Below are 67,899 nucleotides of genomic sequence, written 5' to 3'. Positions count from 1 at the left end.
TAGCACTGTTGCCTCACAGCAAGAAGGCCATGGGATTGATTCCCACCTGTGGCCTTCTGTATGGAATTTGTATGTTCTCTCCGGGTGCCTGAGAGAACAGGTCTCCCCTGTAAGAGATCTCAATCTCAATGGAACTAACCTGGTTAAATGAAGGTTAAATTAAAAAACACCTTGTGTCATCAGGAACCAGTTTGTAACATTATCATAGATTAGTTTCTTTAATAACATAGAAAAAAAAAGTTGGATTTTGCTGGAACAGAAGTGTTGCGATATTTCAAATAATATTTTTGTATTAGTTGTGCTTGTGCATTATGTCCGTTTTATTTTTCCTCCATATGGCCAAAGCAGATGGTCCACCAGAAAATGTGATCTGCTCAAGGTTTTCCCCAATAATAACAACAATTCTGAGCAAGCTCTTCCTTACGACTTTTAGCAACGTATTTATTCAGGGGTTAGGTATGGTTTAAATTATACTCGTGTAGCGCTTTGGGGCAATTTATGTTGGTACTGTATAAATAATTTTTTTCTTGAATTTTTGTGTTGACATTTCTAAGAAAATGCCTCCAAATACTAGTGCAACTTAGATTTCATTACCTTCTTTCCCGAGAAATATGCTAGTTCAGTCATACAATAACATTATTTGCACTTTATCTCTACATGATGTTACGCCATCTTCCACTTCAGAGTGTTCAGTGACACTGTGCAATGCAAACAGCGCTCTAAAACGCTGGAGTTTGTCCACTGAGGTATCTGTATAAGGTGATGTAAATATATGACGACACAAGTGAACACTGGAAGTTGTATTCACAACATAGTGTTATCACATGCATCATATCACAATACAACCATGCTGTGCTTGATGATGACGATGCGTACAGTTTCGTAAGGTCCTTGCCAATACACAGAGCTAATGTCAATATAATGCTATCCAAACACACCACGTAGCTACTAGCTGGAGATAAACAATAACTGGGATTAACACATTCACCACTTCAATCAAGAAGTTGAGGAATTCAAAAAGCGGGTGTTCCCTCGCATGATTAGGAAACTGACAGATGTTTGCTTTTTTTTCCTCCTTCACTAAAATCTCTCAACATGATGGACAGAACACGCACGTGAGCAAGGACAAAAGGAATCTTGAAAATGATGAAACAGAGATTGCGCAAATAAAACTAGGAGTGGAGCAAAAATATGTTTCCTTTAGATCAGAAAAAAATGAAATCAAAACCATGTAGACTAACAGTACTCTGTGAAGCTTCAGAGTACTTATGTTGTTGAAGTGACCTCATGTCTCCCCTGCCAAACATTCTGTGGACGGTCCCATGTTTGAAGTGCAGCAATAAAGGAGCTGCATGACACACAGTGATCAAAGAGGAAACACACAACCGGTTTCATCTATGTCCAGTTCCTGGCTACAGTCCACCATGCTTCAATATCAACCACGACCCCAACGCTGCCGTGAAAGTGTTAACATACGCGTCTGCACTTGTGCAATTCTGTCTGTATGCATGAGATCAAATACAAATTCTATCATGTCACACATGTGAGCTGCATCCACTGGCTAAAAGTTTAAATTTCAGCATAGAGAGGTGAACCAGTGCCCGAGAGGGGCTGCAGTATGTGACTGTTAGATTGAAAAAAGTCACACAGAAGCAACAATAAATCTCTGCACTTCAGTTCCATTTATTTCAAAAGGCCAAACGTAATTCGACAAATTATGAATAGAATGATTACTGTTAATAACTGCCTGATGTCTCGAACCAATGAACATCACCAAATCCTTTGTTTCCTCCCTTAAGATGCTTTGCCAGGCCTTTACTACAGCCTCCTTCAGTTGCTACTTGTGTCTTTCTGCCTCAGGTTTTGTCTTCATTAGCAGTGTGTAGGAGTCCTTTTAATTACAGTGCATTTACCATATGGCTGCTCTGTCATTACAGACAGACAGCACAGAGCAGATTTAGGTGCTACACTCTGTAATGAAGCAGAAAAATCACATGCTTGTGGGTTATATGCAACACAACAGACTGTATATATACTGGGCAGAGCCTGCGCGACATCATCCATCTGCTTTCTACAGAGACCCGGAAAAGCCGAAATAACCCCATTTTCTAGCCATCGCCATGTTAAGAGCCCCACGCGCACTGGTTCAGGATGAATTCATTAATGCATAAAGGGATGGAGCATAGGTGCCAGAATACACCTGAACATGCCCACTCCCGAATCCAAAGCATCAGACTTAACAGCTAACCTTGGCTCGGGTGTTTATTAAATCATATTATCTCTGTCTATCTCTATCTATCTACACTCAACAAAAATATAAACGCAACACTTTTGGTTTTGCTCCCATTTTGTATGAGATGAACTCAAAGATCTAAAACTCACAACCAGTCTAAATCTGTGATAGTGAGCACTTCTCCTTTGCTGAGATAATCCATCCCGCCTCACAGGTGTGCCATATCAAGATGCTGATTAGACACCATGATTAGTGCACAGGTGTGCCTTAGACTGTCCACAATAAAAGGCCACTCTGAAAGGTGCAGTCAGTATCTGGTGTGACCACCATTTGCCTCATGCAGTGCAACACATCTCCTTCGCATAGAGTTGATCAGGTTGTCAATTGTGGCCTGTGGAATGTTGGTCCACTCTTCAATGGCTGTGCGAAGTTGCTGGATATTGGCAGGAACTGGTACACACTGTCATATACGCCGGTCCAGAGCATCCCAAACATGCTCAATGGGTGACATGTCCGGTGAGTATGCCAGCCATGCAAGAACTGGGACATTTTCAGCTTCCAAGAATTGTGTACAGATCCTTGCAACATGGGGCAGTGCATTATACTGCCTGCCCATGAGGTGATGTTCTTGGATGTATGGCACAACAATGGGCCTCAGGATCTCGTCACGGTATCTCTGTGCATTCAAAATGCCATCAATAAATGCACCTGTGTTCTCATCCATAAACAGACGCCTGCCCCATACCATAACCCCACCGCCACCATGGGCCACTCGATCCACAACACTGACATCAGAAAACCGCTCACCCACACGAGCCACACACGCTGTCTGCCATCTGCCCTGAACAGTGTGAACCGGGATTCATCCATGAAGAGAACACCTCTCCAACGTGCCAAATGCCAGCGAATGTGAGCATTTGCCCACGAACTGGAGTCAGGTTCGAGACCCCGATGAGGATGACGAGCATGCAGATGAGCTTCCCTGAGACGGTTCTGACAATAAGGTTTTCATATTTTTTCACTTGTCTTGTAAACTGCATATAAAGTAAGGTTATCCAATGTATGTACACCAATTTAATTGCTATAGAGAGGTTTGCCATGGCCAAAAATATAGGAATTGACACCAAGATTATTAAATCAGGCAAAAAAAATATGACTCAAGCTGAAATTTGCTATTAAAAATGGCAGCCATTTTATGATTTTTTCAATTTTGAATTTTTAATTCAAAAGGGTAATCTTTTTATGATTTATGACCTCAAGGATACCCTAAAGTCACATTTTAAGTATATTTTTTTAATGTCCAATTACAAAAAAATTCTTTGACGATGTTTTTGTGACCTTGAAAATGGCCCTTAAAAGTCAAAAATCAGCTCGGCATCCGGCTTATTTATATTCAGCATACATGAATGACCTAAATCACATGGGTGCCGGCTTTTAACAAGAAGATGCCTCTTGGTTATTTTTTTTAAACTTGGCTGGCCTACTAATTTGTGTACCTCCAAATCGAACTGAAGTAAATATCCATTCAGTGTGGAAATTAGCTTAAATGTATTTCCAAAACAACAAATTGCTTTTATTGTAGTTAAATCCTTGTATTGATTTAGCACTTGTGTACAAATATCCTCCCTAATGGAAAACAATTTGTTGCTTCAGAGTAGTAGTTATTATTATTATGCTTCACTGGAGTTTATCTTACTTCCACAGTATTACAGCTGAGGTCCAAAAGCAGTGAATGAGTGAGCAGAAGCAGTGTTCCTACAACCATGTGTAATTACAAACAACAAGCTCTGCTCTCCAAGTCACAGATGTCCAGGTCTTTTTCTTAAGTAATCATAGACAGAAAGCTTTATTGCTTGGATAAGCAGTCATGTGTTCAAGACACAGCCAATTCATAAACCCACTCGTACTGAAAATACAAATCAAATGAACGACTGTGGTTACAAAGTCAAATTCATAACACTCATGTTAAATGCTTGTATGAACAACTGCAAACAAACTGGTGCCTTACTGTTGATCAGGCAATCCGTGGTACCCCCCCCCCCCAAAAAAATCTATTTAATTTTAGAATCCAAAACCATGGTGTAGTCCTGCTGGAATTAAAGTAGTAGCAATGCTGTGGCACAGTTTGAACATGCCCATCTCTTAAATCCCATATCTCTCTCCAGTCAACATTATCATTGAAAAAAAATTATATACCAGATTATAAGTCATTAATTCCAACTCTTAACTTGTGCGAGTCCTGATAAAAGCAAATGATTGACAGTCATTTTAATCCATAAACCTGACGCAACATCAGACACTGACTATTACCTGTCTGAAAGTCACTCCACCTGTGTCTACGAATGGAAAGAACAGAATCCGTGGGTGAAATCCATGTTTTGAATACCTGTGCTGAGCTTCACTTCTGCAGTCTGTCCCAGAGGCACTCAAAAAAAAAAAAAAAATTAATACAATTTAAAAACTCCGACTTTCCTCCTCAAAATATTAAAGGTTTATTAACCGACTTGCTCGGTCTGTACGGGGTATATCTGATATCCCTGTAGAGACCGAGCAAGTCGCCTGAATATGAAAGGTGTTGACGACTCGTAGTCCGACTTGTTCGCTTCGCCTCCACGAACAACTTGCGAACAGATGGTCCGGTCGTTGGCTGGTAAGTTTTCAATCTGTGTGTTTTATCAGATACTGTTTAGATATTATAGCGTACGTTCATGTCTGACTTGCTTTTTCTAATCGCATTTTTAGCTTCTGGTTTGTAAAGATAATATGCATTTCGGGGTGACTGCCATGGAAAACGGTCCGATATTTTGAAAATACCCGACTGGCAATCAGCTAATCAGAGCGCGTATAGCGTCGCAGCCATATAATAATATTGATTCGTTCATTCAATCAGTCATTTTCAACCACTTATCGGTGTCGCCAACTGACCCCCCCCCCCCCCCCCAAAAAATGGGCACCCTGCCTTCACTGCGCATGCGCCATCTCAGAGCATCAGCATCATCAGTTCTAAGAGTCAGCTGTGATCCACCTAGGGGAGGTGGGGAGTTGATGGTCTAGTGGTTAAAGTGTTGGGCTTGAGACCACAGGATCCTCGGTTCAAATCCAAGATTGACTGGAACATCACTAAGGGCCCTTGGGCAAGATCCTAATCCCCTAGTTGCTCCCAGTGTGTATTGGACGCCTTGCATGGCAGTAGCCTCACATCGGGGTGAATGTGAGGCATTGATGTGTAAAGCGCTTTGAGCGTCAGATGCAGCTGGAAAGCGCTATATAAATGCAGTCCATTTATATCCAGCAATTTTCATCTCGTTTCTGCTTTAAAACTGCACGTTAGTCATCATCGATCTCAGCGACAGATATCTGAAGCTTTTCTAAACAATCATTCTACATAAATTCAGCATTATTTTGTAATAAACGACAGCGGAACGATCTGAGCACTGCAGCAGCACAGCAGATGTCTGACGTGCAGCTGCTGTGCTCTACGTCATTTCGGTGCCTCATTTCTTCTTGAAACGGCCTTGTTTCTGATTTAAGAGGTTTTAATTTGTCATCTGATGGCTAATAATCACATTATTCCCTTTGATCTCTTTGGATGTAGAGAGTCAGACTCAAATGTGTTCAAATCCCAGTCTGACTGGAAAATCACTAAGGTACCTTGGGCAAGGTCTTTAATACCCTATTTGCTCCTGGTGTGTAGTGGACGCCTTGCATGGCAGCAGCCTCACATCAGGGTGAATGTGAGGCATTATTTGTAAAGCGCTTTGAGCGTCAGATGCAGATGGAAAGCGCTATATAAATGCAGTCCATTTACCATTTTAACATGCTGCTGTGGTCCCAAATGACGCATGCGCAGTGAAGCCAGCGCAGACCAATTTTTAAGAGGGACCATTGGTCTGTGACACTGGGCCTAGGTCACGCTGGCAGCAAAGCAAGCAGCTCACCCCACACATCCCTATCCTTGGCCAAGTCCTGTAACTCTCCTGACAAACGCAGCAGTTTTTATTCATGGTAACGGTAACATAACACTTCACTAAAGTGGCTACAACAATTGAACTACAAAACGCACAATAAATCAATAACACTAAAAACACTGTTAAATTAACATGAACCACAACAACAACATTTAAAACCCCAAAACCCTGAATTCCCATGGTGCATTACAGCACAACATCCATTGTTCACTGGTGTTAGCTAATATTGCTACTTTCTCCAAAAATATTAATCCTATCAACTTTTTGTTTTTGCAGCGTTCACCCTTGACCCATAACACATAAGCATACCAAACAACAAATGTCATCTCTCCCCAGTTTCTCTGTGATCGACGCCATACACACGCACACATATATACACACACAGGCCACTTGGCTATTATAATATAGACTGAGGGCCTTGAGGGGCATTTACCCTTCATGATATCGTCAAACTCCACATTCCTCACAGCTTCATGTTTCTAAGCATTTATCAGCAGCAGGTGAAATTAGGTTAAATTCCCAATGTTATGACTTTGTTTGTCATGGAACCAAAATAAAATGCACTACATCAATATTTCATAATTCCTTATTTATTTAGAATAGCCAGCTCATTTGACAGTTTATTTACTGGTAATACACACTTTAGTTACAGCACCTCATGCCACAGCTTCCTAAAGCTTGCAATACCACAGACTGCATAACTCCACCACTGTACAGGCCTCAGGTGTCCAATATCTGCTACTGTAGCCACCGAGTTCCATCCCCCTGCCCTATAGACACACTCTCACACGGACTGCATGCTTTCACACAGCAACTCCTATCAGAAATGGACTGTAGAGCACAAGCTTGTTGACACTTGTTTGGATATATACAGTAAACAAACAGTCAACTCAGTTCCATGTCTGGTATGGCATGTAGCAAACTGAACCACAGACCAGTGCTTTCCTTCATCACTGCACCACCATGTAATTAAAGTACCAAGCTACACCTGGTGTGCAGTTGAGCATCTTCTAGGGCAGCACACTACCATGAGAGTGAGTGTGAGTATATATGAAGTGTTCAGATGCAAAACCCAGTATTACTCCTCTTTAAATGGAGGAAAAATGCAGATTTAAAGGAAACCATATTCGGAAATGCACAGACTTGTTCAAATTCTCATATTTTGCACATTGATGGACCCTTGACAGCCAAGTACATGGCCTCAACTAAAAATTTATGGTTCTGGAGATACTGGGTTTTGCATCTGAACTCTTCATATGTATGCACACACACACACACGAGGCTGTAGTCATAATCAAAATTAATAAGAGAAATAACAGGTCCTGAAATAAACATTTCCCTAATCAATGAAGAAGTTTGTTTATGATCCCTCTTAATGACAGGAGTTCATGCACTTGAATCTTCCATCTGCCTTAATTATTTTATTATTTTGTTATTTATATTCCACTATTATTTTAAGTTGTATGGCCTTTGAAATTTCATAAAACTGATAAAATTACGTTTCTACTAAAATCCAAGCAATATAAGTTATTGGCAAGGCGGGCTCTCAGCCCAAAAGAACAGGAGGAGCAGTGGATCTGATTAATTAGCTAACGAGGCAATCCCAGGGACACACTGCATTCCCCTCATTAATATGCACATTTATGCAGAGAACTGCCCAAACGCTCAAAAATTATGTGCTTCACAATACACCAATACAAAATGGAAATTGATCTTGAAGTAAAAGTACAAAGATACATCAAGACACTTGAATTGATATAAATGTACTACGAACCAGTCAATAGCACAATTCTAACGTTATAAATTGGTTGAGTTTTGCTAGCTCTTATGCTATTACTTCAGCATCCTCAAACAGTTATAAAAGTTCAAATGTCAGTGCCAATCTCTTGCGAAACTGGTCACAATAAGGTCAACTTTAACTGCAACAAAAAAAAACATCAACATGCCTGATAGTCGGCGGCCATGACGGGTAAATCATCTTATAAACCCTTATATAATGTCTGTGGCAAAATGGAAACACAAGTTAGAATAATTTTTTTTATATATATTCATGTTAGCTGACCTGAAATGCAGATGAAGGTCATGTAGTCTCCCTGACCACCAGTGGCCAGGAAGGGGATTTTCTTCTTGGTCCTCCGCTTCACTTGCACAGCTCCAAGCATCTTCTCATCATGGGGTATGAAGACTTCCTTGTGATAGCCGACTTGGCACTCATCTCTCAAGCAGGGAGGAGTGAACAGCTGGTGAACGGGTGTGGCGGAGAGCACGACAGGCACTCCACTGAAGCAGGGGAAAAAAAAGATTTAGTTAAAAAAAAAAAGTACTCACATTTTATTAGCCATTAAAGTGAAGATGAGTGACATGGAACAGTATGGCGCATACAAATAATAAGCTTTTGGGGTTTTTCCTTTGTTACCAAAAGTGCAGTCATCCGTATATGGACACAAAATTGAATTCACAGACTTCCAGTTGCTCACAGTATGCATCACATTAAGTGACGACAGACGGTATCGTGATCCAAAATACAAGATGTGTTGCAGCCCGTATCCACGCTCCATCAGTAAGTGCTCTGCCAATGTTATCCCTGGAAGCACTACTCGATCAAATGACTTCATCTGAAGCCAGTGAAAGTACCAAGTCTCAATGATACAGAATAATAATCTTGCCTCTATGATTATGGCCAAGATCTACTAGTCAATTTATTTCACAGTGATAAGGGAATACCACGAGAGTAACAGCACTACGTTTGATGATGTCTGAAAAAACTGTTCTCAGCTGCACCAACTGTGTTTTAAATGGAGGTGAAAGTTGTAAAGGAGACAGCCAATTAGATCCAAACATCCTCAAGAGGACGATGGGAGCTTAATCATTTTGAAAGACACGCAAACATTCTTAACTGTACACTGCACAAAGCTGCTAATCAGCCAATCTTGCTATCAGTCTGAGGCATTACTGCATTACTAGTAAACAGACCGCAAATACCATGATCATTTTATACCGTGTAGACCCTGAGCCCCTGATGTCACCGATGGCCAGAAGACTAGTAAATCACTAATCCCATTCTTCAATATTCTCCTGTTTCACACCTTCTAACTCAAAAGGACACAATTTTGATTTCCAGTGCTGTATACATCTGCACCAACTGGCATGGAGACACACGCACAAAAGCAAAACAAAAAGGGAGGGCAACAACAAGGGTAGGCTATGCCCTGTTGTCAGACCATTACACGCTAGGCCGTACCACAGTTCCGCCAGATAAGTAATATGACATTCATGGATTTGCCCTTAAATTTGAAGCCATGTTTGGGTCAAGGTCAAATGTCACTCATGGACATAGTATAAATTTAAACCCTCAAAACAAAACGCACCACAGTTAGTTAATTTAGATAACTGGAAAGGAGGCATAGTTCCCAGTTTTACAGCTTGGGTAAGTGCAGGACTCCACTGGCTGTGTGAATGTTTTTGTGTGCAGAGTGGAGAAAGGAAGGAACAGATTGAAATACAGTGTGCTGTTAATGTCACAGGTCCTTGGATAAACTAATATCTGTGTGTGTGTGATCATTTATTCTTTCTCTATAATAACAGAGTTGAGTGGAACTTATAAATCAATTTAATACTGTTGCCATTCTTTCAATCACTGATGCTCATGAATGAGTGGATTACTCATCCACAGCCTTTTACACACACACACACACACAAATAAAAGTAGCTATTGTAAAATCTCTGGCTACTAATTCAAAATTATATCAGGTCAAAAGTACAGCTGAAAAAGGAATAGAGAATATAAGCTTTGTACACAGTACCACCTGCACAGTATAATGCAATCCGATCAAAAGGAAAACTGCAGTAAAAGTAAAAATAAAGAAAAAGAAATATTGGAAAATACAGCGCACCGCAGTTTCGCAGATTTTTTTGTCCAATTTTGCATGCTTTTTTTTTTTTTAAACAGCGCACTGTGCTCTGCGTCCTCATCAAGCAGACCGGTGTTCTGTCGAGATGACGGGACACCTGTTGCGGCACCGCGAAGGGAGAGTACGTGCATTGTGTTCTGCGTGTCTGTTTATAAGAATCTTCTCGCCCAGAAGAAAAAAAGAGCGCCAACAACTACCCATAATTGTGTTCTTCACTCGGAAAAAGACACCTGCAGCGAGGCCTTCAGCGGAGCGGCACCACGATGAAGAGGCGCGATCAGAGGAACAGTGAAATACTGGTCAGTCACTATTAATAATTTCTTATGTGTCCAACCTCGTAGGTTGATCGTTAAAATTAAATTTGTTAGTTCTAAAAGCCATCAGAATTATTTATAGGAAACGTTCTATTTTTATCTCTCAAACAATGTTTGGGCCTGGAAAACAGGTTGGTCTTATTTTTCTACAAAGGTTTGAACTTTGAGTGTTTACACACGAGAAAAAAGTGAGAAAAATGTTAATGCCTGTTTGTAAAAAGTGTATAAAGTGCGTCATGAGGGGTTTTACAGCCTTAAAACGTCTACATTAATTGTAAAAATAACGCTGACTACTTCGCGGATTTCACGTATTGCGGGCTATTTTTAGAACGTAACTCCCGTGATAAACGAGGGACCACTGTACATCTAAATGAAAGGTTTATCTTTGACCCGTTGTGTGACTGTCATGCCCAATTGCACTGTGTTTGCGCTTGTGATGGAGGGCTGTATGTGAGGTTAATCTACTGTCTCATGTCATTTCTCAGATCAGTTGTAGGTTTGGTTTTGTGGTATGCAGGAGATCACTTGACCGAGGGTCTATACGTTCAATTAATAATTAAAAAAAAAAAAATACTGTCAACATTCTTACTCTTAGTCTCTTACAACGGTGTAGCCTAAATACACGAGCTTTCTAGGAGCGCACCCAATTCATTACGCATGCACAGAGGCACGTACCCTCCGGTGCGCACTTTTTTGGGGGGCCGGGGTCACCCCCCGCCCCCCCGATGATAAACACATCGCCCCCTTAATATGTTTTTTCTGGCGCCGGGCCTGGTTCTACTACTGTATCTACTGCTGCCCCCGCTGGTGAACAAAAGATGAGCAGCGCAAATGTGCTGCAGCTCAGTAGTAAAAACTTGAAGACTCTTGGTTTTCATGAAATATGTACTTTAAAAAGGTAAGCAATGCCATTTTTTTTTAATTCAAATTTATCAGGTAAAATGAATGCCTAGGATTATATATCACACTGAATTGATTTTAACTGTTCCATAATAAACTGAATCATATCATACACTATGTATCGAGATGTGAATTGTACTGCTTTATAAAGGCAGAGAGGCACACCTATAGTAAACCGCTCAGAGTGGTGGTAAAACAACATCGTTCTCACGGCCCTTTGTTTTTGCCTATGATATGGCTCTGCTATCTGTTCACTTGACAGAAAACAAAGCTGACCAAGATTTTGTGCTGAGTCAACAGAAATGCTAATAAATATACCTTTGTTTGGAATGGTCACTGTACAGACGTTAAAAACAACAAATGACACGTCTCGGTAATCGGAGCCGCAGAGCTCCGTGGCCGCTGAGAGAGGTTTATATCTTTTTAAGGACTTGAATTCTTTGCGGGTCCCGCCTCCGTACCCCGCGACGGTAACACCGGAAAGACAGTAGATTTTCAATGCGACACCACTCAAACGGGCATATGAAAAAGTCCCCCAAAATAATTTTCAAGCACAAATAAAAGAAATGTGTACTCACCAAACGTGCCGCAAGACAATATGAAGTTTTAAGAAAAAGTAGATCCTTCCGTATAAGACAAGAAAAAGGTGCAGATGCAAACTGACGGAAATCCACAAATTACAGTTGGTGCACGCAATGCATGCTGGGAGAGGGTCTTCTCCCTGACGTCTCGGCAGCATCCCGGATGTGATGACAGTTTTGCGGAGGACTAAATTTTAGCTGTAAATTTGTCATTTTTAAATGAAGATTTCTCAGTTGAATGACAGATCAGGGCTTGCAGATTTACTTTACTACATTCAGAAGGATCTTATGTGTAAATTTAAGTCATTTTTTGGTCCAAAGATCTGACTGCATTTACTTCAATGCAGGTCTACTTTAAATGACATTTAAATTTTGTATTAATTATCATGGGTGTATGCATATTTTTATATACAAATGTATGCATTTTTTATTCTTTTGGTTGAAGGGGTGGGTGTTCATAAGCTTTTGCTTCTGCCCACACCCTTTCGGACACATGGGCGCATTGTCAGATTGTTTTCTTTGTTTTCGTTGTGAGATTAATTTGTTATTTTGGGTCTGTGTGTGCCGAATAAATTCATTCATTCATTATAAAATTAGCTTCTTACCTCAGTCTCCTGTACACCCCACTGTGCCGGTTTCCACTGAGTTATTAAAAGTCAATTGTGGATGAAGGACCAGTTTCTGTTTCCAAGCAGAACAACCACCTCTCATCCACAATCGACTTGTACAGATTTAGTAGAGAACAGCAGCACCACAAACGAAGAAGGTAAGTTGATGTGTGTACAACGTGTTGTTTATAAAAGTGCCTTTACATTTACTGAGGTAAATATGCACACATTTAACTCCACAGGGATCCTCCAAACGCTACCAGACACTTTTAATAATAACTACATATAGTCATTGGCATCAAGAAGCATTTTACTAATAGGATTTTAGCTTATAGCATAGTATAGCAGTTAAGTGGTGGCATTGTAAATCAGTACTTGAACAATTATCTTTTTTTTATCCCAAGTGAAAATTTGAATCCAAAACCATCTAAAAATAGGGCTCAGGTTGAAAAATCCCAGTCACCTTTTAAAAATATAAATAAATCAATGCCAGGAAGACAAAAACTGCACAGCACAGAAGAGAATCACTTGGTGCTCCAATTTCACAGCATGATGATTGACATGGTGGTGGACATGATGGTTGCACGCCAGGGTGCCAGACTGACCTCAGGATACCCTGCCTGTTGCACCAATGACTGGATGCTCTTCCTGTTCACAATCAACCTGTTGTGGAATTGGACACAAAGATTAAAGATCCAAGATTGACTGCTTTTTGAATTTCAATTAAGCACTCTGTTTTTGTTGCTCTTCTTGTTTTTTCCTGTTTTCTATTTCTTCTGTTTAAGAAAGTCTTGTAAAATGTGTAAAAACCTCATAACTGTTAGAATAGCCTAAGCAGTGGGTCACCCCTCTGAGTCTGGTCTACTTGAGGTTTCTTCCTCATTATCATCAGAGGGGGTTTTTTCCTTACCAGTGTCATCTGTGTGCTTGCTCAGGGGGGTTAGTAAGGTTAGATCTTACTCATGTGAAGCATCTTGAGGCAGCACTGTTGTGATTTGCCGCTATACAAATAAAATAAATTGGACTGAATTAAACTGACTTGACACGGACGGTGATTTCACTCTGGTAATACAGCTACATCACTCTTTATAGACCAAAATATTCCTACATATTGTAATTAAAGGCTCAAAGCGTATTCATGGCCTTCCAAAACTTAAGAGGTTTTATGTGATGAAAAGTTACTGGTCTCAATCTGTGAGAGCAAATCAACCCAGCGGAGTCTCCTGCTGAAAAGCCAAAGTCCACAGCATCTCTCTCTTCTCCACCATCCTCCAGCTGAGAAGGAAGGCTGCACACATCTCCGTGCAAGCTGTCACCAGGCAGAAGCCAGCACATATTCTCCCTCAGGTGGCCCAATGAAGCATGACAGGAAAGAAGTCTGAGGAGATGGGGGATGTGAATACAAGTAGGAGGAGTCAGAAAGGAGCCTCAAGTCAAAGAAATATAGCTAAAGACACTGTAGCATATGGTTTGCCTTTGAGTGGCCTTGTGCAATGCTTTCCATGCAGGGCTGTGCTGCTTTATGTGAAGGAATCATTGTTACAGTGAAAACATCATGCAAATATTTTATAGGGATGCACCAATCCACATTTTTACACTTCCGATCCAGATACCTGAATTTGGATATCTGCCGATACAATACTTTTCCGATACTAGAGATCCGTTTGCTTTAATATTATTATCATTATCCAAAAACATCTCTTAAAAAAATTAAATTAAAAATACAGGTCCCAAAGGTCCACACAATGTTCGTCATACATATACATATATATCCCGGTTCAAACCCCACCCCTGCCACATTTCTCCATGTAATGTGGAGTTGCATCATCTGATGTAAAACTTCTGCAAATTCAACATGCATATCCACCTTGGATCAGCTGTGTTGACCTCAAGTGAGAAAAAACAAGGGAGCAGCTGAAGGGACTTACTTTACTATTTTTGTAACATGTTGCAAAATGACACCTCATTTTAATGTAGAGGAAATATTTATCTGGAGGGAAATTCCATAGTGCACATTGTCTTTTCCTTCATTACCATCATACAGACTAACTACAGGAGGTAGCGCATGTGCAATGTGTGGAGATTATCTGTGACAAATCTTACATTAATATCCATACGATTCCTTGTAAAATCACTTCCAAATCTACTATATGATGGTCATGGCATCTGATCTTTTGAATTTCTCTCCCTCAGGGGTTGAAATTCTAATTATTTCCAGACAGCATGAATTCTGACCATTTTGACAATATCATATTATGAATCCCTTATCTAAATGATAAGGAATAAAATTATAGTAATGCAAAATAAAATTATTTTTATGACTTAAAGCTTAGAAAACCCAGTGGCACTATACCTTTAAACATAGAGGGGCCAGTAATTCTAACCACAATTGTATGGTTTTCACAAGAATGTGTTTTTAATGGCTACTGCACAACTGGAGACCCCCAAGCAGAAAACACCACAGTTTCAATGATTCAAATCATTGAGAATCATTGAAAATCTCTAAGGGCCCTTGGGCAAGGTCCTTAATCCCCTAGTTCAGCGGTCTCCAAACTATTCCAGAAAGGGCAGAGAGGGTGCAGGTTTTCTTTGCAGCCACTGACTTCAGCAGGTGATTTCACTGATTAACATCACTTGGAGCAGGTGGGATGAGTTCATCAGTGAAATCACCTGCTGGAGTCAATGGCTGCAAAGAAAACTTGCACCCTCTCGGCCCTTTCTGGAATAGTTTGGAGACCACTGCCCTAGTTGCTCCTGGTGTGTAGTGGGCACCTTGCATGGCAGCAGCCTCAAATCGGGGTGAATATGAGGCATTGATGTGTAAAGCGCTTTGAGTGTCTGATACAAATGGAAAAGCGCTATATAAATGCAGTCCAATTCATTCAAATGAGACAATCTGGCACTGAGTGAAGGAACTGGGACATTAAATAGTAAATGGACATAAATGGTAAATGGACTGCATTTATATTGCGCTTTTTTTTACAATGTGAATTACAGTGATGCCTCACTCACACTCACACACACACACACACACACACACACACACACACGTACGTGAAGGATGAATGCTGTCTCGCACATGATGCACATCGTGGCAGTGCATGAAAATAGAAACAATAATTATCTATATTTGAAATCATACATCACCTCTGAAACCCCATTCTTATTTAAAAAGACAGGTTTAAACAAATGGGCACTTTCAGTCCATATATGTACACGTGCACTGCAGTCAACATTTTGCTTGCAAAAACAAAGCAACAACACAATGAAAGTCTGACTACCAACAACAGAGAAAAGAAAAAAGTAGTGCGAGGGTTTGACATTTTTCACAAAACATCCATCCTCAAGGCAGACTGTAAACAAAGACAACTGAGCTGCTACGAGCACGTGAATAATAATTCATATGCTGCATCATCTCCCTCCCACTCACGTTTGACTGACTTTAAGAAACCTTACTCAGTGCATCAAAGAAATAAAACACTCTGCTTCATCTAGAGCTTCTGATGCACATCTTTCATACTGATGTACAAAGTCTTGATTTTAAAGCAAGCCTCCCGCAGCTTCGCAGATTATATCTTTAGAGAATGATGTCATACCACAATGCACTGAGTGTGGAATATCCAACATCTCCACATGTACATAAAATGTCTCATAAAATAATGGAGAGATTATATTGTCTACCCTGCTGTCTACTAGTGGCACTGCCAGCCACTGATTATTATCTGATTATTATTATCTGAACCTCACAGAGGGCCACACCAAACAACAAGTAGTAACAGACAGATACTCAACTCAGCCACAAGTCATTAGGACACATCATGTTTGGTGAGTGTACAAATAAAACCAAACCTCAAACTAATGAGCCATTTTATTAGGTACACCTGTTTAACTGCACAATAAATGTCTTAAATCAGCCTATAAATGATGTTCAATGATGCTGGTGAGATTAAAAAAAAACATCACACATTACCTAATTTTCATAGAGCGTGTACTATGTATGAGGGTCAAACAAAATTTTAGGTCACGTCTAAGGAAGCATGTCAGAATCTGTAACTAAGATGAGCTGCTGCTGTAATTTGTAGGCCATTTTATTATTGTATGAGCATGGCAGTAATGTGTGTCTAACTTGCTCACAGGAAAGAATACACCTGGGATAGAACTTCAACACCACTTTTAGGACCTTTGTCATACAAAACAAATTCATCTCCCCCACAGACTGTATGAGACATCCTGTAAGGGTTGCTAAATATCACAGTCTTAAAAAAAAAAAAAAAAAAACAGGAGAGGGCAGTAAATGTCCACATCAAGATTTACAATATGAAATTCCATAAATTTTATGGCCACAAATGGGCAGAGTACCTGCTTTCAATAAGCATTATTATCAAGAAAGGCATCACAGTAGGAACAGGTATAACACTATCCAAAACAACTGAAATCCAAATGCTTGATCAAATGTTAGACACCACATGATTAGGCCTGTCACAATAATTTTTGCAAGAAGATATATTGTCTAAGAAAATATCAATAGTTGACAATATTGCAATATTATTGTTGATGTTATTTTAAGACCATTTCATGCAAGTGATATAATATAGCATAATGATTGGGGGTGTGGCAGATCCGATCCAATATCGGTATCGGGTTCCAATACCAAGGTAATTCAAGTATCAGAAAATACTGATACAACTGGAGAGAAGCCACGTCTGTGAAACCTCTGCTGCTGCTTGCTCTCTGCTGTTTACTGCTCAGCGTGAGGTGGCTAGGGGAGAGGGGGAGGTTTCTGAGATGAAGCTGAGCCATTTCTTCCACGCACCACAGCCGAGGGTTTTAAGGCACGGGTAGCGGCAAATTTCGGCTCTCGGGTTCAAATTGTCTGTGCCACCAAGGATGGATTTTCTGAAAAAATAACTGTGTGCGCCGGGGGGGAGACAGCCACTTTGGCATCCCAAGGCCGTGAAACGCTATAAACAAGAGCTCAGAGCAAAGCAGAAGAGCGGAGCTGGGCAGAGTTAGTTTCTGTATGCTGAATGGGAAAAAAACTATCAGAATCCTTCGGTATTAATCCAGAGTTCCTCATGTGAGCCTCACTAATGATACATTTAGAAATTTATGGCGTATTTTACAATTGAAAGGCTTTGTGTTTCAGGAAAACAAAGAGTGAGGGAGGGAGGAAGGGAGAGAGGACGTTTTTTTTGCTACAACACTTGCTTTAGCAATGTAAACATATGTTTCAATTGAAATTGAATTGAGAGAGACAGTACTTTTTAATTTTTTTTGTAACACTTGCTTTGACAATGTAAACATACGTTTCCCATGTCAATAAAGCGCCAATGAAATTGAGAAGGAGAGACCGACAGACAGAGACAGCACTGTCTTTTCTCTAAGTCTATAAAAATAACAGTACTTAATTCTTTCACCAAAACATCAAATCTAGGCTTGCATCTTAGTACCCATCTTAGTAGCTGAATAATTTCAACTTCGGTTTTGTTTTCTTCATAAAAGCCTCCCTGTTCACCGTCATAGAGGCTGCAGCATCATTCTCTGCCTCTGAGCGGATCAATCCCACAGCAGACAGCGTTGACCGAGTCCACTGTGCACCTGCCTCCGTGACGCTCGGCGCTGGTGTGTCTCCTTCCCGGACGGCTGTGGTCGCGCCAAGACGAAACAAAAAAATGCAGAGATCATCCTCTCATCATCTGGCTTTGTGTAACGCTTGCATTTTGTCATGACTTGTGTTATCTGGATGACAACAGGATAAAATAAAGAGCTGAAGTTGTTTGTGAAATTTCCTGCAAAAGCGGGTTTGTGTGCCATTAGATTCCCACCAAGTCTCCTGCTAAAACATCATAAGATGGCATTACAGTATAGCGGTGCTAGATGGCAGTATAACTGTGTGGCACCGTTGTTTCATTGTCTGGGGAGAACCCTGATTTTATTCTTTAATTTCCAGGTATTTGCAGGCCATTCCGAGTCAGCCAAAGGGCCGAATATGGCCCGCGGACCGTAGAATGCCCAGGTGTGGTCCAGCCTATAGTGTGAGATGCAACCTAAATCAGAATCCATAAATGTGTGCCATGAATGTCTGTTTTATATATTTTAGAATATTATAAATATACAGCTGGGACGGGTTTCACAGAACGGCCTAATCTTGTTTAGTCAACTAAACTCACTTAGTCGACTCATCTTTTGTCGTTAGTCGTTGCACAAACCGCTTACCTGGCTAAAGTTTCATGTTAGACTAAAGTTTTTAGCCTGCTACAGAGGAGACTAGTCTTATTTTAGATGACAAAACTTCAGTGTCTTGCCTCAGAAATTCATGTACCACAACCTGATGGAGTAGGAAGGAAGGCAAGCCTTGCGGCAGGAGCAGGTGTTCCGCGACCAGAATAACCCATTGGAGATATTTCCGAATGGCGCGGACGGAAGCGCTTCTCCTGAGGGCCTGGTGTCGCTGACCAAACAGTCCCCCTAAAAACCAGTCCGCCCTGCCTTCACTGCGCATGCGTCATTGCAGAGCGTCAGCAGCAATTCACCAATTATCACCTCATTTCTGCTTCAAATTGCACTCCAGTCATCATCTATCTCAGCAACAGATATCTGAAGCTTTCGCACAACAATCATTTCCACATGAATTCAGCATTATCTCATAATAAAAGATGAGAGTGCTACAGCAGCACGGCTGAGTTTGACGTGCTGCTGCACCTACATCATTTCGGAGCGTCAGTAGCAATTCACCGATTATCGCCTCACTTCTGCTTAAAACTGACTTAAGAGGCTTTAAGAGGCTTTCCTTTGTCATCTAATGGTTAATCACATTATTCCCTTTGGGTGTAGAGGTTCAGACTCAGACGTGCTGCTGTGGTCAAAAATGATGCATGCGCAGTGAAGGCAGGGCGGATCCATTTTTAGAAGGGTCCGTTTGGTCGGCGACACCGAAAGTAAACAAAACTCTCTCGCATTGGAAATGTTCCTTGGCAATGGCACTTGCGAGGCCGCTATGCCCATGTAAATCATCAACTAATGTTAGACAGCTAATCTACAAGTTTAGCTGTCGATGTGTCGATGAAACTGGATCTTGATCATAAAAACAGCGGTTCTCAGTCGTGGATGAGCAGGGCCTTAGTCAAGAATCTGTGCATTTCCTGAGTGACTCACAAGCTACCCCATGAATCAATAAATGGCAATGCTGTAAAACAAAACAAACTCATTCTTTATAGCGCAGCACGTTATGGCAATAAAGCCTTCAGCAGGGTAAACAGTGGAAAGGCAAACGTAAAACACTTTACAGTATCAATATGCCTCAAACATAAAACACACTGCGAGCAACTCACACAGCAACTCATTTATCACTGCCCAAAGGCTTCAGCAATTCAAAAGTGAAACTACAATTACTTTAAAGACGTTATAAGAGCAAAGGTCATCTACAATCAGCAAATAATGAGCAGACAAAAACACCCTAACCAGCCATGTGTCTACTACGATATTATGCTGTCTGTACTTTTGTTTAGTCTCCTGATGAACGCTGACAGACAAGTCTTTGTTCCCATTTTATGAACCACTTAATAAACATGCCCTCTGTAGCTTTATGTGCCTCTACGGCGCATATCCTCTCTGGCAACAAAACAAGCTGAGGCGGTGAACGTGCAGACAGGCAGCCAGCTCAACAGTTTGTATTATGCTGACTGTAATTGGACACTGAAGTACAGGGAAAGGTACTGCCTTATCTTTTATGAGGAGTCTGCAGGGCATATTAAGCTCCGAGCTCCTGCATGGAAAGAAGCAAAACCTTTAAATGCGAGCAGGTTTGTTAACACAAAAGAGAGATTCAAAGGCTAAATCAGGAGGCTCACAGTTCCTCTGAACCAAACAGCCTGCCGGGTCCCAACCGCTCAATGACAGTGGAGGAGACGTGTTGTAATTGCTTTCCAGAGGTACTTGCAAGTTCAGCAGGGTCTTCTCATACCTTTGGAAAACACTTTCATATAAATCCCATCCAATGTATTGGAGTGACTAAAACTACATTTGATGACCAACCCATTCCAATACCACAAATCACACAAACTCAACTATCATAGTGATCCAGCCAAAATAAAGCTTCACGCACAGAATTAATGGAACCACTGAGTGAGTGAGTGGGTTTGCAAAGTTTCAGTAAATAATTTGATAAAAATTACTGTGTTCAGCTCTGAAATTTTGGGTTGTGGTAGGTACAGATGAGGAGCAGTGAACCTCCTATTTTGGGGCATGCTGACATCTTTTAAACATGTCGTGTAAAATATAGACAACCCTATCAAGTTTAATTGTAAAGTCTTGTTGTGCCTCTCTTTTAAGAAATGTCTCCACAGGTATCAACATCAAAGTAAAAGCTTACTTTTTTGGCTAACTCTCCTTATAATAAAACATCGCTATGAATCTTGTGAATCCTCTACACATCTTTGAGAAATGCCTTCTTTAGCAGAAATGCCTTTTTGAAAAAAAAAAAAAAAAAATATATATATATATATATATATATACACACACACACACACACACACACACACACACACACACACACACACACACACACAAATGGCTACTTTTGTCTTTCTGTCTGTCCGGAATAGGCTCTAAAACTACAAAAGGTGAACTCCCCAAAGTTACATATTCTGAACCACCATGACATGGGCTACAACCTGGTACTATTTTCAAACAAAAAAATTAATATTAAGACAACAATATTAACAATAATCTGATACACACAGTTGAACCCCAAAGTTACATATTCTGAACCACCATGACATGGGCTACAACCTGGTACTATTTTCAAACAAAAAAATTAATATTAAGACAACATTAACAATAATCTGATACATACAGTTGAATCATATGTACCTCAGTGGGAGTTGTACTCCAGCACAAATCTCTCAGCTTTAACAGCTGGCCGCTGGCCCTATGCATATATGCAGGAGCTCAGTAGCCTGCCTACTGCTATAAACAGAGCCCAGACTCCTGGGCTATCTGCTGCTGGCTGCTGGCTAGCACACATAGTGTGGGTGTGCATGCCAGCTTGGTTGTATAACCAAGCAGATTCAAATATCCCCCTTGATATGAATGCATCCTTTCTCTGCACATGCTGCACGTGGGTGCTACAAACCTGTTTGACTCTCCTTGAAAAGATTTGAACAACTCTACAAACTTTAGTGTTTTCAGACCTGTTTATAGCAAAAACAAATGTGAGTATTCTGTCATTTACTGACTACTCATATACTGAACATTTTGATTGTAAGAATAGAAATACACAATTCAATACAAAGTAACTTTCTTCCATGTGATTTGTTATCCCCATACTCCCCTCTACCAATATTACATCCATGATATTTGACACCATGTGTGAATGAGTAGATATGACATCCTACTTAAAAATGGTCCTTAAATCTGGTTTAATCATTATGTCAATATGCGCCCTCAAATTGAGATTTTTCTGTACCTAATGGCCAATACTGCGTTATGTTTATCATCTTCAAAATAAATACAGGGTAAACTCTTCATAATGCTGTCCCCAGGAACATGGATTTAGACCTGCAGATAAGGTGCCAGCTCAGAGATGTAGATGGGTTCTCCCCATGCCAGGCATTGGTGGCTGAGACGGGGTGGGGGTGGCGTCAGTCCACATGAATTTTGATCAAACTTATACACAATCACTATGATATAATACTTATCAGAATACAGCCTATTCCTTCTTGGAATGAAGGTTTTCACTCTTAGCAGAGAGCTTTCAACCACAATCTGTAATTTAAACTTTAAAAGTTTACTGGAAGGCTGTAAATTAAACTTCAAAAGTTTATTGGCTAAAATATCAAGCTTTGTCTTTTCTTGCAATTTGTACATGTATTTCTAAACATTTGCACATTTTCTAAAAATAAAGGTGTCGAGTGTACATGATGTGTATCACTTGCCTAGCGTTGGTCATAATGTATCAGGCAAACGCATGTTTTCTGTATCACAATGGCACTCTGCAGATCATTTGAAAAAGTGATGTAGTTCTAACTGCTGATGGGGCAGCACCCTTTCAATCAGCCAGTAAGCGGGCATAGAGCCTGTGTTCTCCAATGGCGCGTTGTATATAGGCTGCTCATTATGATGTAAATATCATAAATTAAATTTTGTTATTAACAACTCTTCACAACCTGCTGTCCTATTATAATAGTGCACTAGCTTTGGTTGGGGTTGATCTAATAGTTTTGGTATGTTGATGTTTCATGGCTCAAACTGTTTTTAGTGGTCAAACTTCTTTTTTTACAATTGAAAAGATTGTGTGTTCTCTAAATATACCAATGAATGCATAACTTTAAGAAATATGCAAGGCAACATTTACACCATTTAAAGATGGAATGCCTCAAAGTGTGCAAAAAGAAACCACTACTTTTGCTGATAATGTGGCTGGCCTGAATATGGCAGAACCTGCGATCTTCCACAGTTAGTCAGATGCTCCAGAGTTGGTAACCCAAATCAGCTGTATATCCACTTTCCTGACAGAAGGACAAGGAACACTGTCTACCAAGAGACTCTTCACAACTATTGGTCAGTAAAAGCTACATTTAAATATATATTCAACATCTCAAATCCAAAATTAACATTTGCTTAAAAGCTATTTTATTTTTGTAGCATTCTTATAAACTAGATTTCCAATGTATCAACATTTATAAAGGTCATAACATCAATTCTGATTAATGATTATGAGCATACTTGATCTGCAATATAAAGTCTGCAATATAAAGTCTGAAGAACTTCATTGTTGTTTCTTGCATGCAGCAAAATTCAGTTTTCTCTCTTGGTTTGAGGATTCCACCTATTTTGGGTTTTTAGTTCAAACCTTTGCCTATTCGGACTACATATATACTTATAAGATATCTACAATTATGACAAAATATAAACTTTGGAATATTTTGTAGATTATATCTTAAACAGGTTAACCTGAGCAACGCCGGGTACCCCAGCTAGTGTGTATATATATATATATATCTTTCCTCCCTTGTCTTATCTCCCTTATTTTTCCTCCCTTGACCGCGAGATGCGCGCGCATGCGCATGAACTGTCCTTGAACAAATGTGGAGATGTCTGAAGTTCTACTTGATGTTGACATGTCCTGGACTTATGTCCTTTTTTAACTGTGATGAGAGAGTCTGAGGAGAGAAAGGAACTAACTGCCTGCAGACAATTTTTTTTTCTTTTCTTTCCTCCTTTGACCGCGAGATGCATGCGCACGCGCGAACGAACCGTCAAGCAAATGTGGAGATGTCTGGAGTTCTACTTGATGTTGACATGTCCTGTCTCAGGACTTATGTCCTTTTTTGTCCTTTTTTTTTTTTTTTAACTGTGATGTGAGAGTTTGAGCAGAGAACAAGGAAAGTCTGGCCTGCAGCCAGACTTTTTTTTTTTTCCTTTTAATTGTTCACATGTGCGCGCATGAACGAACGTCCATGATGTCCAGACTTTTTACTGGATATTTCTGGCAATCAGTCTGCATTTTTTTCCTATGGTCTTTTTTTTTTCAGCGTGTAGTTTTTACTGCATTAAGTACACGGTATAAAAACAATCCTGCGTGATTTATACTGCAGAACAATGGAACACAGCAGGAATCATAAATTGGATTCCGAGTCACGCCGGGTAACGCCTCTTTGCCCCGACTTGTGATGGAACCACTTCCTTTCTGCGTCAAGCACAGGACGCCAAAAAAATTAAACAGGTTTAATTTTTCGGCGCCCGACTTGCTTCCTCCTTTGCGCCCCTCGCGCTGTTGTGGCGCCGAGCTACATCGTCTTGGCACCGAGTTGCTTCCACACGGCGTTGTCATAATGACGCACGGCGCAACTGGGAGCAACCAGGAGCACTCCCGGTGTGAAAAGGGCTTTACTGCATGGTTGTGAGACTTGGATGCTATGCAGTAACCTAAAGTCACAACTGGATGCCTGTAGTACTATGTCTGATAGGAGAACCCCTGGGTTCCATTAGAATGACAACTAAATGGGAGACTCAGATGAGGAGTTATCACTTGTATTGTGTGAGAACATCAGCTATGATATTGTGACCATGTGGTACATTTCTTGAGGCATGATCCACCGCACAGGTGCCTCAATGTTAAACACCCCAACAGCTGGGCAAAGCCAAAGGGACGCCCATGTTCCACCTGGCTGTGGCAGATAGATGATTACTTTCAAAAGAAAGGATCAAAAAAGGTTCTGTAGTATGGTTAAAGTGGCGATGCATGACACTGACGCAATGCTCCCACACCTGACCAACATGGTTCATAAGCAGTACCTTCCTTGCAAACATTTAAACATCAAAATATCACGTAAATATCAGCCTTTCCATTCTGTCAAGGTTCAAATAATCTATTGAACATAAATGACTTCAGGTTAACCAAACTTTGCTGCTAGATGAAAAGACCAGTACCAGTAATGAGTGGGAGAATCTGAGGGGAAAGAAAAACCTCAAAATAAGACCATAATATTTTGAAGAGCTGTGGCTTTTGTGATCTCATAAAGTTAGAACATTGGATGGAAATACATTAAACTCTTCTTGCACCCCATGAACAAACACACTGATGATGCATTAAAGCAGCCCTCAGTGATAACACTCAGCTGTTGAAGTCAGACAGCAGTCAAATTTACCGTCTGGGTGCGCTGAGGTTACACAGGAATATTTGTTAATCCACAAAGTATGAACAAAACTTGTAATAAATTATGCAAAGTTTCTATAATGAGTTGGAATGGCGTGCGAGTCTAGAATGTTTTTAGAGCCTTATGCTGCATTTACACAAAGGCGGGATGCATTAAGAATGTCACATTTGTGTCATTCTTGGCATACTCCTGACATTCTTAATGTGACTTAACGCGTCTGAATAGGTTTCTTAATGGTGCGTGTTGGTGCGTGATATTTGTGATTTTCGTGAAGCATGTTTTTGGCTATCAAAAAAATCTTCCACAAATGTCACGCACCACTCTCGTTTCGCCTCATGTTGTGGAGAACACAACCGAGCGTGTTGATCTGTCTTGATTAGTGATGATCCTTAATAGAGCGTGACAACGTTCTTCTCTGACGTGCGCACAATTAAACCCTGCTGCACTGCATTCAGGTTCATTGCTGCAGTATGCCAAAGAAGGACAGCGACGCCAAGTCTGCTAAAAGTTTTGTTCCAGTGCTCATCAGGGTGCTCCTGCAGGTGTCCCAGCTGCTGCATGTGCCTGATGTTTGGGAAAACGCGTGAGACAAGAGCCGTGTGGAGCCACACATCTGGCTCTCTCCGTCTCCTCCAACTAAGCATGCAGTCACAAAGTTCTTCTGCTGTGGATTTTGAGAAGCAAACTGGAGCGATCTGAATTGTTCAGCAGCTGATGGATGAATATGGGTGTGTGTGGAGACAATTCGCCTCATTCAGAATGTGACAGAACGTAACGCAACAGCACGGAACATTAATTCTTAATCGTGCGTAATGGTTCCTTCTCCAGTTACACGTGCCATTAATCGTAACGCGTGGTAACAGGTTGACGCCTCTGCCTCAAATCATCACATTCGTGATCAGCGAGAATGTATACTTTATGGCATTCGTGACTTGTCCTCGTTATGTGTTAACGCAGCATTAGACTCAAAAGGTTTTAAAAGAAAAGCTCAACCCTTTTATTTCCTGTTAATTTACTGTGTGAATGTATTAATAAATTCTTTAGGTTCTTGTTTTCATATGCACAGTATAATTATTATTATTTTATTGTTACTTCTATTTTGTCATTTGATTTTTAAATGGACCACAATAGAAATAAGTGTTTTCACTTTCTTGTGTCATCCATGTATGCATTTACAATTATATTATGAACGAACACACACACGTCAAGGGACAAATTGCAATCTGGTAGAAACTGTGATTTTACCAGTAGAGACTGCGATCACAATCTGTACCATGCATGATACTGACCAATTACATTTCCAGTGTTTTTGCCTTTACTTACTCCATGTATTACTTTCACAACATTTGGATCAGAGTTTCTACCAGTAGAGACTTCAACAGCAGAGATCAACTATACTCTAAAAAAGTAAAACATTGATCAGATGTAGTTCTGCGTCAAACATTGTGTATTTCAAGTATGTGAAATGGAGCTTTTTCAAAAATTTTGGTTTTCAAACTAAATAATACGTGATCTGTTAGAAAAGTATCTGACCTTTTTATTTGTTCAAAAAGCTGATGGATTTGAATCACGTGTGCTTGCATGAGCCAACCTTGAACCTTCGTGCACATACATGAATTTTTTCATGCCTGTCGGTTGCGTCATTTGCTTGTAAGCAGCCTTTGTGCGAGGATGGGTGGAGTCTCTCGTCGTTTTTTCTTTGCAAGGAAATGGCGGAATGACTGGAGCAGCGCGACTGCATCAAATTTTGCCAGAAACTGGGCAACAGCCAGGTGGAAACCATTCAGATTATTCAGACGGCTTTCGGTGACGATCCTATGGGCATCACACAGAGTAAGGAGCGGTACAACCGGTTTAAAGAAGGTCGCACAACGGTGGAGAGCGAGCCACGCTCTGGGCAGCCATCAACATGCTGAAATGACCGGATCATTCCAAAGTGAACGCTGTGATGATGTGGGACCGTCGTGTGACTATCCGAGAAATTGTGGAAGAGGTGGACATCAGCACTTTTTCGGCACATTCCACTGTGACAGAAGATTTTGCCATGAAAAGAGTGGCGGCGAAATTCATCGGCATGAAGCTGATGGTGCAGCAAAAGCGCCTTCGTGTTGAAGCCTCACAGGACATGTGACATGTTCACCTCATCCACAATTTCTCGAATAGTCACATGACTGAAAAGCCACCGAAAGCCGTCTGAATTGTCCGAATGGTGGAATAACTTTAGTTAGGTAACAACATTTGGATCAGAATTACCAGTAGAGAACAATCTCTACTGGTAGAAGCTGTGATTCTACCAGATTGCAGTTATACATTAGAAATATTACTAGGACTGCTTTCTTCCACCTGCGAAATATAGCGAAGATTCGTCCCATCCTGTCTATGGCTGATGTTGAGACCCGGATCCATGCATTTATCCCTTCAAGATTGGACTACTGCAATGTTCTATTTTCTGGTTTACCGCAGTCTAGCATTAGGGGTCTCCAACTGGTTCAAAATGCTGCAGCCAGACTTTTGACACGAAGCAGAAAGTACAACCACATTACACCCATCTTGGCATCCCTTCACTGGCTTTCTGTCCCAGTGAGATCAGATTTTAAGGTTCTGCTACTAACCTATAAAATTATTCATGGACTGGCACCTCCCTACCTAGCTGACCTAATTAAACCTTACGTACCGGCCTGGGCTTTACGTTCTCAGGGTGCAGGACTACTTTGTGTCCCTAAGGTGAATAAGAAGTCTGCGAGTCACAGAGCTTTCTCTTATTGTGCCCCTGTTCTGTGGAATGATCTTCCTGCGTCAATGAAACAGTCAGATTCTATGGAGATTTTCAAGTCCAGACTTAAGACGCACTTATTTTCCCTTTCATATGGCTAGCATGCTGGTACAATTTTGTTTTATGCTTTTTACTCTTAATTCTTTTTATTAGTAATTGGAGCGAGCTGCGACCTCAACTTTACCTAAATTCTGGGTCTTTTAGTGAAGCTTAGGGCTAGTGGCCTGCGATCACCTTAGTATTTCTGTTTTTCTTGTTGGTTAATGCTGGCAAACTATACAGTATTTTTTGTCTTTCTGATGCCTGATTCTGTTTTTTCTCTCTGTTTAAGGTGCAGCTCCATCCAGAGATGGGAGTTGTATTTGTGTTGGCGACCCTGCTGTCCTGTGCGCCAATAGCATTTCTTGTATATTCGTCTGTGAATTGTTCTGTAATTTATGTTTGTAGCATGGCCCAAGCAGAGGGTCACCCCTTTGAGTCTGGTCTGCTTTAGGTTTCTTCCTCAGAGGGAGTTTTTCCTTACCACTGTTGCTCTGGGGGTTGGTAAGGTTAGACCTTACCTGTGTGAAGCGCTTTGAGGCAACTCTGTTGTGATTTGGCGCTATATAAATGAAAATAAATTGAAAAAAAATTGAAATTATGCATACACACTTTGTATATATATATACACATACATATATATATACACACATATATACACACACACACACACACACACACACATCCAAATAAATACATCAGGTCTGGTCTAGGAGCATGAGCTGGTGACCCTGGTTGCAGTATCCACCACACTGCAGAGCCACCTTGGGGCCTGCACAGCAAACACCCAAGTAGACAACCAGTCCATCCTTTAGACCTTTTTGACCTGTTCAAATTTGAGTGGAAACTACTTTTAAAATTTGTGATTCAACATGAAAAATAGCAGCTAGTGAAAATATACTAGTGATAAATTCTGGACAGATGTCAAAAGATATAGTTTTAAAAATAAATGAATAAATTAAGGATGGGGCCAATCCGATCCAGTATCAGTATCAGCTTCGGATACCAACGTAATTCAAGTATCAGAGATTTCCAATACAATCTGCTGCGTTTTCTGATACCGGAGAGGAGTCACGTCTGTGTATCCTCTCAAGTGCTGCATGCTCTCTGTCATTTGCTGCTAAGTGTGAGGAGGGGAGGGGGAGATTTCTGAACTGAGGCCGAACTGGTTGAGAGAGGTCTCTTCCACATTTGAGGAGCAGTGTTTGTTGGGGTGGTGGCAAATTTCCATCCGGCTCTCGGATTCAAATTGGCTGTGCCACCGAGCACGGATTTTCCAAAAAATGATCTGAAGTGTTGCTGAAAAATTAGCCATTTCAGCATCCCAAGACTGTGAAACGCTATGAAATGGCAACTCAGCAAAGCAGAGCACAGCTCAACAGAGTTGAGTTGATGATACATTCAAAAATGTATGGTTTATTTTATAGTTGAAAGGCTTTATTTTTCCAAAAAGTTCCAAGTTTGCTCTTATCTGGAAAACAGTGAGAGAGCGAGAGAGAGAGAACTTCATTTTTATTTTTTTTTGCTTCAATACATGTTTTGACAATGTAAACTTATGTTTTAATTGAAATTTAAATGAGAGCGAGAGAGGAGAAAGAGAGTTAGGATTTAATTTTTACTCTAACACTTGCTTTGACAATTTAAACGTATGTTTCAATTGAAATTAGAGAGAGGGATTTAAATTTTTAATCTCACATTTGTTTTGACAATATAAACCTTATGTTTCCCATGTCATAAAAGCTCCACTGAAACTGAATTGAGAAAGAGAGAGAGAGAGAGACACAAAGTGCTGTCTTTTCTCTTTTAACACAATAAAAATAAGTACTTGATTCCTTCACCAAAACATCACATCTAGGCTTGCATCTCAGATGTACCTTCTGACGAATTGTAGCTGAACTTTCAAGTCTTCTTTTTAAGAAAATCATCGTCCAAGTTGTTAAAGACAGATGCCAATGTTTAACATCCAAAAGTACACCATAAACTATAAATTCATGCATACTAAAAATCCTCAGGTCTCCAAGAAAAGCACCATTTTAAATGGAATGAGTTGCATTTTGCCAATTCACTGCAGAGGGTGAGCAGCAGCAGAAAGACTGCTGCAAAACATATGCGCATGTCAAAGTGTAGACCAGCTCAGTGTAGGTCTCAAATAGAGCAAAGAGGGATTCAGATATGGAATTACATTACATCACCAAACAATAATGGGCCTAAAATGTGTTTATAACAGGCTATTTCCCCACATATGTTTCACGCAGTAGCAAATGTAGACAACCTCTGAAGATTTTTGCACTACCCAAATTGGCCACCCTTTGTGAAAGAACGTTGGGCACATCCACTTTCGTAAGGAGGCTCTAAACCTGATATTCCAGCTACCAAGCAACCTTGCAAATTGTCATGGACACGGTTAGTGTGGCACAGCGGATGGTTGCAGATTCACAACACAGAGGTATGAGTAAAAAGGCTCCATCTTTAAAAAAAAACAAAACAACAACAACAACAAAAAAAAGGCTGGGGTACGGTCCACATGACGACAGTCAGTGGTACAGGCAGGAGTCAAGCACAGGTGCGTCAAAAACCAAGCACAGTTCAAAAAACCAGGAGACCAAGTGCAAGGGCTGAGGCAGGTGCGAGGTCACAACTGAAAAAGGGTTAAACACGGCAAGGCAAAATGGGGCAAAGACTAATGCTGGAACATGGATGAGAAATCGCAATAAACTGGCGCGGAAGTGGTGCACTTAAAGGGCTTAAATAGGGCAAGTGGTGATTAAGGGAACAAGACACAGGTGTGGAAGAATCATCTGGAAGGGGGTGTGGCAAACAAAAGGGAGAAGACACATCCATACCAAACCCTGACCACCCGACAAGAGAGTACAGTCCAACAAAAAGCAAAGTGAACAGGACCCAACTAAAAGATGAAACTAAAGCCACAGCGATTAAACAAATAATTTATCATATGACAAAAGAAAAAAGACAGGTGGTAAAAATAATGATTATACAAGGGTGAACAACAATGGCTGGACGGAAACTAGACACATGACTAAAATATGATGAACAGGAAATAACTGATGAACAGAAAATAAAACCATTGACAAAAGTATAACCAAAGAAAAGCAATAAACAGAACCAAACTATGACTTAAGTGACTAAAGTACAATCAAGTAAAAAATAAAACAGTACAACAATGAGGAAACATGGACATAAAGGGGGAACAGCGCCAGACATGAACCCCGGACGGGGCAGAACCTGGCACGAATGACTTTTTATCCCCTGCTGATCGAATGCCCGAAAGGGGATTATGTTGCGGTGACTTTTGTCTGTCTGTCCGTCCACGCGTTTGTCCCAAAAAGGGTATAAGCTTTCTGAAATCAACTTCTCTCACATTTTTAAGTTATTTTCTGAAACGTGGTACAAGTCTTTGTAATAGGTCGATAATATGCATATTATCATATCATTTGAACTGGGCCCATTTTACCAGAGTTATGGCCCTTGATTAACAAATCTAAACACTGTCAGTTTCATGAGTTGTTGTATGCATTCTGAAATCAACTATCACATACTTTGAAGTCTTATCAGAATGCAGCAAGCACTTGTACCAAAGCAGCATTTGCCAGCGAGGAATACTGTGCTCTCAGAGCACTCTTGTTCTCAAATGGTTTAGGATGAGGAGTGGGACAAGGATCAGAGTTTAATTTAATTTAATACCCAGAGGATTGACTAGAACCACAGTGCATAAATGGACAACACTACACTATCCCGTGGTACAGTTGGAAAATGGTAAATGAAAAAGAACTTCACAGAAAAATTCAGACAACATACTGGATGTACTTGTAAGCAGCAGTAGCGTCCGAGTAAAGATCCGGGTCAACGTACAAGTAAAACGGCAGTGATGTACCGTATTTTCAAGAGTATAAATAACACGGAATACAAGTTGAACCTGTCTAAAAATGCCTCTTCAAGAGAGAAAAGAAACGTATACAAGTCACACCAGAGTATAAGTTGCACCAGTGTATAAGTCGCACTTACAACTTCATGCAAGAAAAGGCAAAATGAATTTAATCGCAGCAATATTTATTCATGAGGCATGCAGGGGTTAACCCTTTATCTACGGCGATGGCGCCCACGCCATATTTTCCATATGCATTTTTTTTTTTACCGTAACTCCGCCATAGTTTGTCCAATCCGAATGATTCAAAGTGCATTGTTAAGCTAACACCAAGGTCTTTCCAATGATATATGGTGTATTACGGTAAATGTAAGCCTGTGATGTCATAACGAGAGGAATACACGGAAGTTTCACACTAGTGCGCCGCTGATTCTCATTACCGTAAGTTCTCATGTAAGCCCTCAATCTGAAAAATTTCAACACTGACAGCAAGCCAAGAACCCGTGCTTTCCAACATTATGCTATATGTTGCATATATTACGGTAAAGTGCGTTCGGTGACTTTTGAAACGAGGGAAAAGTATGAAAAAGAGCGCAAAAGTGACAGAAAAGTACGGAGACAGACAGCAAACATAAATGTAGTAATTTTTGAGGAAAAGGCAGGGTGTTAGTGTCATTTGTGAAGGTGTGTGTGCGTGTTTGTGTGGGTGTGATGGCTCCATCAGCCACAAGCCACTGTCCGGTGCCAACAAGCAGTGGAAACCCAACTTGCCAGCGATCCACAAAGGGGCGGCGTTCTTGCAAGGTTTGCAAGAGGTCAACCTGCTGGATGTGCAAACTTTGTAAAATTGGCCTCTGTCTCCAGCCAGACAGAAACTTTTACAAACAGTACCACACTGACTGATGTAGTTTAGATCTAATTTTGATTCTTGGTTATATATTTGTATATAGTTTGACACTTTGTTTTACTCATATTGTATAATTTTGCACAAAATGAGTGATCAAATGAGTGATTTATTGCACATTTTAATAATACAGATAATAACTGATATATTTATATATAGTTTTGCACTTTGTTGTTATTCATATTGTTTGGTTCTGCACTTTAAAATTGGTTACTTTTTGCATATTTTCGCCTTGTAGAATGTTTACTTTTGCACTGTTTCTGCACTGTTTCTGAGTTCTAGACACACAAAATTAATTATTTTGATTGTAAACACTTACAGCTTCCTGTTAAAAATGTAAAATCCAAACTTCCTTTACATAATCATTTTTCACTAAAAAAATGAAAAAAAAATATCAAGTTTGTTTTTGTGTTTTTTCTCATTTTAAATGCTAAAACTTACAAATAATGTGTATAAATAGTTAATCAGGTGTAATATAATTGAAATTCAGGTACTCTTGGAAAAGGGTACCAAAGCACACAAACATAGAACATTATTTCTTAATTTTATTGCTATAATAAAAAATTCTAACCAATCGTCCATTTATAGCCTCAATAGGTAAAGGGTTAAGGAGCACAGCTAACAGGCTAATTAATGTGCAGCACAAAACGTGAGTAAACGCCTTCTTTAAGCCACTGTCCAGATGATGATATGTGAGGTGTAAATGCAACACTTAAAAGTTTGAAAACCCAGTGCATTATTTATGTAATCTTAATGCAAACACTGCTTTAACAACCAGGAGCTAAGAGATAATGTTTTTGTAAGCTGTGCAAACTGCAAGTAAACTGCTTCTTTAAGTCACTGAAAAGACAATCATATGTGAGGTACACATGCTGTTGTGTGTTGGGGGGGGCGTGGCTGGATGTTTTGGTGTTCTTTTCTTTTCTTTGCTCTCCAGGTGGCATGAGGGCTGATTTGTCTGTGAAGAAGGTGCTGGCTGAAGAGTCTTCACCCTCATCAACATCATGGAAAGCACCTGTGCTTGGTGCTCACGTGCAACCTGGACGACTTGCAGCTGAAGCAGATAATTGGATGGCGTTCTGCATTTAAGTCATGTGTGATTCAAGCAGAACTGCCGGGAACTCGACCTTGTGACGTTCGTTTGTGAGACGCTGAGGACCGCGCCTGGGTTTGACACATCGAGCCCGTGAAGCAGGGAGGGGTGAGGACACATGCTGTCAGCACACACGAAAGGTAATTAAGTGTTTAGGTACTTGTTGATAGTAACTTGGTGTTTTGTTACACAGTATACTGGAATTGTAAAGAGAATTGCGCAATTTGCTTCTCACTGCTGTGGCGTGAAGGATAAGTGATCCTCCACTTGTTGTGAGAAGCTGCTCATTTGCATAAAGTAAAAGAAAGGACACTGACCTGAGTGTGTTGCTGGCAGCGTGTGTTTATTGGAAGATATAGTTGTATCTGTTGACTTACCTCACCGTCTCTTTGCTTCACAGAGAATCAGTTTGTCGTGTCCACCTGGGGGGTGTTTGGCGGTGGTAGGAAGTCCAGGAGCGCCGGCTTTAATCCTTGCGGGCGCTGGAGAGCGAGCCACGAATCACTCCACCAGAGGGACGTTGTTTTTTATGTTTTTACACTTTTAAACACAGGTGTATAATAAGTAGTTTTTGTTTGGAACCGCTTTCTGGTTATTTTTAGCGCTGGGTCCTGTCTGACGCAGGTTCGCTCCTCAATCCGCGTCGACACATAACACATGCAACGCAATGAAATGTTTTTAAAAAGAATGTTTGAAAGCATTTTTTGTAATGCATTTGAAAAAATTTATAAACTCACTCTCAATTTTCTTGATGGTCTTAAAGGAGCAAATAAGTCCAAATAAGGTTTCTTCTGAATAGGAAAAAAAATAGTCCCTTTGTCTTTCAAAAGTGCAGTATTCTAATTAAAAAATGTTATTTCTTAAAAAAAAAAAAATGCTTTTTTTTTTCCTTTTTTTGTTTGATGTTCTTGTTCTTGACGTTATGAGTTCACGACAAAGAGAATATAGGAGTAGAAGAAGACGGTAGCCTCTGCTATTGTATATTAGCCTCAGTGTTTGGGACAATGTTTAGTGATTGGATGATGGACTGAATTTTATTTGAGTCTCCAGAGTGTGAAGTCAGCTATTTGTGTAGTTTCTGCTTAATTACTTAATAATTAACGATGGACTATCACACGTGGTATGAACTTTTTGAGGGCAGCATGGACTTATCCATGTGGATTCATTTTATTTGTAGATTTCCTGAAGTGACTGACAGCGGTTCAACTAACAGGCGAGTTCAGATTAAATCAGCTCAGTGCGGCACTTACTGTATGCGTGCACGCACGTGTGTGTTTCACTCTGTTGTGCACTACGGTGTGTGGAAACACGTTCATTTAATCAGTTGTTTGTTTCATTCCATGGGACGCTTTGCTGTTTAATCAAGACATTTATTCATATTTATTTGCTTCAAGTGAGCATGACTGCAAATTGTATTTTACCTCTGGAGCTCGATGTGAGGAAAAGCTCAGAGTATGTAGTAACGCCATCAGGATGGCTCGTATAAAGAACGTATAAGTGTGACCTGACACTGTTTGAAACTGTTCTGAATGTAATCGAGTCCGTCAGGAAGTTTCCACAGCTTTTAAAAGCAAAAAAAGGCAGTTTAATGTTGTTTCTCATTTCCACTGTATTGAAAATTCCTGGTCATCAATCTGGATTTTTTTTCTAGTATATCAGTCGCACCAGACTATAAGTCGCAGGGCCTCTCAAACAACTAAAAAAAAATAAAATAAAAATACAGTGGTACATACTACATCAAAAGTTGGATATGTGCCAGCAAATGCTAATTACATATTCGGACACAGGGAAACAGTTTACTCGGCTCTATCTACATGGTTCGTGTTACAAAAGACTGGAAATTAACTGAACTTATTTCGAGCACATTAAAGTCCAGACTGAGAGCACTTGAGATGACCTCTTTAAATTGTAACTGTTTTTGTTAATCTTTTTTATTTTAATTGTGTGAATTTAGTTTGAATTGTAGTGTAACTTTTTCTGCCTCTTGGCCAGGACTCCCTTGCCAAAGAAATTTTTAATCTCAGTGAGACTTTCCTGGTTAAATAAATGTAAATAATAATAATAATAATAGTTTACTTTGATGTCCACGAATGTATAAAGCCAACTGCTTTTTAATATATACAGGTGCATCTCACAAAATTAGAATATTGTGAAAAAGTTCAATACTTTTTCTCAGATATTTGAGAAAGTGACATATAAACATTACTTATAAACTAAAATGTTTCTGTAAGGGTTGTGAGTGAGACCCCAAAGCAGGAACAAGGTTGGTGGTGAAAAAACAGCAAAAAAAAAAAAAAATGGTTTATTGTGCAAAACAACACACCAGAAATAAAAAAGGATCCAAAAAACAGTCAACAATAGCACAAACAAAACAAAATGGCAGGCTGGATCAAGGTCAAGGTCAAGAGCAAAAGCAAATGCAAGGTCAATACACTTGAGAGCAGTCCACAGAGCAACAGTCTTTTTGGAGGGGAAAGCAAAAGGGTGATCCAAATAACAAACACAGGTCAAAAAACAGTAGTCGTGCCATGCAACAATACAACTCAGGAGAAACGTGGGGCTCAAAAAGCAGCATGAAGTTCACCGACAAGGATGCAGTATCCAGATCAGACAGGAGATAATATACCGCTGGAAATATAATTTTCTGGCTTGCTAAAAATTAAATTCAACTGTCTGGACAAATAATAAAATTCTGTTCTGCTTCTGACCAAACAGAGCTTGGGTGTAGGTTGCTTATTCACAACAAAATTTAAGTAGTATGCTGTCAAAGTAAAAAGTCAACTTAAACACCATGACTTCAAATTACCACTGCTCCTGTCCTGGTTCACGCTTCTGGTGCTTAATTTATGATATCTGGGTTTATATTTCTCGTGTCATCTCCTGTGTATTGTATTCTTGTGTAGTGTTTCTATTATCTGGCATTCCTCATCCATGTTAATTAGTCAAGTTTTCCTGTTTATTATTTCACTCATCACTCACATTATTTCACTCATCACTCACTCATCTTCAACCGCTTACTCCAAATAAGGGTCGTGGGTTGTGCGAAAGTACACTGTATGTTCAGGAACACAGCGTTGGCCAGTCGCTGTGTTTTACAACCTGATTGACATTGCAGCACTGAATGCACATGTGCTTTATCAGGCATGCACTGGGATCAAAGAGAGATGGATGAACTTCTTGGTGGAGCTTGCAAGAGAGCTTGCACAGTCTCATATGGCAGCCAAGGAGGTGGCTAAGGAAAACCTTCAGCAGCAACCACCCACACCTGACACAGGGAAAAGGGCGTTGTGCCAGGTTAAGTGTTGCTGCAAGAAAAACCATGCCACTAAGTGTTGTGTTTATTGTAACAAGTTTACATGTGGCAAATGCAGAAAGGAGATTTTGTGGCAGTGCCAGGTGTGTTCAGACAATCTGTAAGCAATACATTTCACCAACAATGCAAAAATAAACTGTCTACCTTCTACTAAGTGTTGTGTTTATTGTAACAAGGTCACATGTGGCAAATGCAGAAAGGAGATGTTATGGCAGTGCCAGGTGTGTTCAGACAATCTGTAAGCAATACATTTCACCAAGAATGCAAACATAAACTGTCTACCTTTTACTATTACTGTTCCATATCTTTACCCGTTTGTGCCCAGATTGTTGCCAGTAGTCACACAGTTTGTCACTAGGTCAAATGTCACCTAGTAATGATAGAAATAATAATAAAGCTGCATTAGTACCACTGAGTCGAGAATGACAGCGATATACTTTGGCAACAGTTATTGCCAGTGGGGCAAAATGGGTTAAAAATTATAATAAACCATATACCATAACCCAAATCAAACCATAATAATTAACGAGCATAATAATGAGCAGGAGTTATATAGATGTCCCTCTGGGGTCCATTTGGAGACCAATTTGTTTCTTGAATATTTTTGTTACTAAACATCTGTTTTTTAATATACTTGGGTTCTGTCTTTAGAGTTACTTCTTACAAATGTAACTGAAACTATTTATTAACTTTTTTTAATGTAAAAAAAATCTTGACCAAACAATTACCAAAAAATATAAAAACATTTATTCTCAACAATGGCTCAGAATATCTGGTCCTTTTGAGGAGTGGGTCTTTTTCACTGTAAAGCACTTTGGCATTCCTTCCTGTCTTTCTCTCTAACCTCCACTGAGTAGAGTGTGCTGAGTAGAGTGTAATGGCCTCATTTACATAACACTGGTGACAACCTGGGCTGTTCACAGCTGCCATTTGGCACCACCTTGGGATTTAAAGGAATAAGTGCCATTTGGCACCACTCTGGTAGTTCCAGTGTTAAATCATAAAAAGAATTTCCACTGGCACCAGTATAATTTTACAGAGTGGCTATACGCCCAGCCGTTGGTTCAATAAAGTAAATACGCAAGCATATACGCCCAACCACAACTGACCAATGAGCACACTTGTAAGCTCACTTCCCGTTTCAACACGGAAGGGAAAAAAGGAGGATATGTTTTCCACCGGCTGCGGGAGGGTTCGCACCCCGCGGAGGGGCTGTGATCTAAAGCGGTTCTGTTTGGCTCATCACACCCAGGGAACTGTGTCAAACTGACACCATCTTACAGCCAACAAGCAGCAAAAACTGTTTTGTCGTTGTTAACAGGCTTCCGTTCAAAATGCTTATGAAGTTTGTCTGTTTTGATCCATTGCGGTGTTTTCGCAGTAATAAAAGACTGCGCCATTAAATGTGTCAAACATACGCCACAATAGAGCCTTAAAAAGTGGTGTAAAAAACATAGTTTAAATGCACAAAACGTGTCAAATACACGATCACAGTTGGGCAAATAAGATAAGACATTATATTCATCTGCCCAATGGCTGTGCGTGTAATGTTTAATGTATGACTTATCTGCCCAACGGTTGGGCGAATAAGGTAAGACATATTTATCTGCCCAACAGTTGGGCGTATAATGTTCAATATATGATTTATCTGCCCAACGGTTGGGCATACAGCCTTTGCCATAATTTTATATAAATGTAAATAGGTTCTCTTCAAACAAGCTGTAATTTTACAACACGTTTCAAAAATAAACAGACATTATAAAGCTTGGATTTTGGTAGAAACTAAATGGCTGTACAACTTTAAGAGTAAAACGGTAATACAAATCCTGTGCAATATGACCCCTTTAAAACATTTATAGATTGATTTAAACAGAATTTCTTATTTCATTGCCTTTATTTATTTATTTATTTATTGCAGATTCCTAACGTCCACGAAACACAGAACTAAAGTTTTTAAACACAATTAATCCTCCGAAAATATTTATGAGTAGCCAATACCCCATTATAGTGTCGAAGATTTAGGTGAGTCTGTCTTAGAACACAACACAGTCGGATAATTTACTGTAATAACTCAGTTCATACAATATAATGAGACTAGAATAAAAGTTTGCACGACGCGACGCGCGCGCGCTAGCTCGAGCGCAAACTAGCTCAAAGATTGTTGACGCAGTGCACGTGCCACTTACCGAACAACAAACAACACGGGGATAAACTGGCCCCACGCGGGACAAAAAACAAAACAAACAAAAACGAAAACAAAACAAAAAAACATCGACTAAACTTAAAAAAAAAAAAAAACAGCACAGGTGGAACGTTATGTTTTCGTGTTGGCCGTCGTACTCACCGAAAGCTCTCACCGACGGTGTCCACGTGCGGTGCACAAACCACTAATGTCTCCGGCTGTCGTCGTTGTTTCTTTTCGCTCTCCGTTCACAACAAACGGGAGCATTTCGCGTTTAACACCTCAGTCGCTTCTTCTACAAGGAGAGTTTGTGTTTTTCCTGCTGCCGTGGCTGGAGACACAGACAGTCTGTGAACAGGTTCACGCGCTAAACACGTCACACTTCCACGTAGCTGCTTCTCACAGCTGCATTTTTTTTGGGGGGGGGGGGTGTCTCTTTGAAGGGGGGGGGTGTCCCTTTGAAGTGGGATGAGAACACAAGTGATTAAAGGGGAGCCGCTGTCTTTAAAGAGGTCATATTTTAGTTATTGTTTACAAATGAGCACGGCGCTGGACTTTTATGTTAAATATCTTCAACGTCACACAAATGCAGAAATTCTCCTGTTTTAAAGAAAATTAAGTCTCCAAATAGCTTGTTTTAGACTTCAGTAGGGGGGTGATTCTTTAACTACGGGCACTATTGGCCTTGTAAGTGTAATTTCCACCACACCATGTCCTTACAATATAAAGCGCCTTGGGGCAACTGTTTGTTGTGATTTGGTGCTATATACATGTGCTCTGATGTCACTGTTTATCTCCATAGAAACTACCCAAACAATCTTTCATACAAACTGTTTAAACAGACATTACAGTGTTGTGGTGGAAATTACGGCAATAGTGTGGGACAACTACATTTTGTTTAAAAAAATCACAACAGTTGTATGACATTGAATACCCCAATTATGTTTTGATTATTTTACTGATATTTTATTCAGAGATATTTTAAAACATTAGAAAAAATGTTTCTTTGCCATTCATTTTATCATTGAAGATCAAAAGTCTGGGTGTGGGACAAGCACAAAATGGCAATATTTGCATATAATGATGTTGAAAAAAGGTGAAAAAGTCATCATAGACTACTAGAACAAATTTCTTAACACACTTTAATTGTAAAGATAACTATAAAAGTGTGAAATTTCCCCTTTTTTCTGTTTTTCATACAATATGATCAAAGTACATAATAAGTGCCCGTAGTCTAAGAATCACCCAGGGAGTTGTGACAATCCCTTGGTGGTGAGGAAGGTGGTGTCTGGACGGGATGGTGGAATGCTCCATCCAGGGTCGATCTAGAGACGTGGGAATGTCGTTGCATTGCATGCCGACAAACACACAATCCTTGACAGAGCTTTTTCCTGGTCCAGTGGATGCGAAACCCCAGATGATGGAGATCTGAGGACCTGTTGCGGCCTTCGTTCTCCTTCATAGTCATTGGGTTACAAACATCTCTTCCGCCTCATCCGCCATTGAGGACTTCTTTTCTCCACAGCCATGTTAGCCATCTTGTGTTAAAGGTTATTGTTGGGCTTTCATGGTTACCACAGCAACCACGGGGCACACCATATTTCATTCCAACAGGTAATCTCCTACTTACCGAGGTGTCATGATATGGATGAGGAGTTGGATCTTGACACCCAACTTCGTGTTTGATGTAATGGCCACATGATGTCATAAACAGAATTATACTGTAATTTGGGTTTTAATCATGCTTAAAAGGCATAAATGATCAATTACAGTTTGCCAAATGGGAGACTTGAGCCTGTATTTGATCAGTTGGTAAGGTTAGACCTTACCTGTGTGAAGCACTTTGAGGCACCTCTGTTGTGATTTGGTGCTATATAAATGAAAATAAATTAAAATTAAATTAAATTAGTTTTCCATTGGAAGCCAGAATACCTCTGACTGGCTATTCACATGACAACCCCCTTTTCCTCAAGATTCTATAATACAACTGATTTCTTAACAATAGCTCTAACTGTGATCCACAAGACTTGAAATTCTTCCCCGTGTATTGTTGAAGCTCTCGACTTCTCACACTGTACCTGTATAATTCATGTTTAGAGAAACAGCTTTCCTACCTGTAGACACTCTTGTCAAGTCTTTCTCTGTGCAACTTCACAATAAAGCTGACTGGTTGTGCAACAGACATGTTTCACTATTCCCAGCCTCTCCCATCACAGCCGTATAAGCCTGTAACTACTCCAGAGTTGTAATGGATGTCTTGGTGGCTTCCCTCACCAGTTTCTTTATTGTCTCTGTCACCCTGATGGAGTGACATACAACCCCTGGCAAAAATTATGGAATCACCGGCCTCGGAGGATGTTCATTCAGTTGTTTAATTTTGTAGAAAAAAAGCAGATCACAGACATGACACAAAACTAAAGTCATTTCAAATGGCAACTTTCTGGCTTTAAGAAACACTATAAGAAATCAAGAAAAAAAACTGTGGCAGTCAGTAACGGTTACTTTTTTAGACCAAGCAGTGGGAAAAAAAATATGGACTCACTCAATTCTGAGGAATAAATTATGAATCACTCTGTAAATTTTCATCACCAAAAGTAACACCTGCATCAAATCAGATCTGCTCGTTAGTCTGCATCTAAAAAGGAGTGATCACACCTTGGAGAGCTGTTGCACCAAGTGGACTGACATGAATCATGGCTCCAACACGAGAGATGTCAATTGAAACAAAGGAGAGGATTATCAAACTCTTAAAAGAGAGTAAATCATCACACAATGTTGCAAAAGATGTTGGTTGTTCACAGTCAGCTGTGTCTAAACTCTGGACCAAATGCAAACAACATGGGAAGGTTGTTAAAGGCAAACATACTGGTAGACCAAGGAAGACATCAAAGCATCAAGACAGAAAACTTAAAGCAATATGTCTCAAAAATCGAAAATGCACAACAAAACAAATGAGGAAGGAATGGGAGGAAACTGGAGTCAACGTCTGTGACCGAACTGTAAGAAACCGCCTAAAGGAAATGGGATTTACATACAGAAAAGCTAAACAAAAGCCATCATTAACACCTAAACAGAAAAAAACAAGGTTACAATGGGCTAAGGAAAAGCAATCGTGGACTGTGGATGACTGGATGAAAGTCATATTCAGTGATGAATCTCGAATCTGCATTGGGCAAGGTGATGATGCTGGAACTTTTGTTTGGTGCCGTTCCAATGAGATTTATAAAGATGACTGCCTGAAGAGAACATGTAAATTTCCACAGTCATTGATGATATGGGGCTGCATGTCAGGTAAAGGCACTGGGGAGATGGCTGTCATTACATCATCAATAAATGCACAAGTTTACGTTGATAGTTTGGATACTTTTCTTATCCCATCAATTGAAAGGATGTTTGGGGATGATGAAATCATTTTTCAAGATGATAATGCATCTTGCCATAGAGAAAAAACTGTGAAAACATTTCTTGCAAAAAGACACATAGGGTCAATGTCATGGCCTGCAAATAGTCCGGATCTTAATCCAATTGAAAATCTTTGGTGGAAGTTGAAGAAAATGGTCCATGACAAGGCTCCAACCTGCAAAGCTGATCTGGCAACAGCAATCAGAGAAAGTTAGAGCCAGATTGATGAAGAGTACTGTTTGTCACTCATTAAGTCCATGCCTCAGAGACTGTAAGCTGTTATAAAAGCCAGAGGTGGTGCAACAAAATACTAGTGATGTGTTGGAGCGTTCTTTTGTTTTTCATGATTCCATAATTTTTTCCTCAGAATTGAGTGAGTCCATATTTTTTCCCTCTGCTTGGTCTAAAAAAGTAACCGTTACTGACTGCCACAATTTTTTTTCCTGATTTCTTAGTGTTTCTTAAAGCCAGAAAGTTGCCATTTGAAATGACTTTAGTTTTGTGTCATGTCTGTGATCTGCTTTTTTTCTACAAAATTAAACAACTGAATGAACATCCTTCGAGGCCGGTGATTCCATAATTTTTGCCAGGGGTTGTAGAAATGCTTTCCAGGCGTCCGTCCATGGGTCCGTCCAAAAATGTACTCCCTCTATCTTTTCATATATTTGAGACAAACTTACCAGACTTGTAAAGTGGATGCATCCCGAAAGGTCTAGGTCAAGTTTGATGATGAGTGACCTTGACCAAATGTTGAAGGTCACAGAGCCAAAACTTATATCTGTATGTGGTGAAAACTGTGCTCTCAAAAACTTCCCAAGGATTTCAGACCGGTTCATCAAATTTGCAGCAAACATTCATCTCTTCAATGTAGGCCAACTTCAATAATGACTGACCTTGACCTAATTTGAAGGTCATGGGCCACCCATAACTTTTTAATGAAATAACACAGATTTAGTAAATTGTGAGCAAGGACACATCTCTTGAAGATCTAGGTCAAGTTAAATGATGAATGGCTTTCACCAACAACACACATTCATGTGAGAGGGGACACAAGGTCTTCAGGCCAGTATCGCATTTTTGAGACACTCAGATTTTGAGAACTGCCTACTCCTTCAGACAGATTTACCATAGAGTACCAGACTGTATTTCTGAACAGAGTCTCACTCGATGTTTCCACAGATCTGATATGGATCTACATTGATTTGGCACACGTTTTACAGTGGTAGCACGGTGACGTAGTGGTTAGCACTGTTGCCTCACAGTGAGGAGAAGGTCCCAGGTTCTCTTCCCATCTGGTCTTTTCTATCTGGAATTTGTATGTTCTCCCAGTGTTCATATGGGTTCCCTCCAGGTGCTGCAGCTTCTTACCACTTCCAAAGATACACAGGTTAGGTGACACTAAATTGACCATAGTTACAAGTGTGTATGTCTTAAGTTGTCTGCAATAGACTCACGTCCTGTCCAGGGTGTACCCCCCTCTTGTCCAACGACTACTGGGATAGACTCCAGTTCCCCCCACCTCCATAACCCTTCATTGGATTAAGCAGGTTCAGAAAATGAATGGACGATGAATTAGTGTAATCTGCCGGATGCTCTTCCTGACGCAACTCCAGAGTCATTCATTCATTCATATTCAACTGCTTATCCGGGTCTGGGTCGAGGCGGCAGCATAGCAAGCAGCTCATTCGACACTTCTCTGTCCTCGGCCAAGTCCTGTAACTCTTCGGCAAAGTCCTGTAACTCTTCTGGGGGGTCCTAGCTATCCCCAGGGCATCCTCCTGGTTGGATGTGCCTGGAAGACCAATTTCAGCTTACATGGAATAAGTTCAAGACATGACCTGGAAATGTTCATGCAAATCGAAATATTTCAGAATTGGACCTGGACAATATTGGAGTTGTACTACTATACAAACCTCCTGGAGTAAGCAACGCCATGGTCAGGAAGAGACATTCCATCCATCCATTCCTTGTACCCACTTATTGTAATTAAGGAACGGGGGGGGGGGGGGGGGATAAGAATTCAACGTCGTTCAACGAGTTCAACGTTGTCTGATGTAATCGCACGTGATTCAAATCCATATAGTTTTTGAAAAAAAAATAAAAAGGTACGTTAGTTTTATCACAGACCTCGTATATTTCACAAAATATTTCCATATGAAGATATATATGTTATTTTGCTCATAATTAGCTTTGCATGCTAACAATGCTAAAAGTTATCACATTGAATAGAATGCTTTGTGTTCATTATTTTGGAAAGTAACAAATGTTTAGAAGTAGGTGCACCGTCCTGTTGTAATGAACAAGGTACTGTATGGATTGAATAAAGGCTCTAGAATAAAGGCTATTTTTGCTATAATGTGCTTAAGGGATTTATCATGATGCCAAACAAATGAAAAAGTGTATGCTTATGTTTTGATGGGTGTTTATTTGATTTATGATGATTTTGAAATGATACAATATTATACAGTTTGATTAAGGATTGTAATATGTGCTTGTGATGAACTGCACTGACCATGTGTAACTGCTGACATGTGTTGTTGACTTCCTATAGGTAAGCCTGGCATGGACCACTTTGAATAAAGTAATTATTTGATGCCGACATGATGCTTATGCTATAATATGTTTAAAGATCTTATGTTTTGTTAAACTACACATAATCCTTTGGAAATGCTTTGGATGATTTATCATGTAATTAGAATAATGTATCATTATTATTAATTGTTCAAATGTGTTATTGCTGTTGAATGAACTCTGTGTGACCTTTTTCTGCTGACTCCCTGTGGAAATGTTTGACTCTCCTGACATAGGAACTGAAACTTTCGTCTGTGCTGATATTAGAACTGTGGTTTCTCGCTGTCTGTACAATGGCGGACTAAAATTGAAGACACCTCCATATATGGACTGTTGAACAGGTTTAAACTGGTTTTAGGATCAGATGTCTAGCCAGACATCTGACTCAGCAATCCATTTGCCCCAGACATCCCCCCATGCCACTTCTCGAAGACCTTTCCCCCGCCAACTTCCCGAAGACCTCTCATGACCTCCCCCAGTTAACCAATCAGAAGACGATAACACCCCAACTGAACTGAACTGAACCAACTCTATAAAGACTGTGTGTTTCCAACATTCGAGGTTCGTTGCTGAACACACAACCTGTTGATATTGTTGTTACATAATAAAGTGTGTTGCATTGAACCCACCCTGCGCTTGGTGAATGATGACAAGCCGCTGATCTGTTCTGCTGTATTCTTCAATAAACCCTTATGGTCTGTATAATTGCAAATTGAATTCTGAGTTTTTTGTGTCTCTCACGATTCATGAACACACAAGGAACACTTCCAGGTCCTTTCGGACGTGGGGAACGGTGGTATCCTTAACACATCCATCCATCCATCCATCCATTTTCTTCCGCTTTATCCGGAGTCGGGTCGCGGGGGCAGCAGCTCAAGCAAAGCCACCCAGACCTCCCGATCCACACACACCTCCCCCAGCTCCTCCGGGGGAACCCCAAGGCGTTCCCAAGCCAGCCAAGAGATGTAGTGCCTCCAGCGTGTCCTGGGTCTTCCCTGGGGCCTCCTCCCAGTGGGACGTGCCCGGAACACCTCTCCAGCGAGGCGTCCAGGGGGCATCCGGAAAAGATGCCCGAGCCACCTCAACTGACTCCTTTCGACGTGGAGGAGCAGCGGCTCGACTCCGAGCTCCTCCTGAGTGACCGAGCTCCTCACCCTATCTCTAAGGGAGCGCCCAGCCACCCTGCAGAGGAAACTCATCTCGGCCGCTTGTACTCGCGATCTCGTTCTTTCGGTCATGAGCCAAATCTCATGACCATAGGTGAGGATCAGAACGTAGATCAATCGGTAAATCGAGAGCTTTGCCCCCTACTCAGCTCTCTCTTCACCACGATGGTCCGATACAGCGACCGCATCACTGCAGATGCTGCACCGATCGTCTATAGATCTCACGCTCCATCCGTCCCTCACTCGTGAACAAGACCCCAAGATACTTAAACTCCTCCACTTGAGGCAAGGACACTCCACCGACCTGAAGAGGGCAAAGCACCTTTTTCCGGTCGAGAACCATGGCACCCCAGTGCACGCTGAAGGTCCTGATTTGACAAAGCCAACAGAACCACATTGTCTGCAAACAGCAGAGACGAGATTCTGTGGTTCCCAAACCAGACCCCCTCTACACCCTGGCTGCGCCTACAAATTCTGCCCATAAAAATAATGAACAGAACCGGTGACAAAGGGCAGCCCTGGCGGAGGCCAACATGCACTGGAAACAAGTTTGACTTACTACCGGCAATGCGAACCAAGCTCCTGATGCAGTCGTACAGGGACCGGATAGCCGAAGACCTCCCTGACAGAGGGTTCCGCCAGTCGTTCCCAGCAGACCCTCACGATACGTTTGGGCCTGCCAGGTCTGACCGGCTTCCTACCCTCCCAGCGGATCCAACTCACCACCAGGTGGTGATCAGTCGACAGCTTTGCCCCTCTCTTCACTTGAGTGTCCGAGACACATGGCCGAAGGTCAGATGATACGACTACAAAGTCGATCATCGACCTTCGGCTCAGCGTGTCCTGGTGCCACGTGCACTTATGGACACCCTTGTGCTCGAACATGGTGTTCGTGATGGACAAACTGTGAGTAGCACAGAAGTCCAACAACTGAACACCACTCGGGTTCAGATCGGGGAGGCCGTGCTTCCCGATCACCCCCCTCCAGGTCTCACTGTCGCCGCCCACGTGGGCGTTGAAATCCCCCAGGAGAACAATGGAGTCCCCAGTCGGAGCGCTATCTAGTACCCCTCTCAGGGACTCCAAGAAGGTTGGGTACTCTACACTGCCGCTCGGCCCGTAGGCCGAGCCAACGGTGAGAGACCTGTCCCCGACCCGATGGCGTAGGGACGCGACCCTCTCGTTCACCGGAGTGAACTCCAACACTTGGCGACTGAGCTGGGGAGCAATAAGCAATGCGACCCCAGCTCTCCGCCTCTCCCCGTGGGCGACGCCAGAAAAATGAAGAGTCCAGCCCCTCTCCAGGAGTGGGGTACCAGAGCCCAAGCTGTGCGTGGAGGTGAGCCCGACTATCTCTAGTCGGTATCTCTCAACCTCCCGCACAAGCTCAGGCTCCTTCCCCCCTAGCGAGGTGACATTCCACGTCCCAACAGCCAGGGGCTGTGAGCATGGACCGGGCCGCCGGGCCACCCGCCCTCGACCGCCACCCAATCCTCTCTGCACCCGACCCCCATGGCCCCCTCTGCAGGTGGTGAACCCACAGGAGTCTTTAACACATATACAATTTATTTCACAATTGTTTTATGAAATTATTAGACTGTATTAAAATTGCTGGATAAAACTGTGATGTTTATTTTTCCAATTCAGTTTTACTTGCGATTATACAAATCTGGAACACTGAAAGTGTAGGTTGCAGTTAGTGAGACCCTTAAAACTTCAAACCATCAAAATACAGACTCATACTGCTACTCCTGTGTTTCACAGTGACTACAAACATGCTACATAAAGCACACAGTTGTACAATATGTACAAAGTGAGCCGTGGCTGTTAATATGTCTGAAAGCATATATAATCAGTACACGCTTCAGTGACATTCTCTGTGACGTTCCCTTCTCTTCAGTATTTGATGTGTCATCGCCCGTGTCATCTGTATTTATAGTGTGCACTGAAACATATTTTTGCTCACTTCCAAGCTAGTGTTTTCAGATATGTATCTTTCACCTCAAGTGCAGCGACATATGTGTCTATTTATAGTTTGAAGAGATGTCTCTGCAAATATATTCTTTCTCCGCTTCAAATGGCCTCTCCCATATTTTGTTCATATTCTGTTTGAATCCACCAAAAACAACAACTGAAGAAAGCGCTTACAGTTTTAGGGAGGACAAGGTGACTTGGTGGTGGAATGAAGATGTTCAGGAAAGTATAAGGAGAAAGAGGTTAGCAAAAAAGAATTGGGATAGTCGGAGAGATGAAGAAAGTAGACAGGACTACAAGGAGATGCGGCGTAATGTGAAAAGAGAAGTGTCAAAAGCTACGGAACAGGCATATAGTGAGCTGTACAAGAAGCTGAATCGTAAGGAAAGAGAAAAGGACTTGTACTGATTGGCCAGACAAAGCGACAGAGCCGGAAAGGATGTGAAGCAGGTTAGGGTGGTAGAAGATGCAGATGCTAATGTGCTGACAAACAAGGAGAGTGTGTTGAGAAGGTGGAAGGAATATTTTGAGGAGATGATGAATGAAGAAAATCAGAAAGAGAAAATGCTAGATGATGTTGCAAGAGTAAATCAGGAAGTGCAAAAGATTAGAAATGATGAAGTGAGGGCAGCTATGAAGAGTGGAAAGGCAGTTGATCCAGATGACATTCCAGTAGAGGCATGGAAATGTTTAGGGGAGATGGCAGTGGAGTTTCTAACCAGATTGTTTAATAAAATCTTGGAAAGTGTGAGGATGCCTGAGGAGAGGAGATGAAGTGTGCTAGTTCCTCTTTTTAAGAACAAGAGTGATGTGCAGAGCTGGACTAACTACAGAGGCATAAAGATGATCAGCCACAGCATGAAGTTATAGGAAAGAGTGGTAGAAGCTATGCTAAGAAAACAGGTGAAGATCTATGAGCAGCAATATGATTTCATGGCGAGAAAGAGCACTATGATGCAATGTTTGCTCTGAGAATACTGATGGAGAAGTATAGAGAAGACCAGAAGCAGTTGTATTATCTGAGAAAGTTTATGATAGGGTGCCAAGAGAAGAGCTGTGGTATTGTAAGAGGAAGTCTGGAGTGGCAGAGAAGTATGTGAGGGTAGTGTAGGACATGTACAAAGAATGTGTGACAGTGATGAGATGCACAGTAGGAATGACAGACTCATTCAAGGTGGAGGTGGGATTACACCAAGGATCAGCTCTGAGTCCTTTCTTGTTTGCAGAGGTGATGGACAGGTTGACGGATGAGATCAGACAGGAGTCTACATGGACTATAATGTTTGCAGATGACATTGTGATCTGTAGTGAGAGTAGAGAGCTGGTTGAGTGTAGCCTGGAAAGGTGGAGATATGCTCTGGAGACCAGGGGAATGAAAGTCAGTAGGAGCAAGACTGGGTACATGTGTATGAACAAGAAGGAGCCCAGCGGAATAGTGCAGTTACAAGGAGTAGAAATAGAGTGGTAGAGAGGAGAAGAAGAAAGTGCAGGCAGGGTGGAGTGGGTGGAGAAAGGCAGCATGAGTCATTTGTGACCAAAGAATATCTGCAAGAGAGAAGGGGAAAGTTTACAAGACAGCAGTGAAACCAGCTATGTTGTACGGCTTAGAGATGCTAACAAAAAGACAGGAGGCAGAGCTGAAGATGTTGTGATTCTATTTGGGAGTGATGAGAATGGACAGGATTAGGAATGAAAATATCAAAGGGACAGGTCAGGTGGGAATTTGGAGACAAAGTCAGAGAGGTGAGATTGAGATGGTTTGGACATGTGTAGAGGAGGGGCCTGGGGTATATAGGGAGAAGGATCCTGAGGATGGAGCCACCAGGCAGGAGGAGAAGAGGGAGGCCAAACAGGAGGTTTATTATGGATCTGCTGAGGTGCATGCAGGTGGTTGGTGTGAGAGGGGACGTTACAGAGGACAGGGTGAGATAGAAAATATTGAGCTGCTGTGGTGACACCCTAACAGGAGCAGCCAAAAGAAGATTGTCGTCATTCACAATTTTCCATCAATTTATGTAAAATGTTATATATGGCAAGATTTGGTAATGGTCAATGGGCACACTTGGCTTTAGCATCCTTATCAAGGACACTGAGATAGCTACCATACACAGGAGCACTGAGGCACTGATCCACCAACTTTCCAGTTTCAGAACATGTTCTACCATCTACTCCATTTGTCTGGAACTGATGTACTTCCTTTACACAAGAACATGTAACCTATGCTTTTTTATTGATCCAGCATATATCTATTCATGTAAGTTTGCCTCACTAAACTAAAAAGGAAAGAAAATAATTATGAGCTTCAATTCAAAGTCAGTCTGTCACATAATTTTTGGCTTAAAGGGAATACTAGACGTGATTTAAAACAAAAATATTTGTCATTGCAGCTCAATTGTAGAGCAGGCTTTTCACAAACTACCACAGTATTGGTGGATCAATGTCTGACTGCCTCTGTGGGTCATAGTGAAAAATGTAAAAAAAAAACAAAAAAAAAAACACATAAAATATGTTTTGATCAATGAATAATTTGAGTTAATTAAATTTAAACATTTGAGGTAATCTTTGTTCTCAAACTGCGAGAAATAACATTTTGGGTTGTACAATGCAGGATTATGCACAACTGAAAAGGTTTATATTGTATGTAAAATCCAAAAGGAATCCATAAACACGTCTTTACTGTTTGGGAAGGGGTGCACCAGCCACACTCCCATTAGGTGGTTCCACCACTGATAAATATGATATCATATATAAATTATTTGGCAGCTGTTTATATTAAATCATGAAATGAAAATGGCAAATATTCACTAGGTTTATCTTTGGAAAATATATAGATTTGCAACTTTAGTCTGATTTAAATCAGGGTAAATTTTACTTCTGCATTTTATCTACTGTATGTAGAATCACTAATATCTTTTGACACTATTAGACAAAACAAGTCATATAAAATACATTCAGAATTGGCAATGAGAAGTTTCTATTTGACATATAAACTCAACAGCTAAATCATGAAAATGTTCAGCAATCAGGAGTGAAATTAGTGCATTCTTATTAATTACCCATATATTTGGCACTTGCAGCTTGTAGAGAATGTTTGGTTAAAATGCAGTATTTGTTGTGTGGGCCGCCAGAAGATGAGGTACTGCTGGCCCACCACCAGAGGGCGCCCTGCCTGAAGTGCGGGCTTCAGGCACGAGAGGGCGCTGCCACCATGGACACAGCCGGGGGTGACAGCTGTAGCTCATTACCTCTTGACAGCTGTCACCCATCTACTCAACATCATCTCACTCCATAAAGACCAGACGTCATCTCCACCTCGTTGCCGAGATATCATACTTCATTGGAGGTAATATCCTCAGCCGTTTTGTAATTGCAATATTTGTATATTGTGAGTGTTTGCAGGAGTACCAGTTCCTCCGTCGGTGGAAGCTGTGAGAGCGCTGAAGGCACTCTTTTCCCCTGAGGAATCTACAGTACTCTGCAAGTTATTGAGTAGGAGGAATGTTCAGTGGTAGAATTCCCGCCGTCCGAGGGCAACACCACCATCTTCACGATAGTGGACCGTTTCTCCAAGGCGGCCCACTTCGTGGCCCTCCCGAAGCTCCCAACAGCCCAGGAGACAGCAGACCTCCTGGTCCACCACGTTGTCCGTCTGCATGGGATACCCTCCGACATCATCTCAGATCGTGGTCCCCAGTTCTCCTCACACGTCTCCTGTTGGGAAAGTGTAGTGACACGGACCCACAACAGGGGGCGCAAATGAACGGTCAATAGATGAGCCAAAATATAACAATTTAATGTTGTGAATGTGCACAACGAACATACAGACAATCTCAGAATATCATAACAGTCAATACACAAAGGTGACGTGTGGGCAGGCTCGAGGATAGAAGACGTCTGTCCCAAGAAGAGCCGGAACCACACGATTTCCGCCGCCCCAGAACCTGGTGAATACTGGAGCCGCCAAGTCCCGAATTCCCAGGTGATCACCGTCCCAGACTGTCGGATCTGGTACTGCTGGCGAAGAACAAAGACAGTCAAGTGTGGGTGTGTGTACACCCAGTAACAACAACGGTGGGAATGCCACCTCCACCTCTCACTCAATAACTTGCAGAGTACTGTAGATTCCTCAGGGGAAAAGAGTGCCTTCAGCGCTCTCACAGCTTCCACCGACGGAGGAACTGGTACTCCTGCAAACACTCACAATATACAAATATTGCAATTACAAAACGGCTGAGGATATTACCTCCAATGAAGTATGATATCTCGGCAACGAGGTGGAGATGACGTCTGGTCTTTATGGAGTGAGATGATGTTGAGTAGATGGGTGACAGCTGTCAAGAGGTAATGAGCGACAGCTGTCACCCCCGGCTGTGTCCATGACGGCAGCGCCCTCTCGTGCCTGAAGCCCGCACTTCAGGCAGGGCGCCCTCTGGTGGTGGGCCAGCAGTACCTCCTCTTCTGGCGGCCCACACAACAGGACCCCCCCTCAACGGGCGCCTCCTGGCGCCCGACCAGGTTTGTCGGGGTGTCGGCGGTAGAAGTCGGCCAGGAGGGCCGGATCCAGGATGAAGCTCCTCTTCACCCAGGAGCGTTCTTCGGGTCCATACCCCTCCCAGTCCACCAGATATTGGAACCCCCGACCCATCCGACGGACGTCCAGGAGCCGGCGCACCGTCCAAGCCGGCCCCCCGTCGATGATCCGAGCAGGAGGGGGCGCCGGTCCGGGAGCACAGAGGGGTGAGGTGTGATGAGGTTTGACACGTGACACGTGGAAAACCGGATGGATCCGCAGTGAAGCCGGGAGTTGGAGCTTCAGGACTGAGGACTTTGAGGATTCTGAAGGGGCCAATGTACCTGTCCTGGAGTTTCGGGGAGTCCACCTGGAGGGGGATGTCCTTCGTGGAAAGCCACACCTCCTGCCCGGGCTGGTAAGCAGGGGCCGGGGATCGCCGGCGGTCTGCATGGGTCTTCGCCCTCGTCCGGGCCTTCAACAAGGCAGAGCAGGCGGAGCGCTGCACCCGACGGCCTGGAGTAACCATCTGGCCTGGATCGAGTATGCGCATAACAGCCAGGTGTCTTCGGCCACCGGCCTCTCCCCATTTGAGGTGTGTTTGGGGTATCAGCTCCCTTTGTTTCCCGTGGTGGAGGGAGAGGTCGGTGTGCCCTCGGTCCAGGCCCACCTGCGGAAGTGCCGTCGGGTGTGGCTGATTAGAGCTCGTTCTCACAGGCCGACACATTCCCCAAGGTCACCATAGAAAACAAAAGTAGCTCAGCTTCATTCACTTACTTGTTTAGACAGGCCCACAATGCCTGAACCTTTTCCCACATCTCACTGCTGGAAGCATGGGGAGTGTCACTGTTGGGACACCAGCTTTTGTCTCCACCGTCATGCCAAAACAAATCTGTTTTTTGGGGATTTTGCATACAGTGGCTAATGTTTTTTTCCTCTTTCTGTTTCTCCCTGTAAAATGTTTTGCTTGGCTAGTCGGAAGTCATCCAAAATCCCCATAGTACTCTAATTCCTCTCTTGATGTATTTGTCTTATTTTATGAAGGCTTCATTCATTTTCAAACACACTTGGACAGTACTATCTCATCTGAGATAAATTTTATGTGCTTCTGTTTCTTTGCCTTTGGGTATTTGCAGCTGATCAGCAACATGTTGCAATAAGAAATGTGAAGATTTAGTTGTTACAGAGCGCCATTACAGTCTGGATGTCCTTGAATCTAAAAGACAGAGACATTATACAAGTGAAAACACAGGATAACAGTGGCTGGCGAAAGATCTTTAAATGCAGAAAGAAACCAGTCAGGGGTTAAGCACTGTGTCTCCACATTACCACACTATCAAACCGTCTGGGGTCAAGGCTGACAAGTGTCCAGAAAAGACAGGTTTTGAATCCCTACCTCCAGAAAGTAGCCATCCATTTTCCACAGGCAGGTGACATGGGCATCCCCAGGGCCTGCTCAGCTTGTTGGGTCCATAGCATTGAGGTCCCTGCATGCTTGATCCTGCACAGAATAATGCACCTCATGGCCAAAATGACATAGCTGAAGTTCCCTCACAATGCAAGTAGTTGCAGTACCCTACAATCTTCCAGAGAAATCTAGTAGCAAAGATATCCAGTCATTGATTTAGGTTCACTGATTAGCAGAGATGGGAGTAAGTCACCATCAAGTCACTCTCAAGTCATCAATCAGCAAGTCCCAAGTCAAGTCTCAAATCATAATGACCACCAAGTGTTTGACAGCTGACTTGAGACTTGACTTGTCTTTGCTGTCACCACAAACAGATACACTTCTGATGGCTGAGTCTGGGACGTCAATGAAAGCCCGGATCTTAGACTTGATTTAGGGTAATTGCAAACCCAGAGACTCCAGTTCCTCACTCAGCTTCGCAAGTGCCACACTGAGAACATCCATTGATTTCATAAAGGTCACAGCATTAGCTGCAAAGTCAAGGTCAAATGAACAATTCTTCAGTGGCAAAGGCACCTAAATTGCTGGACTCCAGAATAATACTCAACAACCAGTTTATGCGAACATTATAGGAGCTGAAAGCCAGAATTTACTTGGAATGAGTCAGAGACTTTGCCATTGCTCATCACTCACACGATCTCTGTATAGGCCAGCTGTGATGTCCAGAAACTTACTGGAGAACCTGCACAATCTCAGGATGTACCACAGAGCAGCCCGAAGAGCTGAATCAAAGGGTTTGGACAATCAGCACACATTGCACTCTACATATTCCCACTTGCATTCGATGGGTACTCACAGAGCTCGGATGTGGTCAATGGTTGACTTCCTGGGGTGAAGCCAGACTGAACCAGCCACTGACTGAATCCTGTTCAAATGACACTTTCAAGGACCTGGCTCACCACACAATGCAGCGTAATACCCGTGTAGTTGTTGCAATCCAGGTGACCACCAGTTCCAGAAAGGGATGACAAGTCTTTTATTCCAGTGCCTTGGAGTGATACCAGTCTCCCAGACAGAAGCCAAAATTGTTGGTACCACCAAGAGGACAGCATCTCTACCCACCTCAAGGATTTCAACCCCAACCACACACAGAAAGAAGCCTTGCAATCAAGTATAATTGCTTTAGATTTTTTACTTAAACTGTATTTGTAGCACTTTGTTCTCTGTAATGACCAGCTCTATTGATGGCAGATGTCTAGCTTTTTGTTTTTCATTGAGCATTCACCATTGGGTGCACTGCAACAAGTGAATCCGAGACTGTTCTTCTATAATCCATGCATGCACAACCACAAAAAACATACTTGGCAGCATGCGCACCAATAATCAAATATGAATGTTCTGTAATTCTCCTGGCCCCCAAGCTTCCACTGGATCATTTTTGCATTTGTCTGGCTTTGTAATTCCAGATTACAACAAGTTGCTAAGCACTCTGTTTGAGCATGTGGAAATAGATGAGAAATTTTTGGAATTGGAAAAAGAGCTGCAGAGTCTTTTGGGACTATTTTTGAAGTTGACAGTACCTCCAGACTATCTACTTTGATTTCTACAGCAGCTTGAACTGAGCAAAACATTTGGCGCTGGTTGGAATGTTTTGCTGCTATAGCTGCAAGACCACTGGGACAAAAACACAAAGTATTGAAGGCAGCGCTCCATAAACCACAATGTCCTACCTCTGTGCTCCCCACATGAGCACTTTCAAAGTAATGACTCACTATTTCCAGGTGGATGGGAAAGGGAGACAGCGGCCAAATAGGGAAAAATGAGATGTGGATGTAAACACAGACAGACGCTCATAAGTCGGGGGGGGAAAGGACATTAGCTTGTGCTGCTGCTGAATTTGGGAATTGTCTAAGGAGAGTCTGGCTGGTGATTTGCTGTGAGGAAAGAGGAAAAACACTGAACCAATTCAAGGATTGTATGGCACTAACAGTTTCATAAACAGCCATCAGATTGTACGAAAACATGACAAAAGTATGAAAATGGCTATTGCTCAGTTCAGTGCTGAGATTAAGTTTTGGAATCACAGTATGCCACAGAGTTTTCCTACGGCGGCTCAAACTTTCCAGCATGTGTTATATGGCTGGAAAGTTAAAACAGTGGCAGGAAAGTCATAATTATAGCTTGTAAAGATGTCTAAATATTATAACATGTATATGTCGCGGACATGAACGAGCAAAGCTCTTCAGCATCTCACCATCTCATTTAGGTCCTTCAGATTTTATTATCAGTAAATCCTTCTGGGGAGCATTAGCATGGCTAAAGACCTTCATGCAATTTACACACTGAATAGTCACTGACTGACCTCATGTGCTCTCAAGGTGCGCGCTGCCTCTCACTTTAGCATTCCCGGATTCAATGTTGACTCAACATTTAGCATTTCCTGTTTCGGTGTCGACTATGCACTGAATTCCCGCAAGATCTCCTCTCTTTTTTTTTTAAAATGGAGACAAAAAGTTACACAAAAACCTTACAGATGATAAACATACCAGTGCAAAAACAACAATGTAAAACAGGTTAATATCCTCTGCTGTAGCTCCAGGAAGTGTTCAACATTTGACATTTCATGTTTCACTATGGGCTTAAAATTTGGCTCTTCCTGTTTCAGTGTCAGCTTGCCACTGAATTCCCATGAGATCTCACAAGATCTCCTTTATTGGCAATCCAGGATGTGTTCAACATTTGACATTTCCTGTTTCACTGTGGACTCAAAATTTGGCTCTTCCTGTTTGGGACTCACTCCACCATGAGCAAGCTCACCCGCTTTCTCTCCTTTTTCATTTCATTTATTTATTTATTTCATTCATTTAAAAGACAAATGCAATAGCAGCATTCATCATGAATGAAAAGGAGCAGAAAGAAGCAACAGCTTATCATATCTGCCCCCTTTTTACATCAATGGTTCAACTGAAAATGAGTACAAAACACTAAATCATTTATAGTGTGCACTGAAACATATTTTTGCTCACTTCCAAGCTAGTGTTTTCAGATATGTATCTTTCACCTCAAGTGCAGCGACATATGTGTCTATTTATAGTTTGAAGAGATGTCTCTGCAAATATATTCTTTCTCCGCTTCAAATGGCCTCTCCCATATTTTGTTCATATTCTGTTTGAATCCACCAAAAACAACAACTGAAGAAAGCGCTTACAGTTTTAGGGAGGACAAGGTGACTTGGTGGTGGAATGAAGATGTTCAGGAAAGTATAAGGAGAAAGAGGTTAGCAAAAAAGAATTGGGATAGTCGGAGAGATGAAGAAAGTAGACAGGACTACAAGGAGATGCGGCGTAATGTGAAAAGAGAAGTGTCAAAAGCTACGGAACAGGCATATAGTGAGCTGTACAAGAAGCTGAATCGTAAGGAAAGAGAAAAGGACTTGTACTGATTGGCCAGACAAAGCGACAGAGCCGGAAAGGATGTGAAGCAGGTTAGGGTGGTAGAAGATGCAGATGCTAATGTGCTGACAAACAAGGAGAGTGTGTTGAGAAGGTGGAAGGAATATTTTGAGGAGATGATGAATGAAGAAAATCAGAAAGAGAAAATGCTAGATGATGTTGCAAGAGTAAATCAGGAAGTGCAAAAGATTAGAAATGATGAAGTGAGGGCAGCTATGAAGAGTGGAAAGGCAGTTGATCCAGATGACATTCCAGTAGAGGCATGGAAATGTTTAGGGGAGATGGCAGTGGAGTTTCTAACCAGATTGTTTAATAAAATCTTGGAAAGTGTGAGGATGCCTGAGGAGAGGAGATGAAGTGTGCTAGTTCCTCTTTTTAAGAACAAGAGTGATGTGCAGAGCTGGACTAACTACAGAGGCATAAAGATGATCAGCCACAGCATGAAGTTATAGGAAAGAGTGGTAGAAGCTATGCTAAGAAAACAGGTGAAGATCTATGAGCAGCAATATGATTTCATGGCGAGAAAGAGCACTATGATGCAATGTTTGCTCTGAGAATACTGATGGAGAAGTATAGAGAAGACCAGAAGCAGTTGTATTATCTGAGAAAGTTTATGATAGGGTGCCAAGAGAAGAGCTGTGGTATTGTAAGAGGAAGTCTGGAGTGGCAGAGAAGTATGTGAGGGTAGTGTAGGACATGTACAAAGAATGTGTGACAGTGATGAGATGCACAGTAGGAATGACAGACTCATTCAAGGTGGAGGTGGGATTACACCAAGGATCAGCTCTGAGTCCTTTCTTGTTTGCAGAGGTGATGGACAGGTTGACGGATGAGATCAGACAGGAGTCTACATGGACTATAATGTTTGCAGATGACATTGTGATCTGTAGTGAGAGTAGAGAGCTGGTTGAGTGTAGCCTGGAAAGGTGGAGATATGCTCTGGAGACCAGGGGAATGAAAGTCAGTAGGAGCAAGACTGGGTACATGTGTATGAACAAGAAGGAGCCCAGCGGAATAGTGCAGTTACAAGGAGTAGAAATAGAGTGGTAGAGAGGAGAAGAAGAAAGTGCAGGCAGGGTGGAGTGGGTGGAGAAAGGCAGCATGAGTCATTTGTGACCAAAGAATATCTGCAAGAGAGAAGGGGAAAGTTTACAAGACAGCAGTGAAACCAGCTATGTTGTACGGCTTAGAGATGCTAACAAAAAGACAGGAGGCAGAGCTGAAGATGTTGTGATTCTATTTGGGAGTGATGAGAATGGACAGGATTAGGAATGAAAATATCAAAGGGACAGGTCAGGTGGGAATTTGGAGACAAAGTCAGAGAGGTGAGATTGAGATGGTTTGGACATGTGTAGAGGAGGGGCCTGGGGTATATAGGGAGAAGGATCCTGAGGATGGAGCCACCAGGCAGGAGGAGAAGAGGGAGGCCAAACAGGAGGTTTATTATGGATCTGCTGAGGTGCATGCAGGTGGTTGGTGTGAGAGGGGACGTTACAGAGGACAGGGTGAGATAGAAAATATTGAGCTGCTGTGGTGACACCCTAACAGGAGCAGCCAAAAGAAGATTGTCGTCATTCACAATTTTCCATCAATTTATGTAAAATGTTATATATGGCAAGATTTGGTAATGGTCAATGGGCACACTTGGCTTTAGCATCCTTATCAAGGACACTGAGATAGCTACCATACACAGGAGCACTGAGGCACTGATCCACCAACTTTCCAGTTTCAGAACATGTTCTACCATCTACTCCATTTGTCTGGAACTGATGTACTTCCTTTACACAAGAACATGTAACCTATGCTTTTTTATTGATCCAGCATATATCTATTCATGTAAGTTTGCCTCACTAAACTAAAAAGGAAAGAAAATAATTATGAGCTTCAATTCAAAGTCAGTCTGTCACATAATTTTTGGCTTAAAGGGAATACTAGACGTGATTTAAAACAAAAATATTTGTCATTGCAGCTCAATTGTAGAGCAGGCTTTTCACAAACTACCACAGTATTGGTGGATCAATGTCTGACTGCCTCTGTGGGTCATAGTGAAAAATGTAAAAAAAAAACAAAAAAAAAAACACATAAAATATGTTTTGATCAATGAATAATTTGAGTTAATTAAATTTAAACATTTGAGGTAATCTTTGTTCTCAAACTGCGAGAAATAACATTTTGGGTTGTACAATGCAGGATTATGCACAACTGAAAAGGTTTATATTGTATGTAAAATCCAAAAGGAATCCATAAACACGTCTTTACTGTTTGGGAAGGGGTGCACCAGCCACACTCCCATTAGGTGGTTCCACCACTGATAAATATGATATCATATATAAATTATTTGGCAGCTGTTTATATTAAATCATGAAATGAAAATGGCAAATATTCACTAGGTTTATCTTTGGAAAATATATAGATTTGCAACTTTAGTCTGATTTAAATCAGGGTAAATTTTACTTCTGCATTTTATCTACTGTATGTAGAATCACTAATATCTTTTGACACTATTAGACAAAACAAGTCATATAAAATACATTCAGAATTGGCAATGAGAAGTTTCTATTTGACATATAAACTCAACAGCTAAATCATGAAAATGTTCAGCAATCAGGAGTGAAATTAGTGCATTCTTATTAATTACCCATATATTTGGCACTTGCAGCTTGTAGAGAATGTTTGGTTAAAATGCAGTATTTGTTGTGTGGGCCGCCAGAAGATGAGGTACTGCTGGCCCACCACCAGAGGGCGCCCTGCCTGAAGTGCGGGCTTCAGGCACGAGAGGGCGCTGCCACCATGGACACAGCCGGGGGTGACAGCTGTAGCTCATTACCTCTTGACAGCTGTCACCCATCTACTCAACATCATCTCACTCCATAAAGACCAGACGTCATCTCCACCTCGTTGCCGAGATATCATACTTCATTGGAGGTAATATCCTCAGCCGTTTTGTAATTGCAATATTTGTATATTGTGAGTGTTTGCAGGAGTACCAGTTCCTCCGTCGGTGGAAGCTGTGAGAGCGCTGAAGGCACTCTTTTCCCCTGAGGAATCTACAGTACTCTGCAAGTTATTGAGTAGGAGGAATGTTCAGTGGTAGAATTCCCGCCGTCCGAGGGCAACACCACCATCTTCACGATAGTGGACCGTTTCTCCAAGGCGGCCCACTTCGTGGCCCTCCCGAAGCTCCCAACAGCCCAGGAGACAGCAGACCTCCTGGTCCACCACGTTGTCCGTCTGCATGGGATACCCTCCGACATCATCTCAGATCGTGGTCCCCAGTTCTCCTCACACGTCTCCTGTTGGGAAAGTGTAGTGACACGGACCCACAACAGGGGGCGCAAATGAACGGTCAATAGATGAGCCAAAATATAACAATTTAATGTTGTGAATGTGCACAACGAACATACAGACAATCTCAGAATATCATAACAGTCAATACACAAAGGTGACGTGTGGGCAGGCTCGAGGATAGAAGACGTCTGTCCCAAGAAGAGCCGGAACCACACGATTTCCGCCGCCCCAGAACCTGGTGAATACTGGAGCCGCCAAGTCCCGAATTCCCAGGTGATCACCGTCCCAGACTGTCGGATCTGGTACTGCTGGCGAAGAACAAAGACAGTCAAGTGTGGGTGTGTGTACACCCAGTAACAACAACGGTGGGAATGCCACCTCCACCTCTCACTCAATAACTTGCAGAGTACTGTAGATTCCTCAGGGGAAAAGAGTGCCTTCAGCGCTCTCACAGCTTCCACCGACGGAGGAACTGGTACTCCTGCAAACACTCACAATATACAAATATTGCAATTACAAAACGGCTGAGGATATTACCTCCAATGAAGTATGATATCTCGGCAACGAGGTGGAGATGACGTCTGGTCTTTATGGAGTGAGATGATGTTGAGTAGATGGGTGACAGCTGTCAAGAGGTAATGAGCGACAGCTGTCACCCCCGGCTGTGTCCATGACGGCAGCGCCCTCTCGTGCCTGAAGCCCGCACTTCAGGCAGGGCGCCCTCTGGTGGTGGGCCAGCAGTACCTCCTCTTCTGGCGGCCCACACAACAGGACCCCCCCTCAACGGGCGCCTCCTGGCGCCCGACCAGGTTTGTCGGGGTGTCGGCGGTAGAAGTCGGCCAGGAGGGCCGGATCCAGGATGAAGCTCCTCTTCACCCAGGAGCGTTCTTCGGGTCCATACCCCTCCCAGTCCACCAGATATTGGAACCCCCGACCCATCCGACGGACGTCCAGGAGCCGGCGCACCGTCCAAGCCGGCCCCCCGTCGATGATCCGAGCAGGAGGGGGCGCCGGTCCGGGAGCACAGAGGGGTGAGGTGTGATGAGGTTTGACACGTGACACGTGGAAAACCGGATGGATCCGCAGTGAAGCCGGGAGTTGGAGCTTCAGGACTGAGGACTTTGAGGATTCTGAAGGGGCCAATGTACCTGTCCTGGAGTTTCGGGGAGTCCACCTGGAGGGGGATGTCCTTCGTGGAAAGCCACACCTCCTGCCCGGGCTGGTAAGCAGGGGCCGGGGATCGCCGGCGGTCTGCATGGGTCTTCGCCCTCGTCCGGGCCTTCAACAAGGCAGAGCAGGCGGAGCGCTGCACCCGACGGCCTGGAGTAACCATCTGGCCTGGATCGAGTATGCGCATAACAGCCAGGTGTCTTCGGCCACCGGCCTCTCCCCATTTGAGGTGTGTTTGGGGTATCAGCTCCCTTTGTTTCCCGTGGTGGAGGGAGAGGTCGGTGTGCCCTCGGTCCAGGCCCACCTGCGGAAGTGCCGTCGGGTGTGGCTGATTAGAGCTCGTTCTCACAGGCCGACACATTCCCCAAGGTCACCATAGAAAACAAAAGTAGCTCAGCTTCATTCACTTACTTGTTTAGACAGGCCCACAATGCCTGAACCTTTTCCCACATCTCACTGCTGGAAGCATGGGGAGTGTCACTGTTGGGACACCAGCTTTTGTCTCCACCGTCATGCCAAAACAAATCTGTTTTTTGGGGATTTTGCATACAGTGGCTAATGTTTTTTTCCTCTTTCTGTTTCTCCCTGTAAAATGTTTTGCTTGGCTAGTCGGAAGTCATCCAAAATCCCCATAGTACTCTAATTCCTCTCTTGATGTATTTGTCTTATTTTATGAAGGCTTCATTCATTTTCAAACACACTTGGACAGTACTATCTCATCTGAGATAAATTTTATGTGCTTCTGTTTCTTTGCCTTTGGGTATTTGCAGCTGATCAGCAACATGTTGCAATAAGAAATGTGAAGATTTAGTTGTTACAGAGCGCCATTACAGTCTGGATGTCCTTGAATCTAAAAGACAGAGACATTATACAAGTGAAAACACAGGATAACAGTGGCTGGCGAAAGATCTTTAAATGCAGAAAGAAACCAGTCAGGGGTTAAGCACTGTGTCTCCACATTACCACACTATCAAACCGTCTGGGGTCAAGGCTGACAAGTGTCCAGAAAAGACAGGTTTTGAATCCCTACCTCCAGAAAGTAGCCATCCATTTTCCACAGGCAGGTGACATGGGCATCCCCAGGGCCTGCTCAGCTTGTTGGGTCCATAGCATTGAGGTCCCTGCATGCTTGATCCTGCACAGAATAATGCACCTCATGGCCAAAATGACATAGCTGAAGTTCCCTCACAATGCAAGTAGTTGCAGTACCCTACAATCTTCCAGAGAAATCTAGTAGCAAAGATATCCAGTCATTGATTTAGGTTCACTGATTAGCAGAGATGGGAGTAAGTCACCATCAAGTCACTCTCAAGTCATCAATCAGCAAGTCCCAAGTCAAGTCTCAAATCATAATGACCACCAAGTGTTTGACAGCTGACTTGAGACTTGACTTGTCTTTGCTGTCACCACAAACAGATACACTTCTGATGGCTGAGTCTGGGACGTCAATGAAAGCCCGGATCTTAGACTTGATTTAGGGTAATTGCAAACCCAGAGACTCCAGTTCCTCACTCAGCTTCGCAAGTGCCACACTGAGAACATCCATTGATTTCATAAAGGTCACAGCATTAGCTGCAAAGTCAAGGTCAAATGAACAATTCTTCAGTGGCAAAGGCACCTAAATTGCTGGACTCCAGAATAATACTCAACAACCAGTTTATGCGAACATTATAGGAGCTGAAAGCCAGAATTTACTTGGAATGAGTCAGAGACTTTGCCATTGCTCATCACTCACACGATCTCTGTATAGGCCAGCTGTGATGTCCAGAAACTTACTGGAGAACCTGCACAATCTCAGGATGTACCACAGAGCAGCCCGAAGAGCTGAATCAAAGGGTTTGGACAATCAGCACACATTGCACTCTACATATTCCCACTTGCATTCGATGGGTACTCACAGAGCTCGGATGTGGTCAATGGTTGACTTCCTGGGGTGAAGCCAGACTGAACCAGCCACTGACTGAATCCTGTTCAAATGACACTTTCAAGGACCTGGCTCACCACACAATGCAGCGTAATACCCGTGTAGTTGTTGCAATCCAGGTGACCACCAGTTCCAGAAAGGGATGACAAGTCTTTTATTCCAGTGCCTTGGAGTGATACCAGTCTCCCAGACAGAAGCCAAAATTGTTGGTACCACCAAGAGGACAGCATCTCTACCCACCTCAAGGATTTCAACCCCAACCACACACAGAAAGAAGCCTTGCAATCAAGTATAATTGCTTTAGATTTTTTACTTAAACTGTATTTGTAGCACTTTGTTCTCTGTAATGACCAGCTCTATTGATGGCAGATGTCTAGCTTTTTGTTTTTCATTGAGCATTCACCATTGGGTGCACTGCAACAAGTGAATCCGAGACTGTTCTTCTATAATCCATGCATGCACAACCACAAAAAACATACTTGGCAGCATGCGCACCAATAATCAAATATGAATGTTCTGTAATTCTCCTGGCCCCCAAGCTTCCACTGGATCATTTTTGCATTTGTCTGGCTTTGTAATTCCAGATTACAACAAGTTGCTAAGCACTCTGTTTGAGCATGTGGAAATAGATGAGAAATTTTTGGAATTGGAAAAAGAGCTGCAGAGTCTTTTGGGACTATTTTTGAAGTTGACAGTACCTCCAGACTATCTACTTTGATTTCTACAGCAGCTTGAACTGAGCAAAACATTTGGCGCTGGTTGGAATGTTTTGCTGCTATAGCTGCAAGACCACTGGGACAAAAACACAAAGTATTGAAGGCAGCGCTCCATAAACCACAATGTCCTACCTCTGTGCTCCCCACATGAGCACTTTCAAAGTAATGACTCACTATTTCCAGGTGGATGGGAAAGGGAGACAGCGGCCAAATAGGGAAAAATGAGATGTGGATGTAAACACAGACAGACGCTCATAAGTCGGGGGGGGAAAGGACATTAGCTTGTGCTGCTGCTGAATTTGGGAATTGTCTAAGGAGAGTCTGGCTGGTGATTTGCTGTGAGGAAAGAGGAAAAACACTGAACCAATTCAAGGATTGTATGGCACTAACAGTTTCATAAACAGCCATCAGATTGTACGAAAACATGACAAAAGTATGAAAATGGCTATTGCTCAGTTCAGTGCTGAGATTAAGTTTTGGAATCACAGTATGCCACAGAGTTTTCCTACGGCGGCTCAAACTTTCCAGCATGTGTTATATGGCTGGAAAGTTAAAACAGTGGCAGGAAAGTCATAATTATAGCTTGTAAAGATGTCTAAATATTATAACATGTATATGTCGCGGACATGAACGAGCAAAGCTCTTCAGCATCTCACCATCTCATTTAGGTCCTTCAGATTTTATTATCAGTAAATCCTTCTGGGGAGCATTAGCATGGCTAAAGACCTTCATGCAATTTACACACTGAATAGTCACTGACTGACCTCATGTGCTCTCAAGGTGCGCGCTGCCTCTCACTTTAGCATTCCCGGATTCAATGTTGACTCAACATTTAGCATTTCCTGTTTCGGTGTCGACTATGCACTGAATTCCCGCAAGATCTCCTCTCTTTTTTTTTTAAAATGGAGACAAAAAGTTACACAAAAACCTTACAGATGATAAACATACCAGTGCAAAAACAACAATGTAAAACAGGTTAATATCCTCTGCTGTAGCTCCAGGAAGTGTTCAACATTTGACATTTCATGTTTCACTATGGGCTTAAAATTTGGCTCTTCCTGTTTCAGTGTCAGCTTGCCACTGAATTCCCATGAGATCTCACAAGATCTCCTTTATTGGCAATCCAGGATGTGTTCAACATTTGACATTTCCTGTTTCACTGTGGACTCAAAATTTGGCTCTTCCTGTTTGGGACTCACTCCACCATGAGCAAGCTCACCCGCTTTCTCTCCTTTTTCATTTCATTTATTTATTTATTTCATTCATTTAAAAGACAAATGCAATAGCAGCATTCATCATGAATGAAAAGGAGCAGAAAGAAGCAACAGCTTATCATATCTGCCCCCTTTTTACATCAATGGTTCAACTGAAAATGAGTACAAAACACTAAATCATTTAGAATAAAACCAAATCATTTTGGATTTTTAATGACTATTATGCATCTTCCACTTTTCATTCATTTTCTGCCACTTAGCCATGTCTAGGCCATGGTGGCAACAGACTGGCAGCTCATCCCACACTTCCCTATCCTCAATCAAGTCATGTAACTCTTCCCAGTGGATCCCAGGGTGTTCCCAAGCCACCTGGGAAACATAATCCCTCCAGTGTGTCCTGGGTCTTCCCCAGGGTCTCCTCCCAGTTGACTGTGCTTGGAAGACCTCCCTAGGGAGATGACTATGGGGCATCCTGATCAGTTGCCCAAACTAATTCAACTGCCTCCTTCCAATGAAGAAGCAGCAGCTCTACTCAGAGTCCCTCCCAGATAGTCGAGCTTCTCATTCTGGTTGTGCCAATATTTATTAATGTTTCATGTTTTCATTTTGATGTTGCCAGTGTTGTCACAAATGAGACCCAGGAAGATAGACTCAAGTGCAAGAGGTATTGGATTAAAATGCAGAAAAGTTTACTAACAATGAGGATTTTGCTGGAGTTTGCAGGAGGAGGTGCAGGCGCCCATGGTCTGGATGGAGGTCAGGAGCACAGTAGCCAGGGCCAAGTGGCACCAGCACAGCTAGCAGTGGCAGCAAGCTAAACAAACAAAGGAGTGACAGGGTTACAACAAAACACAGCAGGAGTTGCTGTTCAATAGTCAACAGGCCTCACTCCCCCAACAGCTAAAGGATACTCAGGTCACTCGGGCTAGAGCTCGGGTTTCTAGCCGACTGGTCAGAGCATCTGCCTCCTATTCCTTGAGACTGCGACTTTGTGTCCCGAGGGGAGGAGTCACAACAGAAACACAACACAGTTGAAAAGAGAGTACAGCCACTACAACAGCATGCTACAGAGTTTTAGGACCAGTTATCAGAGGAATGCAAGAAACTAGTGAGGATGGAGTGAAGTGCTGGGGTTGAAATGCTGTGAGGATTGATTGATTCAACCCAATTTATTACAGCTGTTGCAGCTGTCACAGGTGTGTTCAATAATCAGCTTCACTGAGAAAGAAAGAAGGGAAGGGAGAAAGAGCACAGCCAGAGTCCAATTACAACAGGCGTGTTATTAATGTCATTTCTGTGGTGACTTTTATCCATTTAAAGTAAATTGATTTATTATTCCCATTATAAAGGTGACATTATACACATTTTTTGACAAAGTGATATAGACAATCAATCAGGCTTTTCATGCAAGTAAATGCAACCCAAAGTGTTTCACACAGTAAAACCACCCCCCCCCCCCCCTCGCCACCCAACTACATACAGATGAATACACACACACACACACACACTCATCTTCAACAGCTCAGTCCAATCAAGGGTCGCGGGGGGCTAGAGCCTATCCCAGCAGTCAGAGTGCGAGGTGGGGTATACCCAGGACAGGACGCGAGTCTGTCCATACAGATGAATGACTTTATAAAACCCTCAGAAATCACAGCATTCCATCTAATTCAACAGGAACTACTAGTATGTGTGTGTGTGTGTCTATATATATATATATATATATATATATATATATATATATAT

At 42.0% G+C, this 67,899-nt stretch overlaps 1 long non-coding RNA gene across 1 annotated transcript; it reads right to left on the bottom strand.

Moving 5' to 3' along the window:
* Window positions 1-8,252: 8,252 nt before the first annotated feature.
* On the bottom strand, window positions 8,253-39,765 carry LOC117532350. Its single transcript, XR_004566846.1, has 2 exons — window positions 39,524-39,765; window positions 8,253-8,481 (listed from the first exon to the last, which is right to left on the bottom strand). It is a non-coding gene; the product is annotated as an uncharacterized LOC117532350 (long non-coding RNA).
* Between the last annotated feature and the right edge of the window lie 28,134 nt (window positions 39,766-67,899).

Source organism: Thalassophryne amazonica, chromosome 19 (genome assembly GCF_902500255.1).
Source record: "Thalassophryne amazonica chromosome 19, fThaAma1.1, whole genome shotgun sequence".
NCBI classification, from domain to species: domain Eukaryota; kingdom Metazoa; phylum Chordata; class Actinopteri; order Batrachoidiformes; family Batrachoididae; genus Thalassophryne; species Thalassophryne amazonica.
This window is presented reverse-complemented; position numbering and strand designations above follow the sequence as displayed.